Raw genomic sequence first — 58,591 nt, forward strand, 5'->3', positions numbered from 1 at the left:
CACATTGTAGATTTGTATAATTGCTTTTGTTTGATTTGCTTCTATTCTCTATATTTTTCTATTCCCAGTGGAAATTAATCTATAGTCTTGATTAAGCATTTGTAGAAAGAATGCTTCATAGATGATGCTATGAACTTCATATTGCATTATGCCAGGAAGAACAGAATTATCTGTCTCAGAATATGTGTCTCCCAAGGCACAGTGTGATCCTCGGGTTAAAGTGGTGGAAACCGTCAGATCTATCCATGTAAGGTTATGTGTTCCCTTACATCTAGCAGGTAATTAATAAAATGATCATTTAGCTCCTTACAAATATCCAGGTCCCCATCTATTTTTTAGCTATGGTTTTTCCCATCCTTTGATGATCTTTGCCAGAACCAATTATATTGTTAGAGTTTTAATGATGATTTGTTAAGTCTATCATTTGTTCTATATTATTTAACTGGTAAATTTCAACACAAATACAAAAAAAGGAAAATATAACAAAATGGTTTGAAATGCATTATATAAAAAGAAACAGACAGGGAATCAAAAATTTTCCAAATTTCAGTTTGCTCTGCAAAAGACACTTTGAAGAGAACAAGAATTCAAGCCACAGACTGGAAAAATATATTTACAAAGACACATCTGATAAAGCACTGTTTATTAGTCCAAAATATACAAAAATATACAAAATATACAAAAACTCTTAAAACTCAACACTAAGAAAATAATCAAACTGATTTTAAAAGTAGGCCTGAACAGACGCCTCACCAAAGAAGATATACAGATGGCAAATAAGCCTATGAAATAATGCTCTACATCACATGTCATCAGGGAGACACAAATTAAAACAACACTGAGATGCCACTACATATCTATTAAAATAGCCAAAATCCAGAACACTGACAACACCAAATGCTGACAAGGATGGAGAGCAAGAGGAACTCTCATTCATTGCTGGTGGGAATACAAGCTGGTACAGCCACTTTGGAAGACAGTTTGGTGGCCTCCTGAAAAAATAAACATACTCTTACCACATAATCCAGCAATTGTATTCCTTAGGAATACCCAAAGGAGTTAAAAACTCCCACACAAAAACCTGCACACAGAAGTTTATAGCAGATTAATTCATAATTGCCCAAACTGGGACTAACCAATATGTCATTTATAGGTGAATGGGTAAATAAACTGTGGTTTATCCAGACAATGGAATATTATTCAGCACTAAAAAGAAATGAGCTATCAAGCAATGAAAATATATGGAGAAACTTTAAATGCATATTACTAAATGAAAGAAGCCAATCTAAAAAGTCTACATACTGTGTGATTCTAACATGATATTCTGGGAAAGGCACAACTATGAAGACAGTAAAAAGACCATTGGTTGCTGGGTGTTGAGGGGAGAGGGATAAATGGTGGAATACAGAGGAGTTTTAGGGCAGTGAAAATACTCTGTATGATACTATAATGGGTACATGTCATTATATGTTTGTCCAAACCCATAGAACAGACAATATCAAGAGTGAATCATAATGTAAACTGTGGACTTTTCATGGTTATGAAGTATCAGTGCAGGTTCATCAATTGTAACAAACATACCACTCTGGCGGAAGTTCTTGACAATAGAGGAGGTTATACATGTGTAGTGGAAGAAGGTATATAGGAATCCTCTGTACCTTCCTCTCAATTTTGCTGTGAACCTTAAACTGCTCTAAAAAATAAAAGTCTTAATTAAAGAGAGAGTGAGAAAGCATTCTGGAGATGAATGGTAGTGACAGCTGCACAATAATTTGAATGTATTTAATACCAGTAACTGTACACTGAAAAATTATTAAGATGGTAAACTTTATGTTAGAAGTATTTTGCCACTATTTTTTTTATTGAGGAAAAAATCAATCATATTTCTATATACTAGTAATGTACAATTGGAAGCCGAAATTTTAAAAAATCAATGCAATTTATAGCTAACAAAATATGTACAAGAAGATACTGAAAACTGTAAGACACTGATGAAGGAAATCATGAAAGACCAAGTAGAGGCATATCAAACGTATTGATTGGAAGATTCATCTTAGTAAAATGTTAATTCTCACTAAATAGACCCACAGATTTAATGCAATGCCAATCAAAATCCTAGCAGAATTTCTTGCCGATGTAGAAAAGCTAACTTTAAAATTTATACAAAAGGACAAAGGAGCTAAAAATAACTGAAACAGCTTTGAATATGAAGGATAAAGTTGGAAGATTTTAAGATTTATTTACTATAAAGCTACAGTGATCAAGACAGCGTAGTATTCTCAAAAGGACAGTAACATAGACCAATATAACAGAACAGACTGTTCCCATAGGCAATAGGGAAACACTTGAGCCATGGAAAAGAAATTAGAGAAAGGAGTATCATTAGTATAAATTTGGCAAGTGCATATATGAGAGTAAATCAGAAAGACTAGGGGCAAAGAGGCTAATTGAGATGTATATTTATATTAGAGGCAAAAAGTTGTAGTTGCAGTGGGAATGCAAAGGAACTAAAAAGAAATTTTGAAGGAAAACAAATAAACAAAAAAACACCCCAAGTCTTGAAAAAGGAGGGATCAAAGGAGACTTCAAAATTTCAAGCCTGGGAGACTGGGAGAATGCTGCTGTCTGGATCAAAATCATGCTGTTGGAAATACAGACTATATTAATAGAGATGAATGAGATTGGCAGTTAACATTCTGTTAATTATTGCATTTTCAATGTGTCAGCCATTGCCCTAAACACATGGTATTCACTCATCGATTCTGACTGTAATCCTCAGAGGTCCTAGCAATGTCATCTCTATTTGCCATATAGAGTAACTGACTAAGGAAGATATTTAGCCACTATCAATATTCACACAACTAGTAAATGGAAGAATTCAGATTTGCACCTAGGAAATCTGATGCCAAAGATCACATTCTTAATCACTATATTTTATTGTCTCCTCAGGAATTTCAAAAGTCACCGAAATCCATTTGCCTAAAGAATACAGAAGAGGAAATGGAAGTCCAGGGAGGTTAAACAGCTTTCTAAAAATCACACAGTAAGTGCCACATCCTGTCCCAGAGCCAAATCTCCTAGTTCCTTATGTCTTTTAGTACATTATTACTCATGCCAGGCACTTTATTTTGATGGAAAGTTTCTTTTTCCACAGTGTTCACCTCTTCACCTACCATTCCCAGAGATATAACAAAATGCCGTTCTTACATCGAGGAAAGAGGTGAAATATAACAAATATGCTCAATGTTCAAACATCATTAGTGAATCTTCATTCAGGTAGATAATTGCATTTTCCTCGATAACAAGTATTTTCTTTTTGCCTGAATCATTTGGCATTATATCATTAATCTTTTAATTTAATTTGTCTGTGTTGGTAACTGCAAATTATTGTGGTTTTCCTTTCAAAAGGAAGAGAGTTTAAAACTGTACTGTGGTCTGGATGGGAATGTGTAACCTATGCTTCCATCTAGTGGCCATATTGTACTATTACACTATGAGGAAGCTCGCTTTAGCATCATCTACTTTCCTCTAAAGCAAAGCAAGATTCTTTAGACTCCCATCTCCTATCATAACTGACCTTGTATCTTAGAAATGAAGTGAGAGGGGAATGAAAGAGGGTGGTGGAAAGGAAAGATACTGTACTGGGGCTCTGTTAATTCTGGGAAACAGGAGGAAACATTTCTGAGGGAGAGCACGGTGTTTGGGAGGGACAGAAAATGCCCCCTACTGGCTGCTATTGACATGGCCAGGTTATATATTTCCAATGTATCAAGGCGAGAGAGAGAGAGAGAGAGAGAGAGAGAGAGAGAGAGAGAGAGAGAGAGAGAGAGAGAGAGAGAGAGAGAGAGAGAGGGAGAGAGGGAGGGAGGGAGGGAGGGAGGGAGGGAGGGAGGGAGGCAGAAAACAAAAATAAATGAATTGTGCACTTAGTCTCTCCAGTCTTGATTTCCTCATATATAAAAAAGAGAAGGATGGGATATTCTAAATGATCTCCAAATGTCATATCAACATTCTATGACTCTACAATTTCCTACTGAAGATATTTTGCCTGCCTGACATCATACAGACATGTTGGGAAGTTTCTGGAGGCTTGGAATTTGTTGTTGTTGTCAGATGTTCTTGATCCAATCTACATAAGACCTTCACTTTCCTTTTTTTTTTTTCTCTTTATAAGCAAAATCATAGCTACCTACCCCAAGATGCATATTTGGGACACAGTCATGCTATTCAAGTTTCTCTTTGGCTCCCTGCCAAAGAAGTAGAAACTGGCTGACATCGTCAGAGTGGAAGAGTGAATGGGAGTTCATTTATGCGAGGGAGACCTTAAACCATTTCACAATTCTCCAGTGACTCTGTGATTCGTTTTGTTTCTTGATAGTTACCACTTTCTAATTTTGACAGATGCAGTTTTCTGATTTTTTTTCTTAAGAAGCTTATTGGGCTTGCAAAGAAAGCACTAAAGGGATAAGGTTAAGGATTTGAGTCATCATCAACAGAGACAGATGCCTTATTATAATTAAATTGAAACTCTAAGACCTTCTGTGGGGCAACTCTTTGTAGCCTAGGCTTTTGCCTTATTTTTATTTTAATGCAAACCATTCCCCCACTTAAAATTCATAACTGACAAAATACAACTGCTTTTATTCCCACCCCACCCCCTTAATGCTGACATTCAGTAGTTGGTCTGGCAAAGATTATTCAATAAAGAGGTCAGATGGAGTTGCATTATTGATTGATCTCTACAGTGTGGAAATGGGCACCCAGGGCACCCTGAGGAGGCATATGATCTGCCAGATATTTCTGAAAAGTGTGTGCCCCAAATAGCTTCACTGCTGACCTGAAAGTAGACAACTTCTACTTTTGTACTTCATTCCAACAGGTCAAAATATTGCTTCAAGAAATCCCCTCTTAATGACTTGCTTACTCTCTCTCAGCTTCCAATATTTCATTGTGACTTAAAAGCCCAGCAATCATCAAAATTAGTCTCTACAGGGCCAGCCTGGTGGCTCAGACAGTTGGAGCTCCGTGCTCCTAACTCCAAAGGCTGCCGATTCGATTCCCACATGAGCCAGTGGGCTCTCAACCACAAGGTTGCCGGTTCAACTCAAGTCCCGCAAGGGATGATGGGCTCTGCCCCCTGCAACTAAGATTGAACATGGCACTGTGAGCTGAGCTGCCTCCCAGATGGCTTAGTTGGTTGGAGCGCGTCCTCTCAACCACAAGTTTGCCGGTTCGACTCCTGCAAGGGATGTTGGGCAGTGCCCCCTGTAACTAGAAATGGCAACTGGACCTGGAGCTGAGCTGCGCCCTCCACAACTAAGACTGAAAGGACAACAAATTGACTTGGAAAAAAATCCTGGAAGTACACACTGTTCCCCAATAAAGTCCTGTTCCCCTTCCCCAATAAAATCTAAAAAAAAACAAAAACAAAGTTTTTAAAAAAATTAGTCTCTACATGATGGGCATAGCATTTTAATAAGGAGGATGTGCAAAGCATGTATTTACCTATGTCAGAATTTCCCAAACTGGGTACTCTGCAGGAGCACTTTTTTTTCTTTTTTCTTTTAGAAGAATATTAGTAAGCATTGTGGATTTTTTTTTTTTTTTTTTTTTTTTAAGGCAATCTGAAGCCAGCTAAGTTTGGGAACCATAAAATTCAGCAGAACGAAAAAGACTTTTTTTTTTTCTGACGCCTTTAATGTGTTAATAATCATTCAACAAATATTTATTAAACACTGACTACAGTCAAAAATGGTTATAAGTGTTTGGGATATCCCAGGGAACAAGACAGACAAAGATTGCTTCTTTGTAGAGCTTATTACATTCTAACAAGACTGGACAGACAATGAACAATACACATCATAAGTAAAATATGTACAATATGCTTAGTGGTGTATAAGGTGGATTAGTAACACAGGTTTTAGGATGAAAGGGAGCATTCTGAATATTTTAAAAGGGTGGTCACGGTATGTTTCATTGACTAAAGAATTAAATTTGTTAAAAGAGTTAGTCATACAGATACCCGGATTAAGACTGTGTCAGGCAAGGGTGACAACCAGTGCAAAGAGCCTGAGATGGGATGGTGTTCCGTGAGTTCAAGGAGCAGCAAACAGATCGGTGTTGGCAGAAGAACTGGCTCTGTGTGTGTGTGTGTGTGTGTGTGTGTGTGTGTGTGCGTGCACCCACGGATGAGGAGCATAATAGTAGGAGAAGTCAGAAAGGCAAGGACGAGAAGGAAGTTACAAGTTATAGAGAGCTTTCCTAGCCGTTGTAAAGACTTTTTATATTGAGGAAAATGAATAGCCATTGCAGAGTATGGAGGAGAGAAGTAACTTGATCTGATTAATATTTTTAAAGGATCATTGTTGCTGGGTTGAGAATTGACTGAATCTGGGCAAGGGAAAAAGCAAGGGGAGTTAGGGCGATACTGCAATCATTCAAGCAAGAGATGATGACGACTGAAAGACCAGGGTAATAGCTGAGGAAGTGGTGAGAAGCATTTGGATCCTGGATATATTATTAAGGCGGATTGGATGTGGAGTGTGAGAGAGAAGAGTCAAGAAAACACAGTATCATCATCAGTTGAGATGGAGAAAGTTTTAGGTAGATCGGAGAAAAATGTTAATAAACTTATTTTTGGGCGTTGTCAAACTTGGTATACGAGGTCTGCCAATTAAGTTTGGGAACTTGTTGCAACAATGTTGTTAACCTTTTTTGATATCAGAAGGATTATTCATTATGAATTTGTACCAACTGGACAAGCAGTTAACTAGGTTTACTATTTGGAAGTGCTGAAAAGGATGCATGAAAAAGTTAGACGACCCAGACTTTTCACCAACAACTCATGGCTCTTGCACCACGACAATGCACCAGCTCACACAGCACTGTCTGTGAGAGAGTTTTTAGCCAGTAAACAAGTAACTATATTGGAACACCCTCCCTATTCACCTGATCTGGCCCCCAATGACTTCTTTCTTTACCCAAAGATAAAGGAAATAATGAAAGGAAGACATTTTGATGATATTCAGGACATCAGGGTAATACAACGACAGCTCTGACGGCCATTCCAGAAAAAGAGTTCCAAAATTGCTTTGAAGGGTGGACTAGGCGCTGGCATCGGTACATAGCTTTCCAAGGGGAGTACTTTGAAGGTGACTGTAGTGATATTCAGCATGAGGTATGTAGCACTTTTTCTAGGATGAGTTCGCGAATTTAACTGTCCGACCTCGTACTTATCAGACATACATGTAGAAATATTAAGAGGGCAGGTGGATATATCTCTTAGTTCATTCAGGCTGCTATAACATGAGACCACAAACTAGGTAGCTTAAAAACAACAGAAATTTATTTCTCACAGTTCTGGAACCTGAAAATCCAAGATCAGTGTGCCAATATGGTCAGATAAGGGCTCTCTTCCAAGTTGCAGGCTTCTTGTTAGGGAATGAATGAGGTAACCTTCTGGAGTCTCTTTAATAGGGGCACTAATCCCTTTTATGAGGGTTCTATCCTTATAACCTTATCACCTCCCAAATGTCCCACCTACTAAAACTATCACCTTTGAGGATTAGGCTTTCAACATATGAATTTGGCGGGACGGCGGGGAGGGATGGGGCACATTTTTGGGAGAAAAGCCTAGACCAACAACATAAATTTGAGAGTATTTAGCGTATGTATTTTTTTTGATTATTAGTTTCAGGTGTACAAAACAAGGTATGTATGGTTTTTAAAGCTTTGAAACTGGAGGAGATCACTGAAAGAGTGAGTTGATAGAAAAAACACAAGTACTGATGTACCGAGCATAGGGCCACGCCAATATTAAGAGATATGATAGAGGAGCGGTGATCAGATCATAGGAATGAAGAATAATGACAGGAGAGGACGGTCTTCCAGAAGGCAGGGGAAGAAAATGGTTCAAATGGGAGGGAGGGATTGGGTGTGTCAATGTTTCCAATGGCTGGATTGAGTAAGATAAGAGCTGAGACTAGACCATTGAAGGAACATCATCCATGTTGCTGAGGACAAGAGCACTTTCACTGTACCATGTAAGACAATCTGTGGACCCCTGACAGGGTAATAAAATGCATCGTTTCCCAAACTCAGCACAGAGCACTTTTTCACGAAATATCTTCAGTGTAGCCAAAACTATTTGGGGAAGTGTTGGTGTAGATATGGGCACTTAATGAAGAGACCTCTGTAGAAAAGAGTGCTGGGTCAAGGGGTTGGGTCCCTGGAATCTCATGATGACAGTGACATGGAAAACAAACTTTGACCACAATGGAGTCGTCCAGCAGCCAAAGTGACAGCAGCGTAAGACCAACCACTTTTGTTATATTTTTTTCTATTAGATGGCTCTTCGCAGAGAGGAAAGCTTACAGGCCCAGAAATAACATTTAAAAAATCAACAACAACAATGCTCAAACTTCTCTAGCCAGTAGGGAATTAAAATTAAATTAAAACTATAACATCCATTGGGTAGGGTAACATTTAAAAACCTGATAATAGCAATGTTAAAAAGGATTTTAAGAAATGAGAAGTCTCATTCACTGCTAATGGCATAAATTCGTACAGTCACTTTGATGAGCAATATGGTAGTACCCAATAAATTTGAAGATGTGAAAATTGTTCAGCCTAGCAGTTTTACTTCTAGGTATTTACCCTAAAGAAGCCCTTGCATAAGAAAACTTACAAAAATTCACTGCAGGATTGTTTATAATAGGTTTATTTTTTATGATAGACAAGTAAGAAATAATGTCTATCAACAAAAAAATAAATAAAAAAAATGTTATGTATCTAGAAATTGAAACACCATGTAACAGTTAAAAATGAATTAACTAGAGCTGCATTTATTAGCATTATAAATCTCTAAGCATAATGTTGAGAGAAAAAGTAGGTTGCAGAAGTAAAAGTATGACACCACTTTGATAAAGTTTTTTGAAACATGCAGAAAGTTTGTACATTATTTATGAATACATATATAATAATGGTATAACTGTACATAATGGTAAACAGTAAATAGAGGATAAGGGAAGAAGCAAGGATTTATTACATCATTCTGCATATTTGTAAGATTTTATATTAAACATATTTTAAAGAGGAAAGACATGACTAAAAAACAGCAGGAGGTTTTAATCCATGGGCTAAGAGAAGATGTAACCCAAGCCAAAATAAATTAATGTGACAAAATAATCACACAATATACCAGGTGTCAAGGAGACAAATCAATTTGAGGTAATTTAAGGATTTCCTTCACATGATATTTCTGGGAAGAAAATGTCATTCTTCTTAAGTCCTAGTAAACAGGTCAGCTGTTGCTGTATTGTTCACCTTGTGATATTCCAAAGAGAAACTTAATTTCACTGCCATGCCCATTCATTGGTACTTTGCTTACCCAGAGGGACTATTTCAGGGAATATTTCTACTCTATGTATGCAAAGTACCCTTAGGAGATTGTGTGGCCATAATTCAACAGTGAGAAGTGTATTCCTTACCTACCGCCCAAGGCAAATTTCTCTTTTATGTATCAGGTTGCTTACAATATTAAGCTTAAAAGTGAACCACTTTTGATATCAATGACATAAACCAACATGCTAAAATATGATTATTTCTTTGACAAAAGTAGTTTAATTTTTTGCTTGTACTATAGCAATCTGTATGCATTTGGAGAGGGAAAGTGTCCTTTCTGGAATAAAAAGGAGCCATGAGATAAAGCGTAATTTAAATGTGTAATTAAATCTTTAAATGTGTAATTAAAATTCAATTAATCATCTTTTTTCTCATTAAGCATATTATGTTGCCAACTCTTTAAGTATATTCAAATGATACTGTGTTGGATTAAGGGGATTTAATGCCTAACCTCACTTCTTTATGGGCCAAGGACTGCAGCTGAGTTTATTGAGTAGAGGATCAAGCATCTCACTAAGAACCTACCCTGGAAAAGGGAACCAAAGGATACAAACTGAAAATGAAAAACAACCTGCTCTCTTTTCCCTAAATTGCTGATGATCCAGACAGATGTTTGCCTATAGGTAAGCGGCGTCTATTTAATCTACTCAAACAAAAGACACAGGCAGCATTGAAGGCAATGTCTCTCTTTTTTCCTTGATACCTTTGACCTGAGACAGTATTTATTTTTAAAAAGACCCAAGAAGCAATATTGATAACAGTACTGGTTGCATCTGTCTGCATTCCTTTCTTTTGGAAGAGATGATCCTGGCTTCCCAGTCGTTCTTCTTCACCTGCATCTGGGTCACTTTGATGCCACATGCTTTTGCTGCTGCTGAAATCATGAAGCCCCACCAGAGGTACTGCTCTTCAGTGAAACAGACCCAGTAAGAGATCTGTCAGATGAGCTATCCAGAGCATAGTCTGTAGTGTATGCCGTTATCACCCAGTTTCTCCCACCAGACACCGCAGACGTAGAAACATACCTGTGATGGTAGCACATCTCTGTGCCAGGGATTGTCTCCAGAGGTAGCTTTCACTTACCAAAATAAATCATCTCAGTCCGCATCAGAAAGAGCAGAATCTTGGATCCCGCTAGCGTTTGTATGCTTATTTTTGGAGATGACAGTTAAACGGCTCATATAGTGATCTTCTCTGAGGGAATACAGTTCCTCAACAAATAACACATTTATTATTAATAATAACACTTCAAGAAACTTAATGTTTCTTCCAATTTTTTTGAGGAGTAGTCTAATCACCAACTCCTAGTACTTGCAGGGTATGTAGTTTCATATATTGATGAGATAGTACTGAAAAGCTTTAAAGCCATTTGTTGTCTTTCAAGAATAGTTTCCATACCTTTGAAATGTCATCGCATCATTGTTATTATCTATCATCAATAACTGAGAGCATGTTTGGACATGCTAGTAAAGGAGCATAGCTAACTACTAGAGTGACTAGTTCATCCCCATTTGGGTCTTAGCACTAAATGTGCAAGGAATCCCCTCAGTGCCAGGAAAACTGAAACAACTGTTTCCCTATTACCCAAACAATTAGCTCCTGTCTTACCCAAACAATTAGCTCCTTTCCTTTTCACCAACCCCAAGATTTCCCAAAAGAACTAGTAGGAGAAATTGAGGAATGAGAGTAATATCACCCAGCCAACCCTGGCAATCAATGGGGTGACAGATGTTTCAGCCAGATTGCCCTCACAGCTTGAATATTTATGAAGCACTCACAAAAGATCAGGAAAGGGAAAATAAAATTTTAATAAATCCTTTTGAAGCCTCAGTTTTAATGACCAAAAACTAAAGAGATGTGGGGTGAGGGGTAGAATAGATTACTAGATTCCTGACACCTGCACTGCTCTGGAAAATTTCCCACACTTTCCCTCCATGCTTCTGCCCCCACGTCCAGATCTGAGGTGACAGGAAGTTTCTGAGTCTTTCTGAGTCTTCTTCAAGGCAATTAGGCAGGGCAGTATTTGGGAAATGTGGGGTTATACCAGCAAACTATATTTTTTTCAGGTTGCTTATAATTTCTGTGTAGTATATTTTATCTAAATTTGAAATAGATGGAGAATGCTTAAAGAATCATTTACTACTCAAACAAATTTGGCCGGTTTGTTTGGTGGATGTGTAGATGAGAAGGGAGATTGTCATAGGAGTTAATCCATCACACCGGCCCAACTATCAGTGGCAGAGGTGCTGCACAAAAATCTACTATGTGTATTTTTTAGGTCATTTAAGGAGCAAGAGAAGAACATTAGTGTTTTTTTTGTGGTGGGTTAGGAGATGTTTTTCTTAGGCATCTCATTTTTAGACTCTATTTAAAAGAAGAGAGAACCCAGGGTTTCTGCTACATGGGGGCAAGTATGTTTGTTTTCACCTCTCTATATACCCTGAGGTACCCCTTTCAGCAATAAGCTAGCATAGGATTCATTAAAATTTATTTCTGTTTCTTTTTTTCTTCAAAAAAAAAAAAAATCCTCTAGGCCATGAGGGATTGAGGAAACCATCAACCCTGTTTCAGAAGTAGCCACTTAGAATGAAAGCCAGGCATTTTCCCTGAGTGAACAGTGAAATCCAGTCAGCCAATTTCTGGGCTTTCACTAGGCACACTGTCAGGCAAACTTGAAGTCATTTTGACAAAAATAAAGAAATTACTGTATAGGATAGTTTCTAGAACAAGGAGCCCAGGATTCTTCAGACCTCAGTATGTGCATAAATACTGTGTGGATCCGATCTGATTATTAGTAACTAAATAATGAATGAATGAATGAATGAATGAATGAATGAATCCACTCTTCTCATAGTGCAAGAGAACTAATAGAATAAACGTGGAAGAAAGGCATGATCTTTTTTTGAAAATTATGAAATAAAATTATGTGCATTATGTCACATTTATGTGCATTATTTGGAGTCAGTTTTCATACAAACAGGCCCTTAAATGCTTGGTTATTAACTGTTTTCATTCAGACTATAATCTTACTCTTTACCCCCAAATTCCCTCTTTTATCCAAACATTTTTTAAAATTTTACATCCAAAGATTCCCTTTGTTTCTTAAAAACAAAATGAGGGTGGTGGTGGTGAATAAACTAAATTATGGTAGGAGAAAAATGTTCCTGTTTTGCCCATGGAAGAGATTGGACTCCTTAGTGATACAAAGAGGATTAGACATGTAGAGTCATTGAATATTAATCCATTCTTTCAGTAATTGTATTGAGTGCCCTTTGTATGCCAACTGCTAGGTTGGGGGTTAGAGATATCCGGGTAATAATACATCGTCTCTGGCCTTAAGAATAATGAGCACAGTGTGGAGTCTGCTTAAATCAGCTTGCAAGAGCCAAGTGTTACATTTTCAGGAAATCTATTAGCTGGCTGTTAAAAATAAACATTATTAAGAATTAAATCTTATAAACGTACCATTAAATAAATTATTTTTAAAATTAAGGCAATAAATTCTAAAAACTCACCACTTCATAATTACTTTACTGTATTTTACTATTAGCTATTGTTCTTGAGGTTATTTACATGTATTGTATCTGTATGGTGGAAATACAACGCTGTATCATACCATTCTATCTTTTCCTATCCTATCCTATCTTATTCTAGCCTATCCTACCCTAAAACTATATCATATCCTACATCATATCATAGCATATCATAGAACATTTTTGCTTCATTTCATATTTTTCTAAAGAAAAATAATAAATGTACAAAAACTTTTTAAAATGTTGCCTTCACATTATTTGAGACTGCAGGCTGGGCTTCTGGTTGCATTCGTTCCTAATAGAACTTAAGCAGAAAAAAGTCCATGTTCGCAGCAGGACATGGAGAATGGAATGATAAGATGGAAAGTCATGACTGAATCCTTATTTGGAAATGGATCCAGTTTGGAAATTTGGATCGATCCGAGATGGCAAGTCCAATTTGGTCTATATAACTTATAAAGCATTTATTACACAAATCCAATAATGTATTTTTACAGGGAAAAAAATTCAAAGAATCTCAATTATGCTTTTCCTTTTCCAAGTTTATTTCTAATTTGTATTCATGTACTACATGATTTTTCATGTTTAAAAGTATAGTGTAGAAACGATTTTTTATTTTCTTCACTTAAGCATTTTGCACATTGCTTCACAGACATAATAATGGTATTTTTAATTACTCCGTGTAATTACTTTGAATTAAAGGACTAGAACTACCTACTCTATTATTGAACATTTATTTTCAAGTTTGCACTATTATGAGTAACAGCAATAAATATCTTCATGCATGTAATTTTTCCTTTACCAATAAAAAATATAATAATCCTGGAAATGAATTATTGAGTCAAAGTATGTAATTTATCTTGATAACTCTTGAAATTGATTTCTAAAGCAGTTTTGCCAATATTTATACTGCCACCTGTACACTATGAATGTTCCCATTTCATCACATTCTTAATAACATTGGGTACTGAGAGGTTTCGTTTTCTGCTCATTTAATAGGTATAAAATGTAGATAGGGTTTTACTTGGTATCTCACTGTTAACCCTCTAGATTAAATATTTTTAGTATGCTTATTGATTATATCTTCCTATATAAATAGTCTATTCATGTCAGACCTAGTTTTCAATTTCTGATCCTAGTAAACTAATTCAATATATAGGCCCTTGAGACAAACGTTATCTAGGTAACGTACTCATCAAAGTTTAACTTGAATCTAGAACGATGAAACAGGGACCAGATCAAGAGACATTCTAGAAACAACTAGCCGACTCAAAAATGTCCAAATCAGGAAAAATGAAAACAAAAACTAAAAAACAAAACAAAGGAAATGTTTTGGATTAAAAGAGACTAAACTAAATTCAATGAATGACCCTTGATTGGATCCTGATTTGGGGAAAAAAGTTATAAAGGATATTATTAGGCTAATTGGGGCAGTATGAATATGATCGAGTATTAGATAATCTTCCCGTATCAGTTTACAGTTTTGTTAGTGTGATAATGGTATTGTAATAAAATCTGAAAATGTCTATTCTTTAATTTCATACCCCCTATAAAATTCTCTTCAGAGAAAAAAAAAAAATATATATATAGGCCCTTGAGAAAGCAGTTATGTAAAGCAACTAGGTGTTTGTGACTCAATTAAAAAATGAGTTTTTTGTCATTCCACTTATTAAACTCCAATGCATCAGAATGACTTAGTTTTAACGTGTTTCCCCTAAAATAAGACTGGGTTGTATATTAATTTTTGCTCCAAAAGATGCATTAGGGCTATGTTCAGGGGATGTCATCCTGAAAAATCATGCTAGGGCTTATTTTCCAGTTAGTTCTTATTTTCGGGGAAACACAGTACAGTATCTGCTTTTTCTCAACCAATTATAGTACTTTTTAATTCTTTGCCTAATATGTCCTCTTCAAAGACCTCCTTAGTCCTCTAAAACCAGTCAAAATCCAGCCTTTCCCTCCCCCCAGACTTCTGCTTTCTTAGCCACACAATTATAGTGGAGTTTCTCATACTGAGAAGAAGGGGAAACATAGAAATATGTTTCCTTTATTTCATCCAAGAAGGAAAAGATTCTAACTCAAAGAGAAAAATGATCACTATTATCAAGACTTACACCTACTATTTCTCAAACAATGTTCATGCTACTTTGTGGGAAAAGACAAAGATTGATAATGCTGCTGTCAGACTCTTCCACGAGTTGAGGTTTCTTTGCTCTATCCCATCAGGACTTGGCCTCCTACAAGGCCCTCTACTCAGACAGAAGTTTCCAAAGTTTTCTTTCAGTAGCTACCAAAAATGAAATCACTTTTTTTCTAGAAAAGAGGAGAGAGCAAGAGGCACAAAGTAGTTTAAAATGATACATATATGGAATATGACAAGAAAGCTCTGAACTAAATCTGAGGCTCCATCATAAATTAACCCCCTTATTAAGTAAATTTGCTTCTCTCACCTTTGTCTGTTCTATTTCAGTCCTCATTTTATTAACTTTTCTATTTATGTCTTTTTTAAAATTTTATAAACAGGGTCTTCAAATAGGGCACCTACAATCCTGGAGTATAATGTACCCCTTAGGGTGCGTGCATGCTACCAGAGGGGCATGTGGACGTGAATAGTTTTAAAATGATCATTTCTGGTTCTTTGACTTCCTCTGACCTCTTTCCTAAAATTTATTCACCTGAAAACTCTCCTTTCCAGCCTTCCTTTAATGATTACTCTGTCTCACGTAGCAAAATAAATGCATACCTCTCCCTCTCCCTGAATCTTACTATGTGCATTGCCCCCCTGTATAAAATCCTCCTTGGTACAAAGGGACCTTTATAAATATTGTTGTTGAGGTAGTGGATGACTTTAGTTTAAATAATACATCCTTGTCTGAACTGCATGAGTTCCTTTTTTTTTCCCCAACAAAATTGAAGGAAGAATTTAATTAATTTGCCAGGTTACAAATCATTAGAAATAGTTGTTGGTGATCACAATGTGAATTTCAGAATACAAGAAGGAATCTAAATAATAAGTTACATTGCTGAAACAAAATGTCTTCAAATTCCATGTATTTACATATATATGAACAACATTTTTCAATACTTTCATCTATAAAAATTAAAAAATAGGATCAGAGAAATCAAATCAAAACCACAATGAGATATCACCTCACACCTGTTCGAATGTCTATTGTAAAAAAGAGAAGAAATAGCAAGTGTTGGTAAGAATGTGAAGAAAAGAAAACCCTTGCACACCATTGGCAGGAATGTAAATTGGTGCGGCCACTATGGAAAACAGTATGGAGGTTCCTAAAAAAAAATAAGAATAGGATTACCATATGATACAACAATTCCATTTCTGGGTATTTATCCAAAGAAAATGAAAACACTAATTCCAAAAGATTTATACACACCTATATTCACTGCAGCATTATTTAAAATAGCCAACGTATGGAAAAAAACAAGATATAGGTGTACATCAATGGATGAATAAAGAAAATGTGGTACACACACACACACACACACACACACACACACTGGAATACCATTTATCCATAAAGAAATGAAATCTTGCCATTTGTACCATGGGTAGACCTTGAGGACATTATACTAAGTGAAATACGTCAGACAGAGAAAGACAAATATCATATGATCTGACTTATATGTAAAATTTAAAAACAAAACAACAACAAAAAACAAGAGCATAGATACAGAGAACAGATTGGTGGTTGCCAGAGGCGGGAGGTGGGGGTGGGCACAATGGGTAAAGGGAGTCAAAAAATATAAACTTCCAGTTATAAAATAAATAAATCATGGGGATATAAAATGTACAGCGTGGTGACTATAGTTAATAATACTGTGTTGCTAAGTAGCTAAGAGAGTAAACCTTAAAAGTCCTCATAGCAAGGAAAAAAAATTTTGTAACCATGTGTGGTGACAGATATTAACTAGACTTGTTATGGTGATCACTTCACAATATACACAAACATCGACTCATGATGTTGTACACCTAAACTAATACCATGTCAATTATACCTCAATAATAAAAAAAAACCTTTTTGAAGTGAAAATTAGTAATAGAATTTATGCTAAATCTGGTTTCATTGTAACAATGAGTAATATCTGTATATAGATACAGAAAATAATTGGGGATAATGCACCATCACTTCATTAAGGTTTACATTTCCAATAAGATTTTATTCATAATTTTAATAAGTATTTATCAACATTTATGTGTTATGTTTTGCTCCATTTGTCATCATCATAGAAGCTTTAAAAAGTTAATTTCAATGTGTATATAAATATTCTTGCAAAGAACTATGATGGGGTGATAAAATTCTAGGAAGGAAATAAAATGGAAATGCAAGTTCAAAGAAAACAAGGAATGAGATGAAATTTCTGATTTTTAAAGAGCATATTCATCAACTTACAAATGCATAATGTGGATATTTAGAGTCATTGGGCACATTAAAACCAGGAATACATGTTTTATTTTAAATTATTAATAATAAGTAATTTTAAATTTTATGATGAAAAAATTGTGGTTGCCTACTTAAATATGTAGGAAGGAGTACATAGATTTTCAAAATTCTTTTAGATAGTATACAAGCCACGTAATCAATTTTGAGAAATAGATGCAGTATAAATACATGTAAGTTCAAATATAAATAAACATGAGACATCTCACTGAATCAGAAAGAGCCCTCAGGTAAGGACAGGTGTGTGTGTTTTCAGGTACTACCAAGAGTGCATTTCATAGCAGGCTCTGTGATCAGTGTTCTTGGGATTCTTAATTAGATTTATTCTTTCCAATCTCAGGGAGAGTTGTGCTTCTGAAGCGACACATTAGTGATGCGCCATTTAGTTGTATTTTATTACCATATGAGTTCACAAATTTTGATGAGTTTTCACCCAAAGTTACATTTCATTTTTCTTAAAATAGTAACAGCTAGTTAGCTTTTATTAAATGTCTACTATTTTCCAGACCAGTGATCCTCCTGAGAAACTGTTATAAATTCAAATTCTCATAACTCAAGGGTATTGAATCAGAAACTCTGGGCATGGGGCCCAGCAAACCAGGTGATTAAGGTACGTGCGAAAGGAGATAATATTTACGAAACATCTGGTATGGGGTCTTGAACACAGTAGGTATTTAATAAAAACTAGCTGCTGTTACTTTTTCAATAAATAGTTCAGTTTAGCTCCTAGAAAGAAATTTTCTAGTTAATTCTATATCCTTGGAAGAAACAGTTCTTTTATGTGTTCAATTATTCATAGGATATAATGACTTACATGCTTAAAATCAAACTCATTGTCTTCTTCCGGAACAGATTTCTTCCTCCAGCTTCCCCATTTCTATCAATGGCAAAAATGCATATATAAATCTCTGAGGGTTTCAGCCAGAAGCTTCCCTACTGAAAGAGCATACTGACTGATGTCAGGTGCCCATAAGCCTGGACACATTTCTTCAACCAGCTGCTTGAGAATGTGAAATTCTCACCATCAATGTCACTTTACTGCATTTAGAAATTGCATCCACACGTCTTCTGTTAAAATTCGTGTCTCTTTGCTGGAGATGATATGCATTAAAGCAAAAGCATATCAGGAATGCAGAGTAACTAAAATCTGTCTAGTAGAACCCTCGGGGTCTTGTGTCATTGCTGCTGCTGACGGTGATGATGACAGTGACAACAAACGTGCCTTTCTGGAAGGAGTTACTGAGCAAAGCCTCCAGCACCTGGGATGAGAAGACGGCTGCATGTCACTTACAGAGCGGCTGTGCTTTCACTCACATTCTGCCTCCACACTTAGAATATGGCTGGGAAGTATGTGTCATGGGACCAAAAATGAGTCAGGGAAGCTAAGCCCACAACTTGCCCAAGTTCACAGGGAGTCACAGGGCTCTCCTCCAAGATCAGGACACTGCACGCAACCTAGAAGCCACTCCCCTCTTTGCCTTATCCTGGAGAACTGTAGATGAAAATAGACTTCCCCTCCATCACAACTGGCCCCGGCATCAGGCCCAATCAATTGTCAAATCATCCTTTTTTGGGGGGGGGAGGAGGGGGGATTCCTTTCCATTCCCATTGCCAAGTTCCAGAACCTACAACAGAGATTCTACCTCTAATCTCAACCTGCACCTGTACTTTCTGCTCATTTTGTCTTTTTAAAACTCTATCTTTGTTGGTTTACAATTTTGCAGGGGTTTTGTTTTTTTACCGTCTTGGGGCAGAAGTAGTTTAACTTCAGGGACTGTGAACATCACTTAGGTAGCATGCTTAATGCAGGTTCCTAGGCCGTTTCCTTTGATTCTCGTTTAGATGATCTGGGGTGCAATCCATGGGTCTGAATTTTGATCACCTCCACCCAGGTGGTAGTGACCAGGTTTTCCTGGTCTAAAAACCACATTCTGAGAAACATTGCCTGTCAGTGTGTTACATCCAAACTCAGTTTGCCATTTAAAGTGCTCCAAAATTTGGTTTACCCCACCTGTCCCACCCTTATATAATAAAGAGTGAATGTTGGCAGAGCTTGGCTGTGTGTAATATGAACTGAGAAAACGAGCTGTTATGTATATATTTCAGAGCGTACCATGTTAAAAGCAGAAGGCTAACCTAAATCAAAATATTTAGAAGCACATGTATCTCAAAAGTATTTTTTCCCCTTTGGAGGGACAGTAAACAAGAAACCAGAATGAGGAAAGACGACAGTACAAAAGTGTGGCCCCTGAAATATGAGCAACTTCTCCACATAGAGGACCACGATTTTGCAATGAGACTTGGATTTGGAGGTGAGTGTTACTTTTACAAAACTCTTAGGTCATAATCCATTGCACTGTCAAAATGGAGTTGAAAATTTGAAGCAATTAAGACCAAAACACCAGTAAAGACAATTTAAAAAAAACAAAAACAGAATAACTTTTCACAATGATGTTCTCTTGAATGAGAACAATTGTTTTTATACACTTCAAATTGGCCAAAAGAAAAGATAAATATTTTTAGTAAATATCCATTTACAGTGTACTAATAGTAAATAGTATATGTTCAGTAAATAGTGAATGGATATATCTTGTCTATACAACACATTTCAGTTAAAATCTGTAAATTGGATTACATGATGATAGTCATAAAATCTTCTTGAATATTCTTATAAACTGGAACACCTGGCTAGCGTGGAAGTAGTATGCCAAATGCCTGGCTCCCTATGAAACAACTCTGCTGAGGTTTTTTCTTTTTATCACTTTTAACAACTAAAGTTGATCTAAATGTTGGCATGCCAGGCACTGTGCACTCGCTCATTCCACCCTCCCAGTGACCCTAGGATGCAGACACTGTCACTATCCCAAATATTCCAGTGTGGAAACTGGGGCTTAGAGAGGTTACACAGTAAGTGGAGAAACCAAGATGCAACGGCAGGTAAGGAGGGCAGAAGAAGTCGATATTAGAAGAACACATATGTGGGCAGAGTCCCAGAGAGCCTCACGTGGAAAGGTGCTGGCTCAGGTAGTAGATGGCCATCAGCCGTAACCAGTTAGCCATTGGCCACTGATATAACTGCCATGGCTGAGTTAGCAAGTGCGGGGTGCAGTTAGCAAGGGGTTGGTTGGTTGGCAGAGAAGCAGATGGCGGATCGCGCTCCATGTGAAGCCTGCTTCCTGTGTCTCCAACCCAGCCACCATCGAGAGTATAGTGGTAGGAACCCCCCATCCATGGCTCCATTGGTGTTCCTATTTGGCCTCGCCATATCCTGCATTCTTATGCGGGGAGCGGGACCAGAGACCCCGCATGACAGCATACATACTTGGAACAAAATCTCTCCTTCCATTAGATTGTGTAACATGTGTATAGTTGCATCACTGAGAGTATCAAATTTTCTAGACACACACAGGGTGTGGTGAAATCAACCGGTGAAACTTCACTCTCCACCTTAGTGTTAAATTCATCCTGACTCTTCGGTCATTGGTCTAAAGTCTCCCACTCCCACAATTCCTGAATTGAACTTTTCCAAATATTAGAGATGTGGATAGAAGAAAAGTGGATATGAGGGTGAAAAGGCAGGATCCTCCAGCAGTGGTGCGGGTTCAGCTTTTTTGATAAATAACTAATCCTTCAAGTACTTGGGCAGATTTGATCATCATTATATTGCGGTGCTGACCAAGGGAAGCGCAACACGCATGGAGATGCCCTAGAGAACGAATTTGTTAACAGGTAAAATTCAAAAGTATGCCAGGTCGTTGTTATGTTGAGCGTTGTTTGTTTGTTTGTTATTTTTTTATTTCCTGGAATCTACTGGGTTGCAATTCTAAGGGCTTGGCTTTGATTTTATTAGATTAATGACTCAGACTTTAGTGGGCATCACAATCACCTGGGGGGTTCTTAACACACAGGTTCCTGGGCCCCAATCCCAGAGATTTTAATTCACTAGGTCTGGGTGGGGCCAACAATCCGCATTTCTAACAAATTCCCAGGCGATGCTGCTGCCGGTGGTTTGAGAACCACATTTGATAACTACTGAATTAGATTATCAGCATCACATTAGATCTCGGTGAGTTTAAGTTTTTGTGTTGTTTTTTTTCCAGAGCATTTCTCACAGTGATTGAACCTAATTTAAGACCTTAGGAGCCTCAAAATTGTTCAAGTTTAAAGCTGTGTCAATTTTTTACTTCTAAAACTATTTCTTCATCTTTTTTCTTTAGATCACTACTCAGATGTATCATCCTTACCACAATTCTCCTAAAGATGCCTGACTTAACTACCATTCCCAATAGACCCGTTTCTTTCCTCCAACCAAATTTGCTCAAAGTTTGGATAATATACCCTACAACTGTCAAGCAGGTGTTCTGTACCGTGGTCTCTATGATTCTATAAAAGTTTCTGAAATCTTTCCCCTACCACCCTTTAGCTGGAGAAAATTGTATGTAGATGAACTTGCCAGGCTATGGGTCTTTGAGCCACTAGGGGGCGCCAGTCTCACAGGAATGTCTTGGAATTGGCCTCACCGGCGCGCTAGTTACAGACCGAAAAAGATGTATAGTCTAGTATGCGCTCTTGAACACCAATTCACAAAGCTGCCCTATTCCTGTCCGGTTAGGCTCCTCAATTAAATGAATTCCTATTCTAGAGGAAAGGGCTTTTATGGGTCTATTTTACACTGTTGAAAGACAGAAGGATTGAGACAAAAATGACGTCCTTGAATTTGGACCTTGAAACACTCTGGAAAGGCTTTGTCACTCAAAGTGGTTCACGGACCAGCAGGAGAATCACCTGGGAGTTAGTTAGAAATGCAGAAGTCTAGGCCCAACCCCAGGTTTTCTGAATCAAAATCTGCATGTAAATAAGATCCCCAGGTGATATGAATACACTTTACAATTTGAGAAAGGTTAAGTGCCCACCCTCTGCTTTTATCTTAAAACATTTATGCTTTCATTCCCCCTCCCTTTGTTACTCCCATCCCCCAGAAAAACATAAAATTGACCTTAAATTTCCAATTCTCTTGATGTATAAAAAATATGTGGTAATGTGTTGTTTTTTTTAAGTGAGAATGCTTTTTAAAAACAATTTTTCCCCTGAGGCTACTTTGTGGAGTTATTAAAAATGCAATTAAAATGTGCTATTTAATGGCAGGTGGCAAATCACTCCACGATTAAGAAATTTTTCTGACAATCATGGACTGGGGCTAAATGGTGTCCAAATGGCTTGTGTATTCAGGCAGAAAAATCCATAAATCCAGTCAGAAGTGTCAGTCTGGTACCTCTGTGAAATATAGTCCTTAAACTTCTCTTGTCTTGGTCAGAACAGCTTTTTATATCAGTGACCCATTTCTCTGTTCTCTCAAGCTGCCTTCTTGAGGCAATGAGACTGCAGGATAAAAAAAGACAAGCTTTAATTTATCTTCTCTTTCTTTATACTTGCCCATAACACAAACACACACACATACTCCTTTTCTCTTGAGCTAAATGTAACTTCAGCACTTCTCTTGCCTTAATGTGTTTTTCTAATTAGCTTTAACATTAAAACCAGCTGCTACTGCAGTGTTTTTTACTTTTATAAAGCATTAGAAGATTAATTGACTCATTATGTGGAAACAGGAGGATATAAATTTAGGGGAGCTTTTTGTTTAACTTGGGTTATAAATTGTGGCTCGTTTTCTTTATTTATGTTTTCCCTACCCTTTACATCTCCCATAACTAAGGGCTTTTTTTAGTCTTATAGACGGTGATTTCTTTGTTTCTTTAAAGTGAAGTCAGTCTAGCAACTAGACACTGGCTACTGAGTTAAAACGAAAGTTCAAGTTGTAAAGGCCACTGGTATAGTCTTTGCTTGTCAAGCAGGGAGGACTAGACTGGGAGCCAGAAGGACCTGGCTATATTCCTGCATTAACTAGCTTTAGATTTCAGACAAGTTCTCTAACCTCTCTGAGCGTGAGTTCCTTCATGTCAAATGGAGCTAACATTGGTTCTATCTAGCTAACTACCAAATGGCTGTAGTGATAACATAAGATAATATATTACAAACTATATTTTAAATGCACTATACAAATAAGATGTCTAACTTTCATTTAACTCTCCTTATCCCAGCGTGTATAGAAACCAGCTTGATGGTCTACCTTTATGTATATAAAAAGGATGATAAATGTGTGTGCTATGACCTAGTTAGTGATCCTGGGAAATCAACGCTGTAGTCATAATGGTTAATATTTATTTAATTTTTACTATATTTCAAATGCTTTATGTATAGAGTTAATAGTATTTATGAAATTGTTGTTATTCATGCATTGTAGGTTTTACTGATCCATTAGATGAGTGGTTGTCAAGATATTTGAATGGAGTCAGGCTAAGGACTTGACTTGCATTCTTTGTTTTAGTCTCATAGCAACCCTATTGCGTAGGTACCATATGCATATATTTATCTTCCCTGTTTTACTGCTCTTTTGTAAAACTGAAGAGTTAAAGGATTTTCAGAAGTTTGGCTTTTACTTGAGTTTATGTGGCTACAAATTCCACAATTTTTAATCTGTCTGCTTTATTGTCACCTTCTTTCTGGGACTCAACTCCTTATTTATAAAAAGAATGATCTTTGGATCTTTTATCCAGCTCCAAAATTCCATGATTCTGTATCTTGCTTTTACATGCCCCTCACGCTCCGGTCTGTCCTGAAGAATGTCAGAGCACAGTATGTATTCCCAGACACAGGAGTAAGGAGCACTGGACATGGAGCTCAAAGGATACAAAAATGAGGTCAGACGACATCCAAAGGCAAGCATTTTCCTTGCAAATGCAAGAGGTCATCCCCACAAGAACAGTGTAAATCAGAGCAAGGAAAGAAGAAATCTAAGATGGTTCCAGGAACCCATTCCTAATGGACAAGCCATGTTGTCATGCCTTAGGGTGTCAGGTAGGGTCTCAGCTCCCTCTCCCCACATAAGAACACAGGACACGGTGAGGCCAAAAAGGAACACCCACAGAGCCATAGATAGGGGAGTCATACCACTATATTCTCACTGGCGGCTGTGTTGGAGACACAGGAAGCAGGATCCACACAATCTGCAACCTGCCATGCTAATTGCAATCCTCGCTTGCTAGCTCAGCCTCCGTTTTCTTGCTAGCACCCATTTTCTGCTAGCGTAGCCATGGCAGTTATATTAGTGGCCAATGGCTCACTGGTCACAGCTGACGGCCAACTAGCCACAGCTGATGGCCATGCAATCACGGTTGATGGCCATTTACTACCTGAGTCAGCACCTTTCCACGTGAGGGCGAGAGCCTGGAAACTGCACTCCTGGCTCTGTCCCCACATATGGTTTTACCCAACTGTCAGACCATCCTTCAAACAATCCTGAGGGCCCAGTGCTTGTCCAGTGCTGGCACCAAGAATGTGTCTTTATATGATGGCTTTATAGGACTGTTATCAGGCTTGCAGAGGTAGTCATCAGCAACTAGGGTCTACTTCTAAGTCACGAGATCCTAAATCCAAGTTCTCAGATTTCTCAGACTTAGTCATAAAATAAATGCTCTGAGAAAGCACTGTATCATTTTTCAGTGAGCAATGGACTGATTATCTAAATGTTTGGAGTGTAGGATTGAGAATAGTGGCTTGCATTCCTAGGGGCAGGTTCACATTTTTTTTGCTGAATTGCAGTAGCGCCAATTAAGTTTACTAACTGTGTATTATTTCTAGTCTTCAAATGACTCTCCAAGGTGAGTGCTACTACTCAAATTTTATAGGTGTGGAGACTAAGTTTAGAGGTGTCACTTGCCCTAGATCACATATAAGTGGTGGAGCTGGGTTCACACTCTAGTCTGTGATTCTCATGCAAGAATTTTATTCAGGATATTCTGCTACATCTCCAAGACTTCTCCAAACCTTTCATTCACTCGGAGTAATGGAATTAATGGGAGGATTTACTCATACTGAAAGGCTGGGGAGAACCATGGATGAGATCTTTCCATGAATTTTTATTTTGATATCTCTACTACTAAAGGAAAAAGGCGAACAAATGAAAAGCATCAGCGCTGAACCCTTTAAAGCAGGGGTGTCCAAACTTTTTGCCACGTTTTTTACCAAGGGCCATATGCAGTAAAATACACAAACAGCTGGGCCACTCACTCGAGGTGAAGTACATATTGCCTCACCTGGTTTACTTACGTAAACTAAATATATTTTTGGAATTTGCCGCGGGCCTATTAACAATGGATTGCGGGCCGCAGTTTTGACACCCCTGCTTTAAAGTAATAATACTGAGTTGTTCCCAAGTTAATGCTTAATCATAATTATCATTAAACAATATTATTTATAAAATTGTCATCATTGACATTGTAGAAACTAATTGACCCAATATGGAAGGAAGTAGTTAGTGGTTGAGATGCAAGTAAGGTATTCCTGAATTCTGAAGTAGAAATATATTCAAGTGACAGGCCCAGTGCCTGGCCACCTGGTACCCTTGTAAGTAAGGAATGATATTGAGCGTATAGGGTTATGGAAGAGAAAAGGGAATCTGTGTTGAGAAAATAAAGGTAATATCAGCCAATTAATGAAGGGAGTCGTAACAAGGAAATGTCTTGGTCTCAGTCTGGACTTGACTCTCTTGTGTCATCATTCAGGTTCTCTGGGCCCATGAATCTGATGCTGTGAGACCCAACTGCAAACGCATCTCAGCAGTTCTCTGTTTGAGGTTCCTCCAGTTCTGACTTTCAGTATATTGTCATCAAGTGCATTTCTAAGGAAGTTTGCTTCATCCCAAATGAGGTTGTGGTTACTGATGACCTGAAGAGGGATATTTCAGAATGTGTGACATCCCTGTGTAGTGCTGTACCTTTAGCCTGCCAAGCATTTCCCAAGTGAAAGAGGCTGATTTTTTATCAGGAAAGTACAGGCTGCCACATTTTCCAGTCATGAACTCCATGATGATTTCACTCCCTGACTATAAAATGTGACCATTTACCATAGAGAATACAGAATTCTTCAAAATGTTGCTCCTTTTTGAATCATGACTAGTGATAAGAAAGAAAAAAGAAAGAAAGGAAGGAAGGAAGGAAGAAAGGAAACGTTGCTCTGTACTATAAGTTATACCATAAGAAGGAAAATACTGAATTATTCTCAAGCAAATTTGTAATGATTATTGAAACACTTGTTCATACATGTGTCTTTATTATTATAGTTGAATGTATAATAATATATCAACAGATAATGGAGAAATGTGTTGTTAAAAAAAAACTTGAAAAGTAATTTACAACATTGATTTCTCTCCGCTTTAAATGTCTGCAAAATAATTTTAATGATTCCTTAGTATATTACCCATTCTTCTTTCTGAAGGGTCTCCAGTGCCAGTGGGTATAGATGTCCAGATTGAAAGCATCGACAGCATTTCAGAAATTAACACGGTAAGGTTCCCCATGAGATATCGGTCTTATTTCTGAAAAGATGGAAACTCAATAGTGTCAGGATCATGGGTATTTTAACAAATCATTTTAATTATTATGCTGTTTATCTTTCCTATTTTGCTTAGTAGAACTGTGGTTGCTTTACTCTCATCTATCCACTTCTTTCTGCCCTTGATTACAATTCTCATTCCTTTCCTACTCTTCTCTTTTCCTCCTAATGGCTTTACAGTGGCAGAGCACTGTAGGACCTCATGATATATTTACGTATGTAATATGAGCCAGGAATAATTGTACAAGAAGAAAGGATGATCATAAAATATGTGAATTTTGAAATCACAACCATGAGTCCTTACCATAAAATGATAGACAGTTGAACCACGCTTGGTGGACTGCATCCAAATGTTTCAATTACTATTAACACTGCTTATCTGTAGATAAACAATAGCAGACAATAAAGGATTTTTAAAAATTTATAGGAACTGAAATTCTAAATTAAGAAAATATGGTCCATTCCTAATATTTTCCAGAAATCTAGGAGAGACTGCCATTATTTTAGTTTGCAATGGAATATCTGTAGTTTTGTGGAATATTATTTATGAACCACTGCCCCTAAAACATTAAGCTCATCAATTAGCCTTCTTTTTAGCCTTTTTCCTGTCTTCTTTGCTGTTTTGTATGTCTTGCTTTTGTTGTTTCTTCTTTGCCCTCCCCTTAATCTGGTTTGACCATTTTTGCTATTTTTATGTTTTACTATCCCCTGCCACAATTTTTCTATTTTAAATTCTCTATTCCCACTTTAGAACTACCTTCATTGTCTACCAGAAGCTATATTTTATTTAAGTACTTTAAAGGTTTTTCAGGATTTCACTTTAAGAAATAATAGTCAATATGAAGTCAGACAATTAAGTTCGCGAACTCATCCTAGAAAAAGTGCTACATACCTCATTGCTGAATATCACTATGGTCACCTTCGAAGTACCACACCAGTGCTTAGTCCACCCTTCAAAGCAATTTTGGAACTCCTTTTCTGGAATGGCCAATCATTATATTACCCTTGATGTCCTGAATGTCATCAAAATGTCTTCCTTTCAATATTTCCTTTATCTTTAGGTAAAGAAAGAAGTCACTGGGGCCACATCAGGTGAGTAGGGAGAGTGTTCCAATACAGTTACTTGTTTACTGGCTAAAAACTCCCTCGCAGACAGTGTCGTGTAAGCTGGTGCATTGTTGTGATGCAAGAGCCATGAATTGTTGGCGCAAAGCTCAGGTTGTCTAACTTTTTCATGCAGCCTTTTCAGCATTTTCAAATAGTAAACTTGGTCTACTATTTGTCCAGTTGGTACAAATTCATAATGAATATTCCCTGTGATATAAAAAAAAAAGTTAGTAATATCTTTGCAACAAGTTCACAAACTTAATTGTCAGACCTCAGACCATGCCTAACGTATATACAGGCACATACATTATGTGTTTTCAGATATATTTCCTTTTTACCTATTACTATGCTGTTAATTTGTTAATGCCTCAGAGCTTCGTATAGCTCATGTAAGTATATTTTTCTACGCCAAATAGAGTGCTTTTATAGTTTCAAGTTTTCAATGTCCATTTCTTGTTCTTACCTAATTGATATGTATCTTTACATATGAATCATTCTTTCCATATAATTGTGTTCTTTTCAATTACGCTGTCTTTTCCATCATTTCCTATAGTTGCATTTTTGCTTCCTGTCCACACTACATGAGGTACAACTGTAAATGACAAGGGCCCTAACAGGTACTCACGGGTCAGATGCAGTGTTGAATATGTTTGGTTTGGGTTTCAATTTTGGATTTGGTTTGAATTTTAGGTTTGTTCCCACCTTCCCCAAAAGCATTGAACAATTTAATTGTGAATGCCTTTAGAGGGGGCTGTGCCCTCCAGTTTGCTCTGGGACCCATGCCTGGCTTTTCTTTCAGATTCATTCTGCACTGTTCATTGATGTTGCCCACCTGGTCCTGCAGTCATTGGAGGCTGCAAATATTAGTCAAATACTTATTGTCCTTCATTTTCTACTTTAAGTATGGAAGGTTGTTGTTGGGTTTTTTTTGTTTTTTTTTGGTGGGGGGGTCGGGGCAATGTTAAAAATAAAACCAGGACATACCTCTTCCATGAATAGGGAGGATTTAAATTATTTTCATTTCAAACCCCATTTTCCATCTGGAAAGATTTAGTTTGTTGTTTATCCAATCTTGTCATTTCATGTACAGTGTGATGTAAATTAAGCCTTGCATGTCATTCCCTTTTATGGAATCTTTTACATGTGTATTGTGAAATTTCCAAAAGTTGCTTTGGGATACTTTTTGGAATAAAACTATTTTTGATATATCAACTGTAGCTTATACAGTGTTTTTCATGGACTTAAGTTTTAAAATTTAGATTCCATATATCATTTTTGTACTGTGCAAATACCACAATTAAAGATAAAAATGTAAAAAAAGAAAAAGAGAGAAAGAGAACAAAGTAGGGATCTCTTAAGGATGCGGGACCTAGAAATTATATATTATTTACATTGTAAGGTCAAAGACTCTTTTCATATGTATTTTAATTAATATTTTTATTTATAATTCCTCCAACTGGTTCTTGCCATCCAATGCTACTGTGTTTTCCTGAAAATAAGACCTACCCCGAAAATAAGCCCGGTGAAAATTGTCAGGCAGACGGATACTTTTAGTACATTATGACGATGTTCCAGAAGATGACATGACTGTATCTGAATAAAGTAGATTGTTGTACATGAAAAAATAAGACATCCCCTGAAAATACTCCCTAATGCATCTTTTGGAGCAAAAATTAATGTAAGACCCGGTCTTATTTTTTGGGAAATATGGTATAAGACCGGTCTTATTTTCGGGGAAACACAGTAATTGAATGAAAAATCACAGGACACATTAAAAATTCCAGATAGGTCTAAACAAAATCTTCTATGACCCATTATATCTTGTTTCAGTCTTTAGCTAATGTTCTTCTAGTCCTTATCATTACCTAATTTAATATTTATTTCAGTTCAATATCAAGCTTCAAATGAAACTTCTTTCATTTTAACCACCCTACTCCTAAAGGGAATAGCAACAACAGTACTCATATTCAAAAATGCCTTTTTTAGACGTTTTGGTTCCTCCCTGCCAAAAAAACTTTTACTGGCATTTCCTTGAGACTCTTGTGCTCTAGGAAATGCTCTCATTTCCCCTTTCTGGCATAATCTAAGTCATCCTTGAATGACTTAGATCCAGTCTGCATAGAAATTCATATTGTCTCCATCCTACTGACCCCAGAATTGAACCTCGTCCTTCTCCCCTGAATGAGGTCAGCTTTGGTACTCCACATCAGTTAAAACTGGACTGGGTTCTCCATGCCCAACTACAGAAGGCTTTTTAATTCACAGTGACCCTGGTGTTGGCCTCTTTTGCTTGTCATTTATCATCTTGCCATGCTCTTTTATCTCACCCCAAATTCACTTTCAACCCCTTTAAATTTTGTCCCACTCCCCTCCCAACATGCTGTTCAGCCTGCTTCTCATTGTAGTTCCAGCCAGTGTTGACGATGACGTATCACTGACACACACCACTGCTTGCCATTGGACTTCACAGGCTCAGTGTTTGCCCAGTGACCTCAGATCAAGTTGAGCATCTGATTCTAAATGTGTTTATTAAAGCAATCCATGCAGTAACCCACACAATTCCCTGTAGAGTAGTGATATGGTAGTGAATGAATCATTCCATTCATTCACCCTCATCCTAATCCAAAATTACACGTGGCTGATACTCCCAGATTAAGCCAGAGAAATAGTACAATGTATCTCTATTCTGAACCTAAAAAGAGCCAACCAGCTGGTAATTAGTTGGCAACTTATTTGTAGCTTAGTGAGACTTGTCCTTTGCTTGCATAATAAATGTCAAAGTTCTATTATGTGTGTTAATTCAAGAAAAGTTTGAGTATTGTTGGGAAATAAATAATAGCAAGAAGTAAACAGTTGTGAAAAGTGAAACAAATTGTCATTGTTCACACCTAATGACTTGGATGAAGCTGGGAGAGTTTCTGTTCAAACAAAATATTAAATGTAGCATCTGAGAGCCAAACAAATTCAAATTATTGACTAACCAATTTTTTTTTTTCTGCTAACATGATGTTAACATAGCTTTTCCCCTAATCCTTACCTCCTTATGACTGGGACACACATTAACAATTGGAGTCCCTAAGCCATAGTGAATCAGAATCTCTGGGAACTGGCTGCTGGGAAATGTGTCATTTAAAAAAATTCACAGGTGATTCTTTTATACTCCTGAATTTGAGAACCACCCACTCGTGGTACCTTCTGTCTCTCAAGCTGAGGAATATCATTGCCTCTGTCCCAGCACCTCTGACCATTTTCTATCCACTAACAGCTCTAATAAATGCTGTATCCAGGTTTTTGTGGGACTATGGTTTATTCAACTTAGAAGGGGGAGTGGTCTTTAACAAAAATAACAAAATTTATGGATATAAAATCAGTTATAAAGTGAATCTTCATTCACAATGAGAAAAGAAATTGAAATAAAATAATAGAGTATGGAGTTTCAGGTCCCTTTCTTCTGAGATCTCTTTAGGTGGTTTACCAGAGCGCTTACGAGTATGTAGAGATATCTCCTGGTTATAACTGGCTTTTCTTCCCCAACTTGGATGCTCTATAATTCCCTGAAACTCTCAAGATTCACTGGAGTCCAGGTGAGGGAGAGGCTCTACAACTGCAGCTCACTAACTTCATCCTAAATATACCTGAAAAGACAATATAAGCCACTTATTTACAGGTTATTAACAGCCATGGGCAATGAATCCAGGACTCATCGTGTTGAGTAGTCATCCTGACTTGTCTCTTTTTCTCTTCACCTAGGGCTTTACAATGACTTTTTATCTCAGGCATTTTTGGAAAGATGAAAGGCTCTCTTTTCCTAGCACAACAAAGAAAAGCATGACCTTTGATCATAGATTGATTAGAAAGATTTGGGTACCTGATATCTTTTTTGTGCATTCTAAAAGATCCTTCACCCATGATATGACCGTGCAGAATATCATGCTGCGTGTACAGCCTGATGGAAATGTCCTCTTCAGTCTCAGGTGAGGAGAGCTATCTGCTGCCTTTGGTTTCCTGTACCATGGTCGTCTACACCAAAGCTGGTCTCACTTCAGCTGTGTGTTTAGTGATGCTGGAGATTGGGACACAAGCAAAAGATGTGATTTTTTTCTAGTTCTAACTTCCAGATTTTAAAGAATTGTTTCCTAGTCTAACAATAACCACTCTGGGCATATGTTGGAAAATGATAGGAAGTAAGGTTGGACAAATAGAGTGGAGCTGAATTATGGAAATCCTGAAAAGTCTGGCACACAGTTTTATAGGTATGCAAAACTGCTTTTCCTCCTCACCAACTGTACCCCACCTCTGCCCCCTACCAAGCAGTCTTAGAATGTTGGATAAAGCTAAATAATTTTCTTAACTATCTCCTTCATTTTTCATGGGAAAGTAGTCATCATACAAGTTCCTGCTCATTTCCTCACTTCCTTTTTCATGTTTTTTTGTTTCAAACACTAGTGCTGACACTGTTTTAACAACCCTCCATTTTTAATGTACCATATGTCATTTTAGCCTAATGAGTCCTGTGCATATTGAGTAGCTTATCACAGGTAATTCTAAAAATATTTGATAAGCCTAAGCAATTTAACTTTTTTCATGTCTTAGAAATCCCAGGAAGATACCGAAGCAAGCTGAAAAAAATGCCTCCTCCAAAAATACCCGTGTCCTAACCCCTGGAACCTCTCGAGGTTACCCGATATGGCAGAAAAACGATCTTTGCAGACGTGATTAAGTTACGAATCTTGAGATGGAGAAATGATACTGGATTATCTGGTTGGGACTTAAATGCAATAGTAAGTATCCTTGTAAGAAAAAGACAAAGGAAGATTTCACACACGGAAGAGTAAAAGGCAATGTGACCATTAAGACAGAGATTGGAGGAATGCAGCCAACAGCCCAGGAATGCTGACAGCTGCCAGAAGCTGTAAGAGGCAAGGAATGAATATTCCCCCTAGAGCCTCTGGAGGGAGCAGGCCCTTTCTGACACCTTGATTTCAGTCCAGTGATGCTAATTTCAGACTTCTGGCCTCCAGAACTGTGAGACAACAAGTTTCTGTTGTTTTAAGCCACCACGTTTGTGGTAATTTGTTAGAATGGCCATAGGAAAATAATACAAATTCTTTTTGCTCCTTAAAAACATCTTGCTCACTTTAGTACAAAGGTGTTATTGCTAGACATTTCATAACGGCTGTCAATGTTTTTAAAAATGGAATTAAAGAAACTGTTACTTTTAGTAGGACTTTTAAGTCAGGAGTGACATAGGACTCTAAAGTGCCAGAATCAAGCTTCACTACCGTGTTTCCCTGAAAATATTACCTAGCTGGACAATCAGCTCTAATACGTCTTTTGGACCAAAAATTAGTATTTTACTATAAAATAAGACCGGGTCTTATATAATATAATAATATGATATAATGTGAGATAATTGATATAATTAATATAATATGATATAATATAATAAGACCAGATCTTATATTAATTTTTGCTCCAAAAGATGCATTAGAGCTGATTTTCCATCTAGGTCTTATTTTCAGGGAAACACGGTAGCAATCAGAAGCAGAATGGCAGCAAGTGGCCAAGAACAAACTGTTTTAACTTAATTATTTTGGTGAAGGGATATCCATTAAAGAATTAACTCATTCAATTTTCCATAGCATGCACATTCCAAAGAAAGACTGAGCCCTTGCCTAGCTCCTGGAAGGTAACTGCCATGGCCTTGGAATATCCTGTCAGATAAGAGTGTCTTTGTGGCCTTGGGCCACACCAGATTGTCAATATGATTTATGATGGGGCCTTGAGCCGCACAGTGGCATGTGATGCTACTTCTGGATCTGAAGCTAGAGATTAAAGTCAGATTACGTGACCAATCCTTAATCAGTTCTTTGGACCCACAGCTCAGTGGCTTTGCTGGTTGGCAATATTCCATGCATGTTGTCACACATCATTGCTAGAATTAAGCACTGTCCATGTAACTCTACTAGAACAGGACAAGTGGAAACTTATTCCTGGTCTACCTTGGACCCTGCCCTGTGTACCTTTTCCATTGCTAATTTTAATCTGTATCCTTTTATTGCAATAAAATTTAACTGTTAATATAACAGTTTGGATGAGTTCTGTGAGTCCTTCTAGCTAATCATTGAATTTGAGAGTGGTTTTGGGGAATCCCTGAACACAGGAGAACACAAAATAGTTGTCTGCACAGCTATTCCAGCTGAGAGCCAAGCCAGTCCAAACCCAGAGCCATGTCACATGGTTCCAGGCTTGGTTCTGGTACCAAACTGTACTCAGCCTCCTCTGAACTGTCTCTTAACCTAGACCCTAACATTGAGCTTCTGTGATTGTCTCTGAAAAATCCGTTTAGCCAGATCTCCCATCCTCAGTATCTGATCAGGTTCTTCATCTTCCATCATCCCCCAGATGATGTCTGATCACCCTGACCTGCCTTCAGCAAGAATCCTGTTAGGTCCATTTAGCTAGAACCTCCCCTTATCCCTGATGTTTCCTCTGAATAATTTTCTATCCACTGACCCCCATGCTGCTCCTTGACTATAAATTCCCACTTTTCCTTGTTATATTTGGAGTTGAGCCCAATTGCTATCCCTTATTTAAAAAACCCATCATAGTAGTCGTCTTCAAAAAAGTCTTCCTTACTGCTCTTTGACAAGTACCCAGCTGACCTCCTTGGTTGTTCATTTATTCACATGTACTATGAAGGAGATAGACTCAAAGACTTCAGAGGTCCCTTCACACTTTAAAGTACTAGGAATGTGCCAAAGTGAGTAGGTTTTGCGACCCAAAGTCATCCAGACACCTCCCTGGCATGGCATTTTGCTCCATGACTATTGACAGTAGAATTCAACCTACGGAAGATAAAATAGTTCTACTTCTCTGATTAACTTGGGGCCACCATGGGTAGCGGCAGCTGTTGCCTGTGTTTTTTGCAGACTTGCTCGGGGGCCTTTTATGGACCTCAGGTCTGCGATTGTGGGTACCAGAGTTTCTACTTTGAGGTACAGCAGCCTCAGGAAAATCTAGAAGGATATAAAAGTTTGAAAAAACAATCCTCATCAGTATGCAAGCCTTTCAACTTAATAGTACTTGAATTATGTATTGTGCACATAAATCTATAACTTAAAATGCTCTGGGCTTTTTCTTCACTCCTGGAAAGAGAATTTCAAGTAAACTTGCTTTGTGAGAGAAACCTTTACCCATAGATTTTTTATTATCACCATCCGAGCCCTTTATTACTAGAAACTATTTTAGTTTGGATCTTCCAAAAGCAGAACATATTTAAATCTATTTAAAAGTATTCTTACTTTGAAGTGTGTTTTTCTGAAGACTTCAGAGCCAGAAAATACCGGGAGTGACAAAATAATGTACACATATGACTTGTAGTCATCTTTTGTTATCGGTGCATATTGAGTATTACAATTTTAGTACAGTTTTTTCCTTTCTTAAAATGTGTATACATTTTTTGGCACCCTCTGTATCAAGGGAGCTGACCAGAAAATGGTGAGATCAAAAGCAATTATTAGGGCAGGAATCCACTCAATAACTCTGTGTTTTAAGCAAATCACCCACCTTCCTGGGTCTGCTTCCTTATACATTATTTGGACAGAAGATGGCAATGCCTGTTTTGCATTATTCTTGAAAGGCACACAAAACAAGCAAACAGTAAAAGAGCTGTGCTATTGCATGCTTATTTGGCCATATGGTTAAGTGATCTGCAGTTTTCTTTTTCTTGTCCTTTTTATAGGATAACTGTTTCAGCCATGTGCTTTATAGATTTCAGCAGGTTTCCTCTTGACACTCAAAATTGTTCCCTTGAACTGGAAAGCTGTAAGTCCTACTTCCTGATGGAGTATATACACGTGATCTGAATATACCATCACAAACTTGCATGTAAATAACCATGTGTTTGTTTAACAAGGATTTTAAAACGTTGGTATAAGTTAAATATATGTATCCAAAACATGTAGCTTTGTTTTGTTTTGTTTTTTGTTTGTTTGTTTGTTTGTTTGTTTTGCTAAGGATGATGGCAAATTGTCTCTCAAATGAGAAGATTCAGGGGGAAAAATGCTTTGATAATTACATATTTGCAGTTTCCACAATGGCTATAAAGGAACAGCTCCCTATAAAGGTATATTCTTGCTAATGTTATTAATGTAGAGTGACACAGACTTTCCAAAATTTGGGTAGGTCTAGAATTCATGTTTCCATATGAGTCACAATCTTCCATTAAGTGTACTTGGTTTCCCCAGAAAAGCCCAGCTCTAGACCTAGACCCCTAATGAAAGCTCTGTCAAAGGGCATCTGAGCCAGCTCCTTGTCAATCACTTTGACTCATCAGCTATTCTTGACAAGAAATCTTAAAAGCGAAATGCAATTTTTCATAATGAGGCTAAAATGTGGGGAATCTCAATGGATGTTTGCTACAGGCATGCTCCTCCCCAAATTTCATCAGTAACATTCTATAACACTATTTGATTTTAGAAGAAAATTGTACGATCTCAGCTCATTTTGGAATTTCATCCACGAGATCTACAAAACCAAAGGGGCCTAAAGACCTGGGGTCAGGCTTGTGACATCACTCCACACTCACAGATATGGGAGCAGCTATTTGGGGAGTTTTAACTCATCATGTGAGCACAAGAAAAGCCTCCACACTATGCCAATCATCAGAGTCTAATTTTTGGAGACTTTTTTGTGTGTGTGGTAGGTATGAGTATTGGCAAATATTTTTTAGCACCTAATATGTACATGTCATTGCATCAGGTACTGGGGATACAGAGATGTATAAAACATGATTATAGACTTCATGGAGCTCACAAGAGCTTATTCTAAGAATATTATTTTCTTGTTTTAGATGCCTACAATGAAGAGGATCTCATGCTGTACTGGAAACATGGGAGCAAGTCCTTAAATACCGATCAGCATATTTCCCTTTCTCAAGTTCTCCATTGAGGAGTTCAGTGCATCCAGTGGATTTATCTTCTATAGCAGCACAGGTAAACTATTTTATGTGGACAAGTCATAAGCATTTATTGCTCGTCTGCTGTTTGCAAAGCAACATGTGAAGAGATCTGAATCCCAACAAGGGTCACATTTGGCCAATAACATCATCCTTCTTTTACAGGCAGCCACCTCCACCTTTCCATTACACCATTTCTTTCCTCGTGTAGCTGCTTTTAACTAGATGCCTTGCTTCCACTCTTGGTCCCTGCAGACTACTCTAAATACAGCAGACAGAGTGATATTTTGACAACATAAAGATCACAATTCTCTTCTGTTCAAAAACCTCCAATGTTTTTCCATCACACATAACAAAATTCAGGCTTCTCAACCTGACCCACAAGGCCCTCCTTCATCTATTTCTGACTTCACCCACTACCCCTGACCCTCCACAACATTCTGCTCTCCCCATACTGACCTCCTTGCTTGTTTTTCAACACACCCATCCCATTCCATCTGCAGGGCTTCTGCTCTGGCCATTTCCTCCCTCTGCCCGGAGTGCTTTTCTCCCAATCTTCTCATGACCAGCTCCCTCATTTCACTCAGGGCTTTGTTCAAATACCATCTCCTCAAAGAGTGTTTTCCTAACCATCCCATCCAAAACAGGCCTCTTTCCATACCATTCCTTTTCTGCATTTGTCTTCACAGCTCTTTCCACTACCTGAAATACATGTTTATTTACCTCTTTATTGTCTGAGTGCCAAACTAGAAAAAAGGTGAGGAATCTGTCTGCCTTGTTCACCATTTCTTCTCCAGCCCCTGGAATGTGTCTGGCACATGACCAGTGCTCAAAAAATATTAGCTGAATGAATGAATCAATCATGTATATCATTGCCCCAAACAGAAAATCTATTTGAAATTGGGCCTCTTTACTATAACAGACATATTTTTGGTTTGGCAGCATTTATCTAAGGTACTCTTTTAAATTATTTTTGATGCCTGTTAACTCAATTTAGAAGTAACCTCTTCTTCTCTGATTATTAGAATTCTGGGTGATTTCAGGCAGACCCCTATAAGTTACCATTTTAGATTCTTTAAGTCACTCTCAAGCCAGAAAGTGTGTCAACAGTTGCCCCTAGGGTTCAGAGCTGCCCTGGCTAGAATCCTCATACCCTTTCTGCTTTGATAGTGGTGACTTTTCTCCCCAAAGGTGCTCTACTCTGTCCTTAGTCCTGGGAGAGGAGTATTGAGTTGTTATCTAAAAGCCTGCATCATTAAGAGAGACACCAAAATTTATATCAGAGAAGCTAAAGGACTTTTAGAACCAACAGCCATTCAGTTACTTAGATCCTGAATAAATGCTCTATTTCGCTTCATTATTCATCTACATTGCTTGAGATTCAGCAGATGATGCCAACAATTATAATAATGCTTATTTGCTTTACTGGTTTCATAAGTTACCAAGTTATATGTTTTGCACATTTGTATATCCATGGCACATGGTAGATGCTCAATGGCTATTGTTGAATGAATGAATAAATGATAGATTATTTGGAAAAAAAATTAGAAAAGTTTAAAGAAAAAGCCTTTGTAATTCCACCTCATAAAGATAACTATGTTATTATTTTGAAATATTTTCTGCTCTTCCTCTTTCTCCTTGATTTCTTTCTTTGTCTTCTCAATCTAAATGAATATGCATATGTTTTTAATCAGGATTTTTAAAGCTTAGTCCTAAATTATTTCAGTGTTTAAACAAAAGAATGCATGCAATGAACAATGATACATATTAAAGTACAATTTATAGCTTTTTCCATTTTATTTTTGTTATGACAAAATAACTTCAGCACCTGATAAATTGTGAATAGGACTTTGCAATGTGTTTGATGTTATTAAAATGTGATCTGTATGAAGCATAGAAATCCAAGAGAATTCTTTCCTGTACATAATATATACAACATATATAATAATAATGGCAATAACATTTCTTCAGATTTTGAAACATAAGTATCCATTAATACATATCCACTATCTTCTTCAAAAGAAGAGGTTAAACTTCACTTCCAAATTCTCACTTCACCAATAAGCCATTACGTTGGCTCTGCTGTCTCTTTAGGTATACTTGTCAGACTTTTGGAGCCCCACCAAGAAGGACCAACACTAGTTGATTTATTATCTTCTTCTGGTCATGTTTTAGAGTCTGACTAAAGAAAGACAAAATATTTGCATTGAAAAATACACTGCACAGAAAGAAGATTTTAAGTGTTTTTAAATGCTCTAGAAATTCTTAACATTCCAGTATACTTACATTTTTAAGAAATAGCATTTTGTTTTTTTTAAATGAAAACAAAAGAATTAGATTCAAATATATGTGGTTTGTGTAGCATTAATAGTTATACAAAATAAATTGAATTTTTAAAAAACCAAGTTATAGGAAAATATTCATTATTTTAAAAAGAATTTATACATATACAAATACATATATATTTTAATGTATATAAAGATGAACAATAGATGCCTCTGAGAAGTGGGTATACATTGAAGAAATTATCAATTTTATTTCAACACTTTTATATTTTTAAATTCATTATAATATACACATTTTTAAATGAGAAAGATTAAAATGGGCTCTAAGATTATGAAAAAATATAAGAGTTAATCATTTTGGAAGTTGTATGCAAATATCAATTTAATAATTATTTCTTAGGTTTCAGAAGGCTCAACATTTAGAAATTTATTTTAGTTCACAAGTATGTGATAGTTCTGCCACACATTATTCATGAATTATTAAATGTAGTCTCCTGAGAGCTAAACTCAATTGTTTTTCTCAAATTAGTATTAAACATATTAGCTTCATCAAAATTTTTTCTTATGTTTTATATTCATTCCTATCATGACAACAACCACCATCAACACCATTTCCAAATCAGCTCTACAGACAATAAAAACTATGCTTCTGACTCTGGTTACAAGAGTATAGTTATATACTTTACCTTGAACAACACGGTATAGAGATACTTCACCCATGCAGTCAAAATCTGCATAAAGACCCCCCAAAACTTAATTACTAAAAGCCTACTGTTGACCAGAAGCCTTACTGATAACATAAAAAATTGATTAATGCATATTTTGTACATTATATGTATTATATACTGTTTTCTTAAAACAAAATAAGCTAGAGAAAGGAAAATGTTAAGAAAATCATAAACAGGATTACTGGAAAAGATGTCAGAGTAGGTAAATGCTCTGCTCACTTCCTCCCATGACCACATCAAAATTACAACTAAGATACAGAACAACCATCATTGAAAAACACCTGAAGTCTAGCTGAGCCAAAATCCTGCAATTAAGAACACACAGAAGAAGCCACCTCGAGACTGGCAGGAGGGGCAGAGACGTGGAACAGGATGGTCCCACACCTGTGTGTGACCATTAAAACCCAGGAGAGATATCTCAGCTGTGGAGGTACCTCCACTTCCCAGAGAAGTGAGGGGTCTCAGTCCACACCAGGCTCCCAGCCCAGAGTTCCATGCATGGAAAAGAAGTCTCCATAACTTCTGCTGTGAAAACCAGTGGAAATTGTGGCTGAGTGAGACAGAGTTTTGCTGAAATCCCAGGTGTTTCTCTTAAAGGGCCCACACACTGATTTACTCACTGATGGACTCACTCACTCTGAGCTCCAGTGCTGGGACAGCAGCTCAAAAGAAGCCAGGGACATACAGGGGAAAACTGAGTTGTCTGGCTTCAGAGTAAGGGCTAGAGGGGCAGCTTTCTCAGATAGAAGTGCTGGCAGAATCCACTGTTTCTTTGTTGAGCCCCACCCTTCCCAGTGTGCTGACACAGGCGGCTGCCATATCTGAGTCTCCAGCAACCTGGCCAACACTACTTGCCCCACCCTGGTGATTCCCTGAGACCTCACCTCACCCAACTTTTGGGCATACCCAAGCCACTTTCACTGGCTTTTCCATAAAAACAGCCTGTTTTAGCTCATGCTACAGACTTTCCTAAAATCTCTCGAAGGTTCACAACCTCAAACAAGTAGTATCTGACCTTGGCATGCCACACATCTCTTGCAGAGCAGCTCCAAGCTCAGCACTAGTGGCAGCTGCTCTTGGTTTAATGCTTGGCATCTCAAAGAACCTCCAAGCCCAGTGCAGGTGGTAACCACCTGTGGATTGCTTTGTGGCTTATGCCAAGTGGTCCTGGGCAGGGCACAGGCTGCAGATAAACTTGGCCTGCTATGGGAACTTTACCAGGAGGCCCCAAGGCCAACACACCCAGTGCCCAGCTTTGGACCTGGCCAGAATATCACCTGGCTGCTTCCACAGATGACACACCCAAAGAGCCAACTGGATAGACACCAGAGCCCTGCTAAAGTGACTCCTACTCTGTAGGGTCAACCTCTGCACAATGGCTACTCCACTGTAGTCACAGCCAGTCCTCATAACCAATCAGCTTGAGGGTCAACCCTTCCCAGTGATGTGGAAACAGAAACCAAGGCTCCACTATAATAGGAGGGCACATACAATCCATACACAGACACACCTGAAGCACCTGGTTCTAGTGACCAGGGAGACTGCACCACTGGGTCCCACAGTACACCCATTACATAAAGCCACTCTACTAAGACCAGCAGACATAGCAGCCCTACCTAACACATAAAAGCAAACACAGGGAGGCAGCCAAAATGGTGAGGCAAAGAAACATGTCACAAATGAAAGAATAGACTAAAGATCCAGAAAAAAAAGAACTAAACAAATGGAGATAAGCAACCTACTAGATGCAGAGTTCAAAACACTAGTTATAAGGATGCTCAATGATCTCAGTGAGAACTTCAACAGAGAGATATGAAATATAAAAATGGAGATAGAAACAATAAAAAAAGAACAGTCAGAAATGAAGAATATAATAACTGAAATGAAATCAACAGTACATTAGATGAAGCACAGGATCAAATCAGTGATTTAGATGACAAAGTAGCAGAAAATACCCAATCATAAAAGCAAAAAGCAAAATGAATCCAAAAACCGTAGGATAATTTAAGGGGACTCTGGGACAACAACAAGCATAACAACATTCACATCATAGGATAGGAGTTCCAGAAGGAGGAGAGAGAGAGCAAGGAATTGAAAACCTATTTGAAGAAATAATGACAGAAAACCTCCCTAACCTGGTGAAAGAAATAGACATACAAGCCCAGGAAGCGAAGAGAGTTCCAAACAAGATGAACCCAAAGAGGCCCACACCAAGACACATTATAATTAAAATGCCAAAGGTTAAAGACAAAGAATCTTAAAAGCAGCAAAAGAAAAGCAGTTGATTACCTGCAAAGGAGCTCCCATAAAACTGTCAGCTGTTTTCTCAACAGAAACTTTGCAGGCCAGAAGAGATTGGCACAAAATATTCAAAGTGATGAAAAACATGGAACTAAATCCAAGATTACTATACCCAGCAAAGCTATCATTTAGAATTGAAGGACAGATAAAGAGCTTCCAGACAAGACAAAGCAAAAAATGTTCATCACCTCCAAACCAGCATTACAAGGAATGTTAAAGGGACTTCTTTAAGATTAAAAATAAATGAATAATATGAATAATAAAATGGAAATTAACTACATATCTATCAATAATTACTTTGAATGTAAATGGATTAAGTGCTCAATCAAGACATAAGGTGGCTGAATGGTTAAGAACACAAGACCTATACATATGCTGCTTACAAGAATATCACTTCATATCAAAAGACACACACAGACTGAAAGTAAAGGAATGGAAAAAGATATTTAATGAAAATGGAAACAAAAAATAAAAAAGCTGGGGTGGCAATATGTGGCGACTGGCTTGGGGTTTTCTCATTGTTAGAGGGTGAGGGTACCCTTGCACAGGGCAGGGCCTGCACTGTTTCATATTGGGCATCAAAAGAGGGAGCACCTAGCTTTCTTATTAACTTGCACAGGTGTGGGAGGAAGGGGAAGTGAAGCTAGAGAGGTATCAGGAGTTAAATGTGAAAACTGGAGCCAGACTCTTTATTTCACTACCCATAATGAGGAATCCACATCTTTCCAATGCAGCACCACCTTTCCTGGTTGGTAAAGGGAGCTCTTCCTGGCCTACAGCTTCAACCACAATACCACCCTAGTCTCCCCTTCCCTGGAGAACCACAAGACAGAGCAATGTTTCTCCTAGTTGGTTCTCCCCTCAGAAAAATTTTTTTTAAATATTCAGAAATTTATTCATGAAAAGGACCTTGTTACCTAAATTTATTTCAAGACTTAAAACCATATACATTAATAGTATCTTCCTTTATGAAGTCCTTTCACAGTTTTTCCTTATCTCTTTTAATCCACAATAATTATATGAAGGTATAACATCAGAGATGCAATTATTCTCCTCTACAGCCATAATTAAAATTCTTAAATTCACACATTATCAAAGTGGGCCTGTGACATGGATAATTTGAGATAATGAATAGCTTAAAATGTAATGCATATTTTGACTTTAGAATGTGCTCTGTAATATATCTTTTATTACCCTTGCTAATGAAATTATTTGATATTATTGAAACATATGTCAACTGATAGTGAGAGAGATCCTCAGGACAGGTAGGGAAGAGAAAGATAATCAGCACTTAACTGAGAATAGAATACTAGGAGTACTCCGCCAACTCAGTGTGGGTTGGCTGGGTGTATGACTTGGGTTTAATGCCTAAATATTGACCTGATCCATTTCATAAGTTTGCCATCTTGGGTTTCCTAACAAATTACTCCTGAGACTAATAGAATGATTCTCTAACTTTGCAACACCTATGATTTTGTTTTATAATTTTTAACCTATAAGCCTGGTGTTTTGAATAATTTTGTCTCAAAGTACACTGCATTTATCATAGAAAAATTAATCTGAGCACTTATTCATAAAAAATTCATTTTTATTTTTGTATTTCATTCTTCAATGCCTAATTTTAGTAAAGATTTAATAAGATTGACATCACAGTTATTATGAAATAAAGCAAGATAATATGAATTAGAAATGTGTGAGAAAGAAACATGAAAAGCAAGGGTAAGGTGTTATATAGAATCTAGTATGTGGTTACTAGAGAATGGCACTCAGGGAAGTCCTATAGATGGTTCCTCACAGTCAATGAGAAAAGGGAAACCTGAACCAAATATGTGTGTGGACATGGCCACAAATGGTGCTTTTGATCAGCATGAATTAATATTACCAACATGAATTTATATAATTCTAACAAGAAGCAAAGAAACATCACCGTTTGGTTACATTTTTTGTTGTTGCAAATTTATCATAGATAAATAATGGTGCCCATGAAACTTTGAAATAATAAAAACAGTTAAAGGATACTTCTTGACCCCACCCTCTTGTTGAATTTCTAGCTGTCTAGATCTGAACTTGGAATCCAATGACCTAGTAGCTACTATGAATCTTTTCCTTCAGATAAAATATTTCATTTCATTTGTTATAGCTAATACATGATTTGTTGGCTATTGCATGCACTCATTGGTCACGTATTGAAGACTTGCCCACATGCAGAAACACTCCAACACAATATATTTTGGAGAAAGGTCTTTAAAGGTCATCCCACAAAATGTAATTAGCTTTCATCCCTGAACAACAGATATGAGATTTAAGGGGGATCTCTGAGTCACATAATTAAACAGACTGTAGTTCAGTTCATTCAACAAATATTGATGAAGTACCAGACCAAAGTCCTATGCTGGTGCTGGGTAAACAAGTGTGAGTGTGTTAAGTTCCATGTTTCCTAAGAGCTTGGAGTCTAAAGAAGCAGGTCATTTCACTAAGTGTGGTGTTTCCATGAAGAAGCCTGTTCTAATAAAAACTACCTTTTTATCCCAGGTTGGTACAATAGACTTTTTATCAACTTTGTACTAAGGAGGCATATTTTCTTCGTCATGCTGCAAACTTATTTCCCAGCTGTGTTGATGGTGATACTGTCATGGGTTTCATTTTGGATTGACTGAAGAGCTGCTCCCGCAAGAGTTTCCCTAGGTAAGTCTTTCCACACCTTTGTGAAATGTTAATATGGGAGAAAAGTCAAGGAAGGTAAATAAAAAGGGGTGATAAGTGGAGAGGAAAAGAGAGGGAAGGCTTAGTAGGGGTAGTTACTCCTGTGCACTCGGCTTACAGTGTTTATCTTCACAGCTTCAAGGGCACATCATAATTGAACCCTTTCCTTGGGAACCCAGACAGTGGGTATGAAGTCTGCACCAACCGGCCAACTGCTGGATGGTAGTTAAGAGAGAGGGTGAGATTATGAAGCATAAAGAGCCTCCCTTTACAAACCTATCTCTTCTCCCTTTCAGGGAAACCTCCCTATCCCTTGCCCAAGTCCATTTCACTTTGTTTGACAAACACTTACATCATAGAAGAAAGAACTTCAAACTAATTCACACTGTACTTTTGGTGTCTTAATAAATTACTTCTCGGGGAGGGGAGAGGTTGAATTTGGAAACCTGAGTTCCAGTCAGAAATCGGGGCTTAACCTAATTGACAAAGTCAGAATGAACCACAGTGGAATTTTAGGTATTGTGGCACTTTAGTTGGCAAGAGATTTCAGGTGGAGAGACGTCAGCTCATTAAGTCTCCGCACTGGTGTCATTATCTACTCCATCTGACATGTTATATGCCACTGTCACACAGACTGCTTTGTGAGAACCATTTCAGACCCACTTAGCTGTTAGTGAGTCCTTACGAAGTGGAAGGTGCTAAGCACTTAGATGGCATGTGACTTAATGAGAACCCCAGAGTCAATCCCACTTGCCTTCTTGGCTGGTTCAGGGCAGAACTCCCTCATTTTGATTGCTTTTTATTCTTTCACCTATAGTACTCTATCTAGAGAGAAGATTGTTATAAGTGGTTCACAATCATTGTAATTACCACACAATTCATCCCCGAAAGGGTGATTTCTAAGTTAATGTTCACAAATTATATGCATACTTCAAAAGATCATTTGAAAGACATAAATTGTCATTAATATTAATAATTTGTTCACCTCTTTCCCCTATTGAAAGCTTCAACCTATAAGCATTTAAGACTTGAATATCTTCAAGGGAAAAAACACCATCTGAATGAATAATTCAATTACTGTGGCTATTACTTCACATCAGAGCTGCAATGCCCTGACTTAAGTATGGCAGTTGGACAGCACAGACGGAATAGAAGACTACAGACTCATTTCTGGCTCTTGAGACAGGATGAAAAAGGTATTCTGTCTCTAACTATTTATGAACATGATTTTCAATCCGATTCCTGAATCTGACTGCTTAGCTCTTAAACTTTGAAAATGACAGCAATAAAAGCTGGTTCCAGGGGAGATTGGGGAGAATGGAGAACACTGAAATGCATTTAAGTTGTCCCTGAAATTCTGTGCTTCTTGCATCTACATTTGATCCAAGGTCAGGAAATTGCTATGCATATTAATGTAAAATAACATACAAATCAGAAGTGTGTCCTCCCCCCAACCCCTTTTTGTAATAAAGAGAACTGCAGTATTCCAACACTGCTATCCTCTCAGGCTTTTGCTTCCTACCACACTCAGGTTTTTTCCAAGATATTTTGCCCTCTGCTTTACTCACTCTTCCCAAATGCTGGGCTACCCATTTCTGTGGCAGCTCCCTCAGACCATCTGTCTATCCCATTTGCATTTTCTCAGATGTTGCTCTTCTTCACTTTCTGTGAAGCATTTTACATGATTAAGTGTAACTCTCCAAATTCAGAACAAAGTATAGTGGCAAGAGCCCAGCTTCATCTTCTTCATCTGCAAAATGAGTCTATTAATACTGTCTTCTAAAGGCCACTGTGAGAATTAAACGGGAGCATTCATGTCAACTGCCTAGGCTGATGCCTGGCCCATAGTTTTTGAAGAAACCAACCAAACCAACAAACAATACATTTGTTTTCATTACTCTGCACTAGCCTACTTTTTCTCCTTCTTCAGACCTTTCTTTCATTTCTCTTTCCCACTTTTTACTTCTTCCTTCCATTTGTTAAGTATGGGTAAATTCTCAAAGTTTTTTGCATTTTTGATTCTCTCATCAAATGAAACAAGCTCCTTACTTCCAATTACTGTCCTTATGAAATAAATCCCAAATCTATGTCCTTATCTTAAATCTTTCTCTCAAGTTCCAGATAGGTATTTCCAGCGACCTGCTGAATTTTACTTTCAGGTCTACAGCCACTCAGCACATTCAAAACTGAACATTACTCTTTCCCCGTCGCCCAAATCCCACTTATTTTCTTGACTTTCCTCGTTCTATTCAGGGCCCCCAATTTGTTCAGTCTTTCATATTTGCACCCACAATTTCCTCCTTACACTTTGGCAGCGGTTCTCAAACTCTAGTCTTAGGATCCATTTATACTTTAAAAATTATGAAGGACCCCAGAGAGCTTTTGTTTTGTGGGTTATATTTATCATTATTAGTCAGGTTGCTATTAAAATAGAATTTTTGAAAATATGTAATAATCTATTTAAAAATAGCAATACTAAACTCATTACAAGTTATCATATATGAAAAACAATTGTTTTTTTTATTTTTTTCATTTTTTAAATTTATTGGGGTGACAATTGTTAGTAAAATTACATAGATTTCAGGTGTACAATTCTGTATTACATCATCTATAAATCCCATTGTGTGTTCACCACCCAGAGTCAGTTCTCCTTCCATCACCATATATTTGATCCCCCTTACCCTCACCTCCCACCCCCCACCCCTTTGTTTTTTTCTAAGACAAAAAAAATTAGTGAGAAGTGTGGCATTGTTTTTCATTTTTGCAAACCTTTAACATTTGGCTTGTGGAGGGCAGCTGGCTTCTCACCTCTGCTTCTTCATTCGAACTGTTGTAATAGGTTTTAGTTGAAATATAGGAAGAAGTCTGGCCTCACTCAGATATGCCAGACTTGGCATTGGACAAAAGAATCATATTTTATAGCGTTTTCAGGTAATTGTGCATAGTCTTCCTTGACATTGCATCAAAACTCAGCAATTGACAGTTTCTTAAAGGTTAGTTGCAATGTGGAATCTGAAACCATATCAATAAATTTTATCTAATCTATTAGATTAAAATCCATTGATCTATTTTGCACTTTGACTAAATTTTTTTACCCATGCATTGGTCATTTGGAAAATATTGGTGCACTGAGTTATACAGATCTTCCCAATTTTGACAGAATTCATTATACAATATAAAAAAATCCCATTCACTAATATCACCACTAATCTCATAAAAAAGTTTTTGAGTGGTGGGAAGCTTTCAAGCTCATAAACTTGGATACAAGTTTAACATCATTCTAGTTTTGGCTTGGAAGCTCAAATTTTATCATTTAGCAACAAATACCAAGTTGTTTTACTTCAAGAGATAGGTTTACTTTACTCAGTTTTGAGGAAATGTCTACTGGTTACCCAAATGTGAACAACTATACTTTGTCAGTTTTTCTTTCCAGTAAAAGTGGTGTTCTCATTAAAATCCTTCCCAATGTTCTGCTCACAACTCGATTGCCTGATTGCTTTTGGTCAAGACAGGCACCGTACTTTGTAAGCAGAAGGGCTTTATATACATACATATGAAGGTCAGACAATTAAGTTCGCAAGCTCATCCTAGAAAAAGTGCTACATACCTCATTGCTGAATATCACTATGGTCACCTTCAAAGTACTCCTCTTGGGAAGCTATGCACTAACGCCAGTGCCTAGTCCACTCTTCAAAGCAATTTTGGAACTCCTTTTCTGGAATGGCCAATCGTTATATTACCCTTGATGTCCTGAATGTCTTCAAAATGTCTTCCTTTCAATATTTCCTTTATCTTTGGATAAAGAAAGAAATCATTGGGGGTCAGATCAGGTGAGTAGGGAGGGTGTTCCAATACAGTTATTTGTTTCCTGGCTAAAAACTCCCTCACAGACAGTGCCATGTGAGCTGGTGCATTGTTGTGATGCAAGAACCATGAATTGTTGGCGAAAAATTCAGGTCATCTAACTTTTCACGCAGCCTTTTCAGCACTTCCGAATAGTAAACTTGGTTAAGTTTGTCCAATTGGTACAAATTCATAATGAATAATCCCTCTGATATCAAATAAGGTTAGCAACATCGTTGCAACAAGTTCGCAAACTTAATTGTCAGACCTTGTGTGTGTGTGTGTGTGTGTGTGTGTGTGTGTACACTTTATATATGTATACTCTCATTTCATCAACCAGAATGTTAAAAAGACATAATGTGTTTAAGGTAACTGTAATACTCCTTGACTCCAAGTTCTACTGCTTGAGGAATATATATTTCAGTTTTGTCATCCTTTTCTCCTGGTACTTAACAATTCCTCCTCCCATTCTCTATTTCTTTCTAACTGCTCATTTTAAACAAGGAAAATCTAGTACGCTGGTTTCAAAATAAATAAAGCTATATGTATTATATTAGTTGGACTAAGCACCCTTTTAAAGAAAATAGCTGATTATTTATTGCTCTCTGGCAAATACAGATAATGCAGTTTCCTTTTATTGGTCCAACAGTCATCAATTTAAAATACATGACAAGGCCTATCTACTTTGTAAACTATTGTGTTCTTTCTAAATCTTTATTTTGTCCATTAAGCTCCACGTTACTGTCCATTGAAAAAAGAATCAAGTTCTATCTTCCATGTCTTAGAAAATGAGTAAGAGAAGGCATTTTAAAATTTTGGACTAATGATGTAAGTTAAACTCATGTTCTAAATAGGAACATGAGTTTAGGATTTATTCAGTTTTACCAGTGAAATTCAGAAGAGAGTAAGACTTTTGGCCTGTTGAAAAGCACAAAGTACCTTCATGCTTCCTGAGATAATTCTACACTCAATTTTATAGCATCTTGTCTCAGAGATGCTCCATCTGTAGAGATTGGTTTATAATCTTAAAAACAAAAGGAAATTCTCTTTACAGGTCCAGAACTAGAGGCAGCATGTCTGCAGGTAAGAAACGGGTTCTACGCTCAGAGAGAAAGGCTTCAATCCTGCTCCTGCCAAAACTCAGACTAATTATTTAGCCACTCTCAGCTCATCTTGCTTTTCTGCAACATGTGGCTAATAATATTTATCTAAGTTTGCGGAGAGGAAGCCTTCCATAAAAGGAAGCAAGTTTTATTTAATAATCTTGATCTCAGCCAAGCAAACATCTGTAACGTTAATAAAAATTTCACATCTCCAAGTTTATGTAGCAAGGAATGCAAACAACATCTGCTAATATGCAAATTGTGGATATCACCCCTTTCCTGCATTAGAGAAACCTGAAACCCAGTGAGACAGGGGCCTGTGTGTAATGGTAAGAGCTAGAACAGCAGTTAGCTTTCTTTTTCTGGAGTCCACATCAGTGCGAAGGTGAGATTCCAGGGCCGGGCCCTCCCATGGTGACTGTCAAATTGCCAGATTCTGTTGGTATTGATCACACAACTGGAAAAAATTCATTTGAAATTGAATAGCTCTGTCGAGCTGTCATTGTCTTTGATATGGGCCTCCCTTCGATGAGCAGAGTTATTGTGGAGAGGGTAGAAATGCATTGGTGAAAGCTGTCCACATGCTGTGTCTGTGCATTTAGGAGTAAATCACGGTGCTCTTCCTGCTGTTCAGGACTCTGTTTGTTGACATTAAAATGTCCTCACAACTTATAAAAATCATTAAGGATTCCATTTGCACCTCCCTGGTGGGAAGTGAAGAAATAAAACCATGCCAGCCAGCGTACCTTTCAAATATTTACAATACTGTACTTTCTCTCCAGGCAGTACTTTGGCAGCAACCCTCTGAGAAATTAGTGTAGACACAGAATAGCCCTCCCAAAGGCCAACATTTTATTAAGGAAATCTCAGAGTCACTTCTTTCTCTATTGTCCCCCAGAACCCAAATCTCTCACCACGGATGCTCAGGCCAGAGAATAAAGAAGGGAAAGAAAGAGAAGAAAAAGGAAAGGGAAAGAGAAGGCAATCAGAAAGGAAGAGAAGAAAGAGGGAGGAGATGGAAGACAAGAGGAGAAGGGAGGGAGGGAAGGAGGGATAGGAGAGAAAAGTAACTGGCATTGAGCAGTTGCTTAGTAAATACCTACACAACCAAGCATCCTCTGGCACACTTCCATTCTGAATCTCAGTTGAACTGTAGCTTCTGTAACAGGGGACAAAGTATAGCAATAATGATGACTTGTAAGTAATGGTACATGAAAGAAAAATATGGAGAACAGCAATCTTTCATGCTATAAAGATCACTCCTCAAAGAATGAAAGATTAAAGGAGAACACTAAGACAATTTCTTAACACTAAAAGTTGTGAAACGATAGGGAACAGTAGTAATAATGATTTTGGGATTTCTATCCTAGAAAACTATTTCAAAATCGAGTATACTTTTACCTTTTTGGGGTGGTTAGCAGAAGATAGCCTGAGGGTGAGAAGCACTGGGTCCTGAAAGACATGTCTGACTGTGAAGTCTTTTAGATGGAGGGAAGGGAACATTACGGACAATGGGTGGAGGACAAGAAAAAGAGGTAGAAAGAGAAATCCAAGGAGAGCTTCTTGCTTAGGCTCAAGATGTGAGCTAGATTCACAGGCAGAGATTCCTTCCCAGCACTACCCTTTGGTCACCAGATTGATATTGTTCTGAAAATGTGTCCCCTGGTGTAATCCTGCAGCAGATCCTGGAACCAAATGGTTATGTCATTGAGAATGTCTTTATTCTCCAATGGCAGGAATCACCATGATGCTCACCATGTCCACCATCATCTCTGGCATGACTGCCTCCATGCCCCAGCTGTCCTACATCACGGCCGTGGATGTGTACCTGGGGGTCAGCTCCCTCTTTGTGTTCCTGTCAATCATTGAGTATGCAGCCGTGAACTACCTCACCACAGTGGAAGAACAGAAGCAACTGAGGAAAACAGGGAAGGTACTGCCTTGCTTTGATTAGCAGATCTCTCTCTCTATTCTCTCTCTCTCTCTCTCTCTCTCTCTCTCTCTCTCTCTCTCTCTCTCTCTACTGGGGGTGCCAAAAAATGTATACACATGACTTGTATTCCTCATTTGTTATCAGTATAGATTGAGTATTACAATTTTAATACAGTTTTTTTTCTTTTTTAAAATGTGTATATATATTTTTGGCACCTTCTCTGTGTATACGAGGTCTGACAAGTTCCCAAACTTGATGCAACGATGTTACTAACCTTTTTTTGATATCAGAAGGATTATTCATTATGAACTTGTACCAACTGGACAAACAATTAACCAAGTTTACTATTTGGAAGTGCTGAAAAGGCTGCATAAAAAAGTTAGACGACCTGAACTTTTCGCCAACAATTCATGACTCTTGCATCACAACAATGCCCCAGCTCACACGGCACTGTCTGTGAGGGAGTTTTTAGCCAGTAAACAAATAACTGTATTGGAACACCCTCCCTATTCACCTGATCTGGCCCCCAATTATTTCTTTCTTTACCCAAAGATGAAGGAAATATTGAAAGGAAGACATTTTGATAATATTCAGGACATCAAGGGTAATATGACGATAGCTCTGATGGCCATTCCAGAAAAAGAGTTCCAAAATTGCTTTGAAGGGTGGACTAGGCACTGACATTGGTGCATAACTTCCCAAGGGGAGTACTTCAAAGGTGACTGTAGTGATATTCAGCAATGAGGTATGTTGCACTTTTTCTAGGATGAGTACGCACTTAACTGTCCAACCTTATGTGTGTGTGTGTGTGTGTGTGTGTGTGTGTGTGTATAGACAGACAGATAGATAGATAGATAGATAGATAGATAGATAGATAGATAGATGATAGATAGATATAGATATAGCTATATAGATATAGATATAGACACGTAAGTTTAATGTAATATATTCACATTGACTTAAGAAATTCTTATATTAGCATTTATACATACCCAAAACAGTACATTATTTTATATTTTTACACTTTTAGTGAGAGCATTTCATACTCTTCAGAATATTTTTATATCTTCTTTTCCAACTGAACCCTCATATAGGTCTTGCAGAGGTGATCTCTATTTTAAAAATAAAGAGGTAGAGTTTTAGAGAAGTAAAGTGATTTGCCTAAAGATTCACAGCCAACAGAGCTGCAATTGCAATTCAGTTCTCCTACAATGCTAACTTCATTCTTTTATTGTATACCCTTTGAGTCAAAGCTATAATAGGAGCTGCTTTTGCTTTATTGCAGATGCTTCCATTTCTTTTGTATGTGATAGTGTGTCCCTGTCACGTATGTACCCCATAGTGACTGCTATGCAGGTGTGAGTAAACCAGAAGGGTATAGACAAGTATGCAGTAATGACTGTGTACACATCACCTGGGACTAGTCACAGTTTTCATTCAGTAGGTTGGGGGTGGGACCTGAGAGTCTGCATTTCTAAAGAGCCCCAAATGCTGCTGATCTATTTCTTCCACAGTGATTTAGGTCATCTGTGAAATGAAAGGTGACAGAGAAGTGTGTCACAAGGGAATGAATTTATTGTTCTTGTTTTGTTTTGTTTTTATGTGGGGAGTGGTTAACCTAAGGAAGAGGTACTGAAGTAATTTTGACCCATCTAGACCTTTGACTTTAAAATATGTCTCCTTGCCCCAGCCTGCCACACAACACATAGGTTAACCCTACCTGGATTTCTTTTTTTAACTTCATGGGGTTGTACACAATCTTCATGTTCCTCTGTATCACTAGGACGAGATTATTTTGGGTTAATTAGCATTATCCATTTTTAAAATTATTTTTTGTTTTTAATTGTAGTAAAAGTACCTGTAACATAGAACTTACCATCTTAACCCTTTTTAAGTGTACAGTTAAATACTGTTAAGAATATTTACATTATTAGGCAACCAATCTCCAGAAATTTTTAATCTTGAAAAACTGAGATTCTGTACCCATTACACTCCCCCATTTCCCCCCACTCCTCCAGCTTCTGGAAACCACTTTTCTAAACATCCTCCTTTAAAGGTGCAATTATCTCAAAGAAATACCCTACCTGACATTCATATAATTGTGAGGCAAATGAAAGAACACAAGATTTGGTGTCAGAAGAAGTGATGACAAACCTAACTCTACCACTTCCTAGCTTTGTTTCCAGGTTATGTCTCCTAAACTTCATTCTGCATTTGCAAAATTATAGAATTCTTCCCTCTTTACCTCTTTACCTACGAGGCTCAAATGATATACTAAATAAGCCTGAAACTTTTGCAAACTACAAAGTGCTACACAAATGTGTAGTTCTTACTGAGATTAGTGCCCTGACCACATCAAACTCAAGGTGTTCACCACTTGGCATGTTCTATTAAAAAACAATATGTAGCTGTCATTACCGTGTTTCCCTGAAAATAAGACCTAGCCAGACAATCAGCTCTAATGAATCTTTTGGAGCAAAAATTAATATAAGACCCGGTCTTATTTTACTATAAGACCGGGTCTTTAATATAATATAATATAATATAATATAATATAATATAATATAATATAATATAATATAACATAATATAATAATACTGGGTCTTATATTAATTTTGCTCCAAAATATGCATTAGGGCTGATTTTCCGGCTAGGTCTTATTTTTGGAGAAACGGTAGATATTCTATCTTCAGATCCAGATTTGAATATATTATTAATGTTATTTTTGGCCATCTGAGGTTAGTTATTCAGTCTTGATCTAATTTCATGTGTATTTTGTCCATTTTCATTTTATTATGGAAATTAAAACAAAAAGGGACAACATAACTTGCCCTAGTTAGTTTACTGACTACACAGAATACGTAGTCTCCATGTCTTTTTTTTTTTTTTAATTTGGGGTTTTTTTGGGGAGGTTGAATATAAAAGATAGACTTTTTTCAATTACAGTTGAAATTCAATATTATATTATTTTCAGGTGTACAGCATAGTGGTTAGGCATTTATATAACTTACAAAATGATCCCCCTGATAAGTCTTACACCCACCTGACACCATATACAGTTATTACAATGCTGTTGACTATATCCCCTATAGTGATGATTTTGTAATTGCCGATTTGTACTTCTTAATTCCTTCACCTTTTTCACCCAGCTCTTCAACCTCCCTCTCATCTGGGAACCATCAGTTTGTTCTCTGTATCTAGGGGTCTGTTTCAGTTTTGTTTGTTCATTTATTTTGTTCTTTAGATTCCACATATAAGTGAAATCATCTGGTATTTGCCTTTCTGTGTCTGAATTATTTCTAGTCTCCATGTCTTTTGAATTTAGTAAAACAGTCAGTTTTTAAATCACTATGAACCAAATACACATTTTGGCAGAATTTACTCTCCTGCCTCCAATTTGAATTCTGAATAATTTCATCCAATAGTAGCCAGTTCATACTTCTTCATTTCTTAATTTCCCTATAGATCAAGAAGTGATTTTGTTTTCTCAGAAAGCAATTAGTACAGCTGCTTCATAGACACAGCTCTGTACTAGTGAGAACCACTATCTCCCTCAGAGTGAAAACTTAAAGGGAAATGGTAGTTTAGATTCAATCAGGCACTGGAGCCAGAAAGCATTGATAATCCACTCCTTGAAATAAGTCAATTTCAAGTTTGTTTAATTGGGTTGTTAGCATCATTTATAGGTACTTTTCAGCAAAAATGGGAAGGTTTGGCTAATTTGCATTTTAAAAGAACAGCCAAAAGTCACCCCCTACCCACAGCGCAAATTTGAGCATAAATGGATCCCCAGATGATATTGTTCTGTTTTTGGACAAAAAAACACACTAACTGGGCAAACTGCTATGTTTTCTCTAAAGAGGAAAAATACAGTGAAAAGCAAATCCAATTGGCTTAGACTGCTCTTCTGATAAATCATGTTCAATTCCATGTCACAAAACTTATGCCAAACATTTCATACTACTCAGAAACAAAGGGAAAAACTTGAAACTGTTTCTTTCTGGGGAAACACGCATTGAGTATAAAAGTCTGTCAGACTTTTTTTTTCTAAATCAGAAAATATTGACAATGTAGTTTTGTAACATTTGTGTGTATAATGGTCAAATATCTCTATGGAAATAACTATAAGCCTTGTTAAATACCTATTAAAAATGGATCTCCACGATAATGTTTTCCACTGATTATTTAAAATAACTTTTAGTTAGACACAAGAAGCAAAACTAGAATTTTATTCTTTAAAATAAGCAAAACATTCTTAGCATTAATTGAAACTATTCTGAAAACCTGATTGTTTAGATCTTTACTATAATTCCTATTCATAAAACCATATTCATGACTTACTAACAAAAGTCTTTTTATCAGATTTCTGGAATCTACAATATTCGTGCAGTTCAAGCTATGGCCTTTCATGGTTGTTATCATGACAGCGAGATTGACATGAATCAGACTTCCCTTTCTCTCCACTCAGAAAAGGACTCTATTTGCGGAAAATTCACTGGCAGCCCCAGGGCAGATTCCGCTCAGATAAAGAGAAGAAAATCCCGAGGAGGCCATGTTGGTAGAGTCATTCTGGAGAACAACCACGTCATTGACACTTACTCCAGGATTTTATTTCCCATTGTGTATATTATATTTAATTTGTTTTACTGGGGTGTGTATGTGTGAAGAGGAATTCCCAATGCATAAAACTTGTTTTGGAGTCAGAGTATATTGAACAATGACAAAAATAAACAACTCTTGAATATAAATTGGACTGAGTCAGCCAGTGTCTCCTGGCCTAAAAAAGATTTGAAAGTTGACTGACTTACATCTAGGAGAGTTTAAGGACGTAGGAGAATTTGACTTCATAAATAAGAAGAGTCGCAGGCCTGTATATTACAGAAAAACAATTTTCATAGGGAAGAGCTTTGTGACTGTTTCATCTGGACCCTCCATGCTTTCTAAATGTAAAATTACTGTATTTAACTTAGGAATAACACTGGACCACGACAATAATGCAAGGACAGTTTGTCCCTTAGTGCTAGCCAAGTGCCAAATGGCCTAACAGCCGAATCCTCTGAGGAAGAACATCAGCCTGACGGTGGTCCCATAGACACTCACACAGCTGACACTCACACAGCTGACACTCACACAGCTGACACTCCCATCGAGAGTCTCCCTCTCCCATCTCAAATCTTTTATCTTATGTCACTAATAAGTTTCATATCTTGTCGAGTCCAAGGGGAGACAAAAACTGTAAACTTCATTCAGTCTTCCCATCTGAATGTTAAATTAATATGTCACACTTCAATAAGAGCATCTTTTATTTTGTCGTTGAGGAATATAGCTTTCATAGCTTTTTGGAGGTTTTTAATTAATTAGTTACTTTATTCACTAAATGTTTATTGACCTCCTACATGTGCCACGCATCTTATTTGGTGTTATGTACTAAAAAAACAAAATACAAAATAACGTTCTTCACTGCCATCAGTGAGTCACAGTCTAGCAGGAACAGTGAACTGTAGCTATAATACATAACAAATGTACTGGAGGTTAAATTAGAAGTATATACACCATGCTGCCTGAGTTCTAAAGAGGGGCACCAAACGAAGGAAAAGAACATCCACGATGGGATGTGGGCTCTCAGTTTACAAGTAACCAAAGGTACTTCCAGACAAGGTATTGAGTGAAAAATTGAATAAAATTTATATATCCACTAGTAATCTTTAGTAACTTTGGTTGAACCAAGTAAATCAGGTCAAGGGGATATTAAGTAGATGTTTGTTAAGTAGGAAAACCTCCAATGATTAGCATTCATTTTGTAGACTGGCGGTGCTTTTGTGTTGAATATTTTGTGGAAAAAGATTCCATTTAGAGATAATTCTTTGTGGGAAGTGTGAAATACTTCCCTTCCTATTGTGATTGCTGAGTTTGAATTAAGGGAAATAAATTAAACAGTGTATTATTTGCAATGTATTACCATTCATTTTACCATAAAGTGAACCATAATGAATTGAATTATTTCATGCCAGGTAAAGAGACTAATAACTTCCTTATTGTTTGCCAGTAACATTGGTTTTGATTCTCTGCTGTGAATGACAGGGTTCTAGAAATGTATCTTCCCCTTGGGTGCAAAAGATTTAAAAGCAAATTCTTTTTCTATTATGAGTTCCCTTATGGGCAGGCTAATTCTGGGATACTTCATTTTATTTTCTTAATACAACTTTTCCACTTCTTTCAAAACTTTCCAAGGATTATATTTTTCTAGGAAACTCTCCAAAATTGAGCTAATGTAATTTATTTAAAACCTTTCTCCATTTAATTGTAGACAGACTATAAATAAATTTTAAAACTATTTATTTAATAGTTTTTAAGCTTGACTTAAAAGGGATAGTATTTTCTCAGGATTCTACTTTCAAAATACAGAACAGATTAATATCCTAGCTGGTTCTTTGGGAATTTGCTGCTATTATTTAAGAAGAGTACTATAGCTGGATTAACATTTCTGATTCTGACATACTTTGTATATAACTGGTGTTTTTTAAAAAAGGACAAATCTATAAATGAACAGAACAAATCTACACTGTTCCCTTCTTCCAACTCTGGTTCTTCAGACATTGCTGTTTTCCTCTTTTGAACTGTAACATTCAGGGTGTCTAATGCTTCCCCTGGGCATATTCATTTCACAATTTTAAATCAAATGCATCACTGAATACATTTGGCCATCTAGGCTACAAGAATGGGTCTCTATCATAACACACATACACTCAGCATTCCTCTTGAGGAATTAATGCACAATTGTTG

At 37.2% G+C, this 58,591-nt stretch overlaps 1 protein-coding gene across 1 annotated transcript; it reads left to right on the forward strand.

Annotated features, from left to right (window-relative positions):
- Positions 1–9,429: 9,429 nt before the first annotated feature.
- On the forward strand, positions 9,430–56,556 carry GABRR3 (gamma-aminobutyric acid type A receptor subunit rho3). The gene is given in 10 exon segments (XM_088794106.1): positions 9,430–10,328; positions 19,595–19,707; positions 26,729–26,796; positions 31,703–31,926; positions 35,697–35,779; positions 36,807–36,892; positions 36,894–36,948; positions 44,758–44,910; positions 51,611–51,807; positions 56,171–56,556. Coding segments are annotated over 10 exon segments (1,407 nt in total). The 5' UTR covers positions 9,430–10,203; the 3' UTR covers positions 56,474–56,556.
- The last annotated feature ends 2,035 nt before the right edge of the window (positions 56,557–58,591 follow it).

The sequence above is a fragment of the Rhinolophus sinicus genome, chromosome 17 (assembly GCF_057876585.1).
Source record: "Rhinolophus sinicus isolate RSI-liver-muscle chromosome 17, RSI-T2T, whole genome shotgun sequence".
In the NCBI taxonomy this organism is placed as follows: Eukaryota; Metazoa; Chordata; class Mammalia; order Chiroptera; family Rhinolophidae; genus Rhinolophus; species Rhinolophus sinicus.